The following is a 69,264-nucleotide window of genomic DNA, read 5'->3' on the forward strand; positions in this document are numbered from 1 at the left end:
TTTAACGCGACGTTTATTGGTTTCGTTGTAATTCGACGCGGACATATGTATACGCGATTCCGCGATCGACGACGTGTCTGACAACTCGTTGTCTCTTGGATTTAATAATTGTCCCGACACGCATCCATCGTTCGTGGAAAAACGCTTCGGTGACAGTTTGACGAATTGATCTGTGGATTCGTATCGCAGATTCCCGATCACTGGAGCCTGCAGTCAAAGAACCGAACGTAACAGCGGAATATAAATTGAAAGAATTAAATTTAAATTAATTTTTTTAATTCTTTAAGGTCGAGATTTAGACGAATTTTATCATAATTGCATTTATTCATTTAACTCTACTAATTGCGTTACATTAAGTCATCATTATGTACTATTATTTTCTACCGCGAGGCGAGAGAGAAATCCTTTCGATTTATTCAATTTTTTTTTTTCAAAAGTACGATAATTCGACACTTCGATGTTACAAAAGATTGCCATAGTGCGGCTGACGATGTGCAAGTGGACCACCACTGTGCTTTGTTTTTTGCAGAGTACGCCGGCGTCGCGCATTTGTGCATCGAAGCCTGTCCAACTGTTTACCTGTTTAAAAACGTATCCCTTTTTTATTTTTTATTTTTTTTAAATCGTAGTAGCTACCTGCTACGCCAATGAAACACTCGCCGACCTTCGAATCGGAGTCTGACCGTTTTTGTGTATCGTGCCGGTAGCCCGAGGAGGGGCTGCCTCCTCAAGGAGTGGAAATAAACTTGCGAGAGGAGGTGCAGGACCCCTATAAGAAAGGCTGGAGGGGAGATAGGTAGCAGAGCGAGAGAGTAGTCAGGAAGGAGATGCAAGATGTGGTAGGAGAGTAACGACGTACTACAGAGTGATTCATAAGTTTGCTTGGATAGGCAATGTCTTTGGTTAGCTGAACTGTAAAAATGTAAAAGCGAACACGCAGCCGGGATGTTATTTTTGTTAAAAGATAAATGTTTCTTTAAAACTCATCCTCGCGTCACGACGAAGGTATACGGATCGGTATTCCGAGAGTATGTACATTTACCATGATTGGTGCACATTCTGCACATTACATATGTATATATTTCTTTGTGATACTCTTCGATTTGTCATTGATTCGATTACGATGACGCCAGCGCCTTTCGAAATTATGAAAATTAATTAATTCGATAATTATACGTATACGATAATCGAGCGTTAACGACACATGCATCATATAGGTGCAAACAAAATGAATTATCACACTGAGAGCGAAAATCAAAGCTCGCCTTGTGCCGTCTTCCTTTTAAAAGTTTCACATAAAGTAAATTCACGACTGTTTACTTGTTGAATTTCTTCGTGTAAGGCGGGCTCGTGACTCTTTAAAATATCTTTAATATCCGTCTCGAGATTTTGAGTTACTTTACTTTCGATGAAATAGGAGATTCCCTATCCTTTCATGTTTTATTTCATTTTTTATATATTTCTTTTTTACGAATTTATATAAACGATTCTCGTAACTCGTAACATACAAAAAAAAAACGCTCGTTTGGTATACGCAGAGTTAGATACGACGTAGATAATTTTGTAATGATTACAGAGAGTATATGTGCGACAAAGAAATGTGATCGATCGATTAATACGTAGCGGTGTGCCATAAGATCTCACGAACGTTATACCTGTTCGACCCGCGCAACTCGCGGAGTCGGTGCGCAGAAAAATTCCGGACGAGCGACAATTAACAAGCAAAAAGTGAAATCTCACCACGTCCAATTCGCATAGGTGAAAACGAGCTGACGTGTCACGGCAATCAAATATCTATATATACGTACATTCAGGAAACTTAACGACGCCAAGCGGAAATTACGTGGAAAGGGTCGCGGTAAAATTTTCTTTACGTTCGAAATATCGCTACAATTATTACACACAGGTATACATATATATATATATATAAATATACATATTAATATATAATAGATTATCGCACAGGTGCTCCGAACATTGCAGGCATCTTCCACGCTCTACCGAAGAATACGTAATTCAGTGTGACTTATAGAGAGAGAATATGAATAATAATAATGATATAATAATAATATTAATAATAATATTATAATAATAACAGTAATAATATTTACATTTTAATGACCGTTTTCAAGTCGTTCCGACGTATCGATAAGACAATGCAAAGAAGTGACAATCCCAAAAGATGGTTTTCGAACAAGCCGGAAACAATTTTATCGATAAGATAACAGCGCGGTAACTTTAGTTCTGCACTTTACCTCAATTGATTTAAATATCTTCCTTCGCATTTTCGTCAAGCGCGAAGACGCATTGGAGATTATAATGTGTGTATGTCGTGTTATCGGAAACTAAGAGTTTTTTTAATCCGGTTTTTTTTACATCCTTCCTTTTAATCTTCTTTCTGATTGCAAATGCGATTGTAACATTTAAACTTTTGTAACTCGTGCAAAAAATTAATATATTTCAAATGACTCGCTTCCACTTTATACAGTAGGTACATTGAGTGAGCGAGAAGAAAAGGATTAGATCCACGCGAGCTGACAATGAGTGCAGATCAAATCTGATTCTCTAATGATCTAAATTCTAATCGAATATTCAGGTGATTTTCTTGTCGAACGTGTTATATTCTTACGTTGCCGCTTTGGTTCTTCTCCGCGAACACACAACACACCGCGAAGTAGAAGCTTCAGCTCACTGTTTCCGAACTGATCTTAAATCGGTCTTTAATGCGGATTGCTCGACTTTTCGACACGCCACAATGTTTTTCATCCTTTCTCGATAAGACGGTTTCCCTCGTGAGATTGCACGCGTTACACGACAACGTGTCACTTAATCAAAATGTTATACGTATTATTATACATACTAGTAAGCAATTTGCCGGACGGGAGCGGACGCGCTTGTACCACACATCGACTGATTAGAATTTCGTTCGACTGTCCATGCGAGCGCAAGCGAGAACTCTTTCCCAGCTTTACGTTGCATTTACCGGATGCTGGATGACGGTTTCCGTATCTCGTGACTGTGCATTGGGAGAGACAGTGGTGCGTTAAGTGCGCGAGAACAAATGTTTATACTATATATAATAAATATATGCGCTACGAGAGAAGAGATAGAGAGAGCGAGAGAGAGAGAGAGAGAGAGAAAAAAAAGAGGCGGTAAAGTATTGGGACACACGTGCGATAGTCGGGAATATTTAATTACGTGACGTTATTATTATACTATTTTCATATGCCGGATAAATCAAAACGGAGAGATCCGCTCGTCCAGTGGTGTTATTCCGTGACTTTATCAATCGAAATTACATAATCAACATCAGCGGCGGCGGTACATTGACGTACGTGTGTCGCAATATTACGTGTATCGCTCTCGTGCGCGTTTCTCGGTATACGGTAAATGATTAAACAAATGGGAATCACTAGTAGGTGGTGTGTGCGTGTGTATGTGTGTGTGTATAGAGGACCACGGGTTCCTTAATTTTACAATTCTTGAGAGAGAGAGAGAGAGAGAAACAGAAAAAGAGAGAAGACATGAATGCTCGTCAAAGAATAATTAGTAATAACAAACGATAATTCACATTGCGTATCTCTCGTTGCGCGCCTAGTAGACTGCAAGTAGTAGTCATTCGAAAGTCCGTACGTCGTGTTTTGGGGACACGAGCAGGAAGTGTATAGTGTTTAATTGCAAGAAGTCCATGTATCGACGGGAGCTTTTGCATCGCTTTCCGGACAATTACTTTTGTGATTTATTCGTAATCGAAGGAGCATTCAAGGTAGGTGCACCCGAAGAGATTAACAGCCCCGCAAAGAAAAATTGAATTAAAAGAAACTGATAGTGTTGGACGATGAGTGTAGCATAGCTATTACAAGCAAGTTGGGAAAAATAATAATCTTTTTAATTCCTTCTGTATGGAACGAAGCATAACGATATAATAAAGTGCCCGATGTGGAATGTGGAGGAATTTACTCTAATAAAAGAATTTAAGTCGCTAAATTCCATCTGAAGGATTAAAATGAACGAAGAAAATTGATAAATTTTTAAACTTATCTCTGACAACTTTTGTAGAATGAGTCAGTCTCTTTGAATTTCTTCTTCTTGCGGGGAGATCGATTTAAAAATCGACGGCACAAATGACCGAAAATTGAGTAATCGGGAGAAGCCATCTTTTTCGCTCCTCGATAATTATATGAGTAATTGTCTTTTGTTTGACAGAAAAGCGGTGCGAAGGTCGGTCGCGTTGTACTCAGATATACTCCGCATACCTTGTTATTCAGCAGCAGTTGAACAGATGAATATGATTTATTGCAGAGAGCCGTAATACCACAAGTGAAACCGTTCTAAGTATATTTGTTATACACACATATTGTTACCATTGCCACATGAAAGCAATTATTAACTCCATAGCCTGGGCCATTGTTAGACGAACGAGAACTCGGGACTGTTTCTTGAAGTAGGATTGCAACCAGGATTACTTTTTTAATATCACCGTAAAGTTCGCGTTTAAGACTATTGCACTTTTTATAAAATGTAATAACTATTGTTTGGAGGATAATTAAAAGAGATTCAAGGATCTCTGAGACACTGGAAATAAACAGTTCTTTCTCGCCAATTTTAATAATCAGAATTTTAACTTTAACGTTATTCTTTCCACATAACGTGCCATGTTTTAATTTTCTTGATTATCGAGAATAATTTCCGGGGTGATTTTGGAATAATTTCACTTTTCCACAATCCTGTTCCATATCTATATCTCTTCTATTGTTCTTTTTTTTTGTATGGCGCACGCAATCCTACGTCGAGGAAGAAAAAAGTTATAAGAAAGTGTGAGACAAGTTATCGTAATAGTCGCCGATTACTCCGTAACAATGGCAATGCCCATACGTATGAAGTCTGTAATCGAAATGCTTTATATTTTTACACCGAACAAAGCAGTATATAACGTACAATAAAACAATAAAACATGTCCTTCCATACATGCAACCTCAAGATGACAAATGTTAAATTTTTATTTTTACAACAGCCCACTATCACTTCCGATATCTGAGCTATATTTGGGCGTATAATTATAGTTGAGACTATTAATTAGGATATTAAAGTCGGCTAGATTCATTTTAATCGACTCACAATTTTACGATTTCTACACGAATGATCGTCTACTGTAATATACGCATTATACGATACGTATACAACATATGTTAGTGATATTATACCGTGCGACGACGCGTTTTATGATCGTTAATAATCCGCAAGAAAAAAAAGGAAGGTCTCGAAACTGTTAATTTCTTCTCCGAAATTGTGAAAACGAGCTGGCATGTCCAAACAAATAGTTAGCGTTCCATTTCGTCCGTTGTCGCAGCGTCCGATTGTACATTGACGCCAATTAATTCCGGCTATCCGCATTTTATGCCGTTTCGAAGCGAAGAAATCAAAAGAATGGGAGAAGAAGCAGATAGTACCAAAAGCGAATTGCAAACGCCGATGCGTTTAACTTTACAACCGGCACACATATTGTACATATGTATTTATTAAAACTGATAGATATACGAATTCTCACACACTGCAGACAAACAAACACACGTATACACTTACGCAAAGGTTTCCACCGTGCCGAATACTGTGTGTATTAAATATTTTTCTCTCCGACATTATCTTCTGGGCTATTCGTATGCGGGGAAAAAAAAAGAAGAACATTGACGTGATTCCGCGAGTACGCGACAGCCTTCGATGTTATTGTTCCGTGTAATGGATTTCGGATAGAGTCGCGAATCGTTTCTCCGAGTAATCTCTGAATAGAGATCGCGAGTTCGACGTGAACAAACGGGAACCACGTGGACGGAACACGATCGTGATAGTCGCGCGACTTTATACGCGCGCATGTTCGAACAGATCCTCGCGAAATTCAATCAAGCGTGCAAAATCGAAAGTCGCCTGTCTAATTTCTGTCGATGAAACCAATAATCCCGGCAAATCTGCCGAGAGACAAAAGTTAACCAGTATCAGGTCGTTACGTGGCAAACATTTGCGTATATACATGTCGTTCCATCAGCAACGTCATCATTGTTATCATCTGATCGACCGACTTACAGTGTGCCGTCGAGGTTTCTCATCGACGGCACACTGTACGGTTTTTTATTATAGTCGCCGTCAAATTTAATTTTAACATTATTATTTTTCTGTACAGGTTGTGTCGGAAGTCCCGCGATCTCTTTACGAAACTCCCCGAATCTGAATATAAAGTTTTATAAAATTATATTGAAAAATTTTATTGACGTTATGAATTAAGAAGTTTTTCGGACCAATATAAGTAAATTATAACATCTTATGCTTCACGATTATAGTGAATTGCGTTTTATCGGTATAATCTCAGGCAATCTGAAGCACGTCTACAGATTGAGAACATAAAAGGTTCCGGTCAATTGATAGAAAATCTTGGAAGAGAAATGCGCGCGACTTTTGATACGGCCTTAGACATATGTGTTTAACATTGTAAGGCAAACACACGAACAAATCAAATAAAATCTACATTTCGTTTTTTTTTTTCTTAGAGCGCCTCTAATAATAAAAAGACAGCCGTACTTACTTGTACGCGAAAGTATACGTATCCGAAAGAAGGGAACTTTGGTATCCTCGATTCGCCAAATCGCGACGGAATTTTCTTCAAGCGCGGAGCGGGACGTCGCCAAATTGGGACATTGCCTTTTGATAAGAATGGGAGGATTCGATATCGAATCTACGAAACGCGGAAGAACGTGAAGGGAAACAGGGCTAATATGTGACGCGTCGAGTCGAGCCTGAAATTAATAATCAAAATTGAACGACTGTTTGCGAAACACTTGTGATTAACTATTTTATAAAACCGACCCACGGTACGTCCTTAGGTATATTATGTAACAAAATGTAGAAAAAAAAAGAGAAATAAATCGAGGAAAATTCCCTTGTGAGAGAGCACGAATATAAAATAAAAAACTTTTTGAATATTATCATCTGTTTTCATCACACTCTCATCTGAATAATCAAAAAAAAGAGAGAGAGAGAGAGAAGATAAAAAGAAAACGCGAAGACAGTCTTTTTCGTTTCGATGTTTATCGTTACTCATTTTACGCGCGTCGAATCGTTGGGACTGTGTTCGTAATGTTATTAGCCGTTATTAGAAGTTTCTCGATCATTAGAAGCCGTCAAAAGAGAGAAAGAAAAAAAAAAGAAATTGAAAGTTTGCAGAAGAAAAGGTACATACCACACGCTTACTGGAAAACACGAATATAAAATGTATTTCAAGACGTCTTCATGCAAAGCTGATGAATGTTTTACGTGTATTAAAATGTTCCCTTTTAATCCTATTAAGACTTACAAAATATTATAAGTATTATACTTTACTTGTATATATACATATGTGATAAAAAAATATATATATATCTATATATATACACATCTTGTTCTCTTGTGTGCGTAAAATTTATATTCGTGACCTGTTCTCCGTAAAGCAAATGTATATGTTGAAACAATTATATGCATAGTTAATTCATAATAATACAGGTTATATGTCAAAATCTTCATGCCGTGAAAACTACAAGCAAATTTGCAAATAAAAGTTTTATATATTTACAGAAAAAAATATTTTTGACTGTCTATTTTTAAAATTTGGGTTTCACAATCTTACTGAATTTATGTCTTAGCGTGTTAAACAATATAAAATAAAACTTACAATATTTGTGTAAAATATATATTACACTTTTATTTTAATAGGAATGTATGTGTAAATTACATTTTTAACATGTCAACATCTTTAAAATATCGTGATTTTCAAGTAATAATTTTATGTGTACCGCGCTAGCTTTCGTAGGTTTTACTATTCAATTAAAATGTGCATTATGAGAGTTTATCACAGTTTTGTAACAAGATAAAAATGTATACTCAGTCAATTGTGTGTGGGAATTATACCAATAATTCCTATAGGGAATGCGATTTGAAAATTCAGCCGTCATTTAAGCATATAATTTCTTAAACATCGTTCGAGGGTACGATGTCCAAGTTGGAGGTCGTACTAATGCTAGGTAAACTACTGTCGCTCCAATCAGGACCTGGACAATCTCGTAATGGACTAGGTACATTAACAGGTTTCCTATTTTGCATATCGCCTTGCTTTCTTATGTCAGAAACTGTTGATTTGGCAGATGTAATGCTTTCAAGAATCTGTGATGCACTAAGAAACAAGTTTTTGGTATTATCATTTTGGTTTTCCTTAAGTCCTGTAAAATTTCTCATCTTGTATATGTTATTTTCTTTATTGTGACCCTTTTTTGAGGAATGATGCAGGGATTTTTTCACGGTCACATCGTTTGTGTTCATACTTTGGTAAAGAACAGTATTATTTCCATTATTATTTTTCATCACTGTTCCTTTATCGTTCGTAACTGTTGATAATAAATAATAAATATTAATTAAAAACTGCATTAAGGCGATTGAATTAATAGTAATTACGTGCTGTAAACTCAACCGGACTTACCTTCATTTTGATCCGGCAATAGAGTATGTGACGATTCTCCATCAGGTAAGCTAACGAGTTCAAAATCTCTAACGGGTGCATCTTCTCTTAGAGCATGTTCTTGAGGAAAGGAATTTACTGAAGAAATGTCTGCTGATAGTTCTAAATCATGCCAGGATTTATTAGAGTCATCAGAAAAGCTTGAGGTAGGAGACGAACATGCGTGCCCTGTTTTGATGAACGATATTTGAGGACTTGCATTTTCTACTTTCGCATATATTTCATTTATGATTTTTATTTGTTCTGCAATCTGATTTTGTAATTCTCTGTAATATAAATTGATTATATATATATACACATATATAAATTGTGCAATTTGTATACTATTCATAATTATGCACCGGATCAGTAAATTTTATAAAATATATACATACTAATAGAGTATACTAACTGTATTGTATTTCGATAATCAATAATTTGTGTATCTTTATAAGAAGATAACGCTGAAAGTTTATCTATTTCCATTGTTAAACATTTGTTATCAATGTCATTTTTTTCTGCAAATTCTGTTCGCTTATTTAAATCTGTCCTTAAATCTGTAATTAGTTTTTCATTATTTAAAATTTGTTGCTTTAGCCTTGATATTGTCTCGTTTTTTTCATCCAATTGTTGGGTAAACATATTTACATGAAACGTCAACTTTGCGTTTTTTCGATTAACTTCCTGTAATCGTTCCTCTTGCTTTAGAATTTCACTGATTTCAAATAAAAAATGAAAATTAGTATAATAAAATATAAATTAATATTTATTTTTTTCGTTTCTTATTATATTTACATCGCATCAAACCTTTTCAATTTTTCTTGTTCTAATACGAGCGATTCATATGTTGTAACCTTCTTTTTATTAGATTCTTTTAATGGAACTGTACTGGATTCTACTCTGGTTTCTAGATCCTGTAAAAATAAATAACAATGTAATAAATTCATTCAACGATGATATAAAAAAAAAGTACAAAAATGAAACAATTAAAACTTATACAATGTGAAATAAAATATATGTGCCTAAATTACAGATAGATATCTCAGGTAATACCTAAGATTATGTGATTTTATAAACCTTACCGGTATCTTTGGCAATATTTGTTCCATTTCAGTAAAGATTTCGCAGATTCTTTTATCCTTCTTATTAACCAAATCTTTTAACTGTTTTATTAAGTGTAACATACGTATTAGATTAAATTCATCAAGTTCATTGAGATATGTTTCGGATTGTACAGCACGATCCTGAACAAGGATTGATCCTGAACTGCAGCACGGCGTTGTTGAATGCTCTGACTTCTAGAAAGATATTTTTTGTATAAAATTATATATTAAATAGCATATTAAATATAAGAAATATTTAAATAAGGAGCATATATATAAGACTCACACGATGTTTGATTGGAATACTTTTCTGTTGTCTCTTAGCATTTGTATCCTTTTTAGCTTCTCTATGTTCATTGCGTTTAGGAGACTGATCTTTTGTCATACATAATAAATTCTGCTGTCTAAAGACATTACCCCAGTTTTGCGGAGTTTCACTGTTATTAGTTGTAGATCTTTTCTTCTCAGTTTTCTGTTTAGGGCTAAGACTCGCTGCAGGCGAAGTACGTTTCTGACCTTTATTTCTTATCAATGTAATTTCTATCATTTGATCTCCAAATGATTCCTTCAAAACTTTTTTAGTAGGAGTCATCGTGGCGCACTGAAAATGATAATTCATTCAAATGTAACGCAAAAATTATCATGGAATGGCATTATTAAAAAAAGTGTAAGACCTTGTGCTCTATATCATGAGCTTTTAAAGCTTGTTGATAATTTTCTTTACTTTTAGTCTTTGACATTTGCACTCACACATTTTATTCATTTTGCAGTACTCATTGCAATAGATTGCCAGACATTGCACTTCCTTGTACGAATATTATATATTACGTAAATATTCATAAAATTTTACAAAAACAAACAGAAGAGAAATAAATGTTACTTTGAAAATGATAGACTTACATATTGATAAATAATTAGCATATATGTAACCTGCAAGTGCAGTACTTGGCAATATTTACTTGGCGTTTGTCAGAGGGAGCGTTAGAGCGATTGTTAGATATCTGACCTCCGACGTAGGTATACGTTTTGCAGAGAGAGATATGCCATCAGCTGAAATCCTTGGAGCGCGAATCAGAGATCGTTGGATTCCGCGCGACAGCATCGAACTTGTCCTGGAGTTGTCAAAATTGCTCCTCTCTTTGCCACTCTCTGCGCACGCGTTTATTTGAATCTTCGTTAATCACCGACTTTAGATTATAGAATCCAATCTCACTAAGTGTTTACCAAACGTTCAACGTGGATAACCACAGTAGATACCAAGCGATTCCGTTGTCAATTGAAATGTGCAACGAATTTCAATGAAAAATTTGGTCGCTGCGCGTTGCACCTTGCAGGTTGCTGCACATGAAGGTTGCGTTTGCGCGAGAATACAACACACACGAACGTCTTGATAAACAATAACAATCGAGTACGTCGCGCGTACCGGCGTTATCACATTATTTAGCGGAATATATACATGTGTGTGTTTTATTGGTCGGAATATGTGCGCTCATCCTGTGCGGCTCTTGGGGGATAATTCACCGGGAATATCGGGATAAAACTTCATGCGTAGCAGCCTTTAGAGTGCGTCAGCGGCGCACCGACCGGGCAGTGCGGGCAATCCGGGCAACCGAATTCGGCTGATTCGTGTAAGTCCGCACACGCACACTGACGCACACATCGTCGAGCCGAGCGAGTGCGAGTCGCGCGACGGCGTAGCGGGTCCCGAACTCCGCGATAACTGGCGTACGCGTTGAGATCAACGATAAAACTACCGCGCGCGCGGAGGACGGAAGCTGCACACAAGGATTGGCGTGTATCGTCTGTCCCGCGCGCGATAATCGACATCGAGGATACCGCATCGGCGATACGCGATCTCGGGGGCCCGTCACAAGGAAGGAAGGAACGAGTTGACGTCTGTGGCGCGTGGCAGGGCTCCTGCTGGCCAGTCGTTCCTGTAAACATGGTGTTTGGACTCGTCGGGCCGATTGTTGTTCTCCGCAGGACCGACTGAAGGCTCCGCGCGGGCGCGGATCTTGCGGGTTAAACGCGCGGGTTAATCGCGGCGCAGCCGCCCCCCCGGGAAGACCGGCGTGTATCATGTGATTCTCTCGCTGGAATACAACAAGTATGGACACATCTTCGTTGCACGGTGAGTTCGCCGCGTTGCCCGCGTTCCGCTGCCCCGGTTTGGGCACCGCTCTCTATCTATGGGTCTCGGTGTTTTCTCGAGTATCGCTCGCACATCACGATCGACGGGACAGTCGGGCGATACCGATACCGATATCGATACCGATACCGCTACTACGTTATTTGCCCTTCTCCCCGGCGATACTGCCGATAGCCGAGACTCCCTGCTCGCGCACTGCCGTCCTTATGTGAATAAAAGTTCATCGATTACATAAATCGCGCATTAGATTTTCACGTCCGATCGCAACTTGCGTTTCGTTTGTAGGATCGGTTGTCGTTTCCCGTAAAGGTTAGGTATCCTACGCTATTGACATTCGCGAGTATTCGTGCGGGATACCGCCTATTTTAGGTTATGGCTGTTTTTCATAATTACACGATCGCGCGGTTGTGTTACCAGGTTTATATGACGATTTGATTTTCTTGCAAAACAGGAAACTATATACTTTAGTGAGAAAAGTTTGGGACATCTCTGGGTACTTCACCATGGAACAGTCGGACTCGCAGCAGACCCAAGCTCTGGTGGTCGATGTGATTCAAACGGACGTTGACGCGCAGGCAGCTCCGATCGCTGAAGACGTGAAAGCCACTTCCATCGCGCAGAGTGGCCAAGATTTACCAAAGGCGTGCAAGCTACCGTTGGAGTCTGTTTTAACGGTCGACAACATTGACGTCCGTGTGGAAGTTTCGTCGGAAGATCACGCGGACGCGAGCCACGCTGAGGTGTCCGCTAAGGAGATTGACGACGGTGCGATTGATGATGCGAAATCTGAGCTGGGGGAGCCGAAAGCGGAGATCGGCAAATCGGAGCAGGAGGGAATCCACGATGCGAAAGATAAGGTAAATTTGAATCACGAATCACAACACTTGCCCAACGAGGAAGACCAAAGCCTAAATGTGATACCTGAATCTAAAGTAATAAAAGAGGACGAAGAGGCAACTGGTAGTCTAGAAAATGACTGTAATATAATAGGGTACGCGAAGCAGTCCGATTCCGTAGATAAGCAGTGTGTAGCAGTAGACGAGCCTAGACTTAGCAAACACGGGGGCCAGACTCATGACTTGTGCAAGTCAGTCGAAGAAACAGTTAAGGAAATACATAACGATAACGACGGTAATCAGAACAACTCGGTCGTAACAAATGCTGAGCTAACTAAGGTAGTGCAAGAGGAAACAGAGGTGGTTGTGGTAGTCGAGACTATACCGGTCGCCACTGACGCAACGGTGGATAATTTTATTGTCACTCTGAAGGAGAATGACGCTAATAAAGAATGCAGCCAAGAAAATGCTACTTTACTAGAGAAACAAATTGCCGAATCCACCTGTGGGAACAATGAGATTGATCTAATTGATTACAGCCAAGGAAGCGACGATACTATAATAGAGGTAACAGAAGTTATAGACACTCCGCTTGACGAACAACATAAACAGCAAAATAATATGGACTGCATAGACGGTAATAAACACGACACGAAATCTGTAAAATTAATCGATGGAAAGGTTGCAATTGACGAAAGTGTAAATGATGAGAATAAAGTAAAAGTGATTGATGGTAAAACTTTGACTAGTTCTGAGAAGGAGAATAAGGAAGATATCACTATTATTATAGATGAGAAGATCATAATTACGGAGGAAGATTCAGAAATTACGACAGATTCGCAAATTGAAAATATTCATAAAAATACTACTAAGGAGACGGCTGAGCACAAGCAAGATGACACACCTGCTCACAAGGTATCCGCAGTGGAATCATCGTCGAAGAAAAGGAGCGTTATTCAAGATATATTTGACGATTGGGGTGTCGAGAATGCGGATGAAGATGTGCAATCAACTTCAAAAGTGCACGACTCTGTCGAGATCGAACTAAAGAGCCTATTGGACGAGACGAAGACGGAGCATACCGTTACGAATGAATCAGTCGTGACTCGTCAAGAAAAGATTCCTCCTGCAAATGAAGGATACGATGAGACGCATAACATTGTAAGTACAATCGAGAAGAGTACAACGAAGCAGTCGAGTGAACGAATGGAAAATCAAAAGAAAAATAAAGCGATTAACAAGGACGCAGTGTCATTGAATAAAAGTGACAAGACTTCTTCCGTATCGGCTGCGAGCAGCAGATCTTCACAAGGTATCGATACGCGTGCGGTTAACGCGTCGCCGCACGACACCGCAGTTCCTAAAAACCGCTCCCGGCATTTAACAAGTCAGATCGCGTCGCCGGCTGAAGTTACGGAGGTGTTGAAGGAGCGTTTCCGCGAAAAGCAAAAGACCGTGGACGCACCGCGTGGAGGAGACATATTCTTTGTGAAGAAGCTAACGCAAAGACTATCCAATACATTGGCGGGTAGCCCGATAAATCCACAGCAAACCGCCTCGTCAAATTCACCTCCCTCTTCTGTCGCCGCACAACCGGCATTGGATAACTGTGATAGAAAAGCGGTAGCGGAAAATACGATAACGGAAACGGGCAAGGAAGCAGACAAGGAACTGTTGGCTATTTTAGAGGGTGACGGTGATCCTGATTGGTCCATTTTGAAACCACCAGTCCTTACGGAAGAAAGCAGTTTTTCAAACGTGGAACACTCCGAACAAAGCGGCCCTCCGAAACTAGATCCATTGGTCGAACGAGAATTAGCACTGAAACAGCTCCTTGAATTGCCCATGACATCATCCAAGAAGACTATGCGGAAAAAGAAAACGTTCCGAGGAGCGTCTAATAGAGCGTCTAAGGACGCGACTGCCGTCGCGAAAAATTCACTTGCTGCAGAACAACAGGAGGATAATGTAGATTTAGCGAGTGAAAATGCGCAACCAAATGCAAAATCTGTCGAGATTGATCTGAATTCTTTACCTCGTGAAAAGAACGAGCAAAAAAATCAGGAACAGACAGGCATACGAACGGACGAGTCAAGATCAGGCAGAAAGCGCAAGCCCACCGAAAAAGCGAGAGAGCACGAACAAAATACGATAAAACGGCAGAAAGTATACAGAGGTAAAGTTTCGATAAGTAAGAAACAAGTGGGGGAAGAAAAGCCCGTCTCCGATAATAGTTTGACAATTAAAAATCACATTGCGACGAGCAGCGCGACGAACGTTGCTGTGAATAATGAGAAAACTGTCGCGAAAGAAGTAGCAGATAAACAGTCCGAGGACAAGGTAGATCCAGTTTCAAATAAAATGGAAGATTCTCCCGTGAGACGACCAAAGTCGTCTAGTCCTGCTAAAAAAGAACCGATTACCAAGACGAGAATGGTTGTCAAGAGATTACTGCGTCAAAAAATGCCAATTGATAAGAAATCTGATCAGTTGAAAACCAAGCTGACCTCGTCGAAGAAAACTCCTCCGAAGACTGTCTCAAAATCGCCGAAACGGACAGCCCAAGAGAGTCCGTCCGGTGACGTAAAACCCAAGAAGAAGATCATAAATGAGATAGATAGATTGTTACAGGACGAGGGTGTCGTCAATTTACTGTATGACGTGGAGCAGCCGGACAAAAAACGCCTAGTTCCCATCACAAAGTCACGAGCGAAAGTGATGGACCTGCAGAAGGTGCAGCGTGAACTTAAAATCAGAAAAAAATTGGTTCGCAATGCCGTGTTGCGATTACGTACGTCGACTGTCGCAGACGTGACGAAGGTGTCGCCGAGAACGAAGAGAACGGCGACCTATCCGGCTGAGGCTCAAGTGGATAAGAAGAAAGAGGTAGAACAGGTCGCGTCGCCGAAAACCTCGAACGCCACCTCGCCCACGGAATTCATTCTTCCGGCGAAGATTCGAAATGCGGCCGACGCGTCCATCATCGTCAGGAGGCACTCGTCCAGTTCGTTTTCAAGCGCTTCTGGAAGCCCCCGAGTTAGCGTCGACTCACCCGAGAAATCTACGGAAGCCTTGGCAAAGTCGGAAACTGACGGAACAATTCATTCCTTGAGATCTGCCAAAAAGAGACGAGATTCACAAGACGAGAAGATTAATAATGCGAAGAAGAAGAAGAAAACAGTACAAAAGTCCGATGCCGATGTTAACGCTGGTACCAGTACCGTCGTTACAACTACCACAGTTGCTGGTAGTAATACTGTCGCTAATAATACGGAAGAAAAAGTTGCGCGTCCCGGTAAGAAATCGGAAATCAAGAAACTCGACAAAGTCGGGAAGCAACAGGAAAACATTCCCGCGGTCGAAGATAACGTTTCGAGTAAGGTTACAACCAGATCGTCGAATGGTGCAGTAACGGGGAAAGTAACAGCCAAGAGCAAAAAGATTATGAAAAGCAAAGTGACTTTTACCAGGGCAAATGATCTTGATAAAACTGAGGACTCTTCGAGAGAGGAGGAATTATCTGCTTGTCTCGCTGAAGCGGCTACCGCTCTTTCAGTCGTCAATGCCAGAAATGGTGCGACCACGCGAAAGAGCAAAGGTAAAGGTAAACACTATATCTCCGATATATCTTTTTTTTTTGTAAAATAAAAATGATTATTTATTTGTCTAAAAGTAATTTAAAAGTAATTTGATATCATATATCAAATATCCATACGATATTTCAGTACACACAAATATTGTGAAAACGTTGGATTTAGATAGTAACAAAACGAAAACGGAAATGCAAGGTCAATTCAGTAATAAGGAAATAAATGTACGCCGACATGGTAATCTCGTACAATTAATACTTACGCCTTCCTCTTCCACAAAAATAAGAAATGCTCTTACATTGCAAGTAAGTTGCTTAACTTTCGCGATTCAAATAATCTCCAAATTATTACAAATTGCTAAACGTATTATCTTTAATGGTATTAGGTGATGCAAGAATTTAAAGACGCACTGTCGATATTGAAAAGGGATGACGAGTGTAGGGTAGTACTGTTAACATCTACGGGGACGAGTTTTTGTGAAGGTCTGGATCTTTCAACATTATTGCACACAAACAAGGAGGAACGACGATCTGTCGCTCACGAGTTAGCACACGCTGTCAAGTATGTATTTAAGCATACGTGAAACACAATGGCTGATACATATAATATTTTATACGATTTTTTGTATTCAAATTTTTATTTTTTTATTTTTTTTCAGGGATTTCATAAAAAGTTTGGCCACTTTCAACAAACCCATAGTGGCTGGCGTACAGGGTGCTGCAATTGGACTCGGAGTGACAATGTTGCCTCTTTTTGATCTTGTAATTGCTAGTGATAAGGCGACTTTCTGCACGCCTTACGGGAAATTAGGACAAATTGCTGAAGGTGCTGCAATCTTTACCCTGTCACACATACTAGGCAGTGCAATTGTAAGTAGTAATTTTTATAATCTTTTATAACGTAACGTGAAAGTAATCGAAAAATAACATCTGTATACGTTTTTCGATAGACGAGCGAACTTCTTTTGGGTGGAAGAACTCTAACGGCAAGTGAAGCGTTGAGGGCCGGTCTCGTTACTCGAGTTTTATGGCCTGATCGGTTTCAAGTAGAATTATTACCATCGTTGCGGGCTATGAGTGATCAGTCGTCACAGGTAAGTTACGTGCAACACAATATCTCTTGAGTTTTATTTTATTAATAAGCTTTTGAGATATATTTAAAAATATATATTTTATATATATTTTACATACATAATATATTGCTGAACTTACAACAGTTTTTTTTATACGTACGTTAAATTGTAATGCTTTTATATACATATTTAATAACGGTAACAATAAGCCATATAAGCAGGTCCAGAATAGAGTAGTTCCTGTATCTTTACCTGTGTTTTATCCTTGAAAACGCATAAATGTTTTTCTGGACATGTACATCTGTAATATGTTGAATATAGGTCAGCTCGTATATAGCCGCAAAACTCCAAAGTTTCGCACATTCTTTTCTACATCAAAAAGTTTGCATTCAGTAAATAATATGTTGGTAAATTAAAAAATATTAAATATTATTAAAATAAAATTACAAATCTTGTCTGTTCCTGCATAGTTTAAACATTTTTTTTCTTTTGAAACACAAGAGATTTCAGGACAGAATTAATAGTTTTATACATTATAAATTGTGTAACAAAAAATGTTTAAATCATGCGGATATAATAGAAAATACTTGTAATTTATTATCTTGTGAAATGCAGAAGTGATTTTCTCTCTGTGCATTATATTACACATACAAAGTATACCTTGACACATCTGAATATTTGAACAAGACCATGCTCTTCGTACGTGTATTTTTGCAACTTCCAGTAATGTGTTTGCGGACATATGCAATTTATTGTCACGTTGTACGGTATTATGTAGCTGTTATTCGTATCACCTTCTCCATATACTGTCACTGCCTCTTGTTTATGCGTGCATACCTTCAGTTCCATTAATTGCGTGCAGAACTGTACCAGGAAACATGATTGTCAGAAATGTAAAAAAAAAAGATATTTTTTAAGTTACCTCAGTCTCTTTTCGATACCTTCAGAATGGATCTATTATTGAGGAACATGGTTGAATTATCAAAGGTTTTCGTCCATTGCCACGGACATTCTTTCCCATTAGAACAGCGGCAAAGTCTTTCCGTCAAACCGGGCATCCAAAATCGGTCGTGAATTATGTTACATACTTCGTATGGTTCACAATTGTGTAAATCGCTTTCTCCTTCGACCTATTTTGATGCAATAGAGATTTGTCATGCCATTACACTTGCGAGGAACTATCTATTTATATGTAGTATAAATTTCATATACGAACTCCCTTCATATACTTGAACGTAATATTGTTAGCCTTACTGCTGATTGTCGTATACACACCGACACTCGCGTTTATCAGGGAAACGAAGAAACAAGTTTTGATAAACATATTTATTATCGCGTGCACGCTTGACTACGTTAGATTCGATGTCATAAGTGAGATTATATTAACAGCAAGTGGCAGCAATAATGCTAATACATTCTCGATTCTACGTTTGCTCCCACATGACTCGTAATTGCGAAACTTTTTAATATTTATGACATTGTCTTCGTTTCATTTGTAAAACATGGAGATGTAAACGATAAATCAAAGTATTGATTGAATAAAATCCATTTTTTCTGTGTAATATTGCACATATTTTAATAAATATCATAAACAATATTCATATAAACAGATATAACAAGAAAAGTATTTGTACAGATTGTTAGCATATTATTAGCAGAAAGAGAGAGAATCATATTTACATATGTGTATATTATGATTTTGTTAAATCACTAATCATATTTTTTATAAAAATCTGTTATTTTTAGTCCATGGAAGCAACAAAGGCTTTGCTACGTCACAGTCTACGGAAAAAATTAGATGCCGCACTTGAATCGGAAACATACTTACTAATTCAACATTGGTGCTCTGTGGAATGCCAGACTGCTATAAAAGCTTACATTGATGGAAAAATCGAATAAACAACGGTAAGCGCCCTTTTTGTATGTGAATATTATGGTTTAAATACATATATATTTTGTAATTTATTATATAATTACTTATTGTGTGAAACTGTTAATTTCAGTGCATATACTACTCTTTATTTGTGGTTCTGCAATCTGTGTTAAAAATCAGAAGTGACAATTGAATTTGTGAATATCGATGCAGATGACAAAAATCGTATGACATATAAAATCATACTGTCATGTGCAACTTTTGATGTAACATTCTACGTCAACACACGGTATAAGATGTAATTTAGATATAAGGTATAAAATTGAGAATCACTGAAAAAAAGATGGACTATTTTACTATTAGATCGTTTAGATATAAATTTATTATTCATAAATATATTTGTATATATATTTATATATACATATATATATATATATATATATATATATTTATATATACATATATATATACATATAATCTTCTGCATTATGTTATTACTGTTAGATTAAAATAAAGGTACATTCATTGTAAGAATCAAATTATATTTCTGATACATTGTTTACCGAATTCATTGGCTCACATGAATTTATGTGTATTTGCGGAGACTTGTGTGCAATTGTTTAAAAAGAAGACTGCACATAAACAAACTTCACAATTCAAACAGCCAATGGATCCGTTTTCCTTCCTGTGAAGCAATATTTGTGTATTTTCGCAAAATTGACAAGTATATTTATTCGTAAAAAAAAAAATGGCAGCGCCAACAATGCCGTGCACTTACGAGTTTTCCAGAGGCCACGGTACTGGTGCGGCAGAAGCGCTTGGAAACTGGGGCTTCTCTAATAGAACGTGTAGCGCCGGTCAAGAGCTACAACGTTTAAAGTGTCTCTTCGCAAAAATGGACTCTTTGTGAGGAGAATATTTCATTCAACGACAGATTCAAATTGACGAGTTGTTGGCTTTAAGAAAAAAAAAAAGATTTTTGAAAAAATCGAAAAGGAATAAAAGAATCATCTTGATCAATTCCAGACGTAGTCGCGACAAACCGACGATGTGCGTCAAATACGATCGCAGATACGATCCTGATGCGTGGTATGTTAAGCCTAGCCCTGATGAATGTAAACCGTCGTGGACATTTCCTATAAATAGGCCTGTCATTATTTATTGTTCGACCGCCGAAATCAGGAAAAGTTCCAATTTACGTGAAATCAAAGCGGAATTAATGTACGATGTTCCTGGCCGGACCTATGTTCAACAGGGTGTATGTATATATTCATTCAATGAGCTTAATCATTTCAAGCGAATCAACAAAGTTTCTATTATGGAAATCTATAATTACTATATAAATTTTGGATATATATTGTATCCAAAAGTAGGTATTCCACACAATTATAAAATTTACTTTTAGACAACCAAATGGTACCGTCGAGGTTCAGATTGTTGTTATCAGCCTAGCTGTTTAGCTCCACAATGTCCTGTACAATACTGTTGTAAAGGATAATCTTCAAAATTTTTATATAATTGTAATCGTACTTAGTGGTAACATCAAATCGAATATATTGAATGATTTTTTCTAACAATAAAGTGTAATATGTGCAACGTATATATATATATATATATATATATATATTTATTACATTCTGAAATATAGGTTTATAATTCGAAAAGAAATTATGGTGGAGGAATTAAGGTATAAGGACACAACGATACAATTAAGTTAACAAAAAATTACATCCGAGAGCAATGAGGTCGTTTAATTTATTTTTTTTACTTTAATAAACACAGTGTCCCGAGTTTTTGCGCGTTGCGTGAGAACAATTACATTATTATTGTATGGTGGGGCAAGTGATTTAAATGACCGTCACTGCAAGATTTTCACTCTTTGAGCTGATATATCGGTGAATCAAGTATCTCTAGATACTAGGCTAGTATTACAACAATGTACACTAATTCGAATTCCTTAAATAGAAACCGATCTACACAAGTAGCATTTTGTAAGATCCTAGATAAGGAGCTCTGTGCTGTCTTTGCGATGACTCTGCATGAAAGCTTTCCCTCGGGATTCTTATGTACAAGAAAAAATATACAAAAAACTGAATGAATTGATATGAGTCATGGTACAATATAAATATGAAAACTGTAAGAAAATGACGTACGATTTACGCGAGTCAATAATACATGTTATACGAGTTATTAAAAATATATACTTATGATACCTTAAGCAAGTAATATACATATCGTAATGTATAAATTAAGACTAGATAGAATATCGGAGACCTTATCTACTTCTACAGCCAATATAATAATCGAGTGTGACTGAAGTACAACTTATAAGCTATAGTTACGCAATAATATGCGGCACAATGACGGCTGAAAGCGTACTGGCAAGAAGAAGAGAGCACATGGTATTTTGTTGACATTTCATTTTTTTTTTCCACATATTCTGCCTTAAGTTGGACATAACACTGAAATCAGGATAGTAATTGTGTAAGCATTTTTCTCAAAGTTAGAGTGCCAGAAAGTAGCTGATCGATCATCATTTATAACATGTTCGAGAATTGAAAAATTATTAATATTTATAGTGGAACAGGATTTAGTAAAATTGAATTAAAAATCTAAATTACCTTTGAGTATATAATCCGTTAGCAAAGTAGGTACTGTCGGGCTATCCTCGCTAATGGCCTTTAATACTGTAAATAAACACGTCATTAATACATGTAATTAGATAGACTGTAATTTGTAATGAAACACACTTACTTTTGATAAGTACTTGCAAAGCTTGATTGTCTGGCGGACCACTGTCTGTATGATATGGAATAACGGTCGTCAGGTACTGTAATAACATTGAGAATTGTTTTTATTTTTCTCTAAATTGTGCGATTAAATTAATGCAAATTATTTTTGAATTTATCGGAGATTTAATTTTTTGTAAAAGCAATCGTAATTTAATGCGTAAAATGTTTACTACGTAAATACATAGCTCTATACAGCGGTATACATTACCTTCGGCTCCTGCAAAGACCTATGTTGCGGCAACGGACTAGTACCATTCTGCATTTGATTTCTCTTCTTTGTAACATGATGCTGCCGACGTCGGTTTTGCACAGCCAACAGTAAAGAAATAAACTGGTTTTTGAGTTCCTTCTCGTATTCCAATTCGTCCCGAAGCGCAAGCTCGGCGATCAGTGTTTCGCTCAAAGCCGCAACCAAGGATTCCATTTCTCCAAAAAGTTCAGTCAGTTGGCTGGAGGAAAGCTGTTTTAATTCTGAAAAATACATTCATGACATGTATTTTTATTTATTATAGAAATTAAAATTTATCTGTCTATTATATTTAACACGAATATTTTTATATTATATAATTAATATTTGAAAACACATACTTTTTTCATGAAGTGGTGATCCAAGTACTTCTCTACTCCTTTCCAAAGCTTCGTCGCTGTCCAATAAAGAACCCTCTGAATCCGGCGATCTTTCCATTGACGGACTTTCCTGCGACGGCGAGAAAATGCAGAATCATTAATCGCTCGTTTACGCAGTCACTATACTGCACCGACAAGAATGCATTATTGCGCCGAGATTATACCTGCATTATGTCATCTATCTCGCGAAGAACTTCCTCGGCGGTCTTCATCGGCTCTTCCGGACTGTGAGTATCAGTACTGCTGGATAAGATTAAAGCATGCATGTCCAAATCTGTGGCGACTGCTTCGTCTTCGCTACTCAAATCCTCTAGTTCAGGTCTGCAACGAATAAAAAAAAAAGCGTTGAATTTATAAACGTTAGCAAACGATGCGAGGAAGCGAGGTCGGTCTTATGTAGAGAGTACTCTCTAAATTTTCTGAAGTGAATCTCACTCTAAAAGATTGAGAATATGGAGTGAGATTCACTCCAAAAGAGTGAAAAGTCACTGCAGAAAATTTAGAGAGTAATATTTTCGAGAAAATTTGATTTTCAAAATGAACAATCGGTGCAAAGTAAACTTTCGACGAATAATTATACTTGTGACAAATAAATTAAACGCGTAAGAAATTGAAACGCACCTCTCCGTAGAAGCGGGTGCTTCGTTCAGATTCAAAGCGGGCATATGCATTTTCCGCGCGTAGGATTTGCTCCAGTCGATGGGTAATATATTCCCGAAAGTTCCGGTGATCGTCCACCACATCCTGCAAAAAAATTCAATGTTGGATATGTAAAGTACGGTCACATGGAAAGGATCTCTTGGCATCTGCAGCTAAGGATAAATCATTTGCTTCAGCAACGCTTATATCACTTATGTATGTGTAAATAGATGTGAAATATCTTCACAGATGACTCACATCCTCTAATCCACACGCCATTCTGCGAGAAAACTAATGTGCCTTAAATTTATGTGTCATCACTCATCCGCTTGAATGATTCAATTGTAGGATTACTTTTCTTCCCCTTTTTGATTTTAATTTTGAATTTATTTGAGTATTTTTGAAGCATATAGTTATAATTTTGTAATAAAAGCAAGCCTATGTAATTTTCTTGAATATGAGAGAATTGTCTTGTGCTTTAGCTTCAAAACTTTAAATAAATAATTGTATACATAATATTAACTATTTTATTAATACTGAGATAATGAGATCATTTCAAAACTTTTAATCTCTATTTTATTATTTTCATAATTTTTTTATCTTTAAATTCTTTTGTTCTAATATCTATAAAATATAATTTCTAATCTCGCTCTCCCTTTCTACAAGTATACAATGAGTAAAGAAAAGGTTTGCTCATAGAGATGTCACAACAATTTCCGGCGTCCATCTAAAGGTTAATGAGAACGTATAACAGAGATGTCGAGTAATTTTAGCGCGAAGGACACCATTTTACGAGATGTTACAAGAGCATGACGTGTAATGCGCGATCAATAAATGCAGATGTTCCTACGAGGATGATATAATGTCGCGATATTATTGAGTCGTACCTGTGTGTGTTGTTCCACAATGTAGAAACACGCATTTGGAACATTCTATATATAGCTAACGAGAGAGAGAGAGAGAGAGAGAGAGAGAGAGAGAGAGACAAGTTTCTCACACAGGAGCCTTCATCTTTTAATATATCGCGTGAATTTATATCATTTATATAATATCCGTGCGATTATTGTCATTAGGGCACATTTAGGACACCCTCTATGGCGATGAGAGCGACGGACTTTCTAGGACGCCCGCGTGAATCACTGCAGGCTGTGGGCGTTTCCTGCGTTACGCATTGTACGTGTATACGCACTGCATAGATAAAACGTTTAATCATATGCAAACAAAACGTATAGGTAAACGACGCTGCGGCGGTAACGTGCTGTTTTCTAGAGGAAGTAATTTTTCATGCGAAGAACGGCCAGATCGCCAGAACGAAGACTTCTATCTCGCGGCGCGAATTTGCGAACAATGTAATCTCATGGGAGCCGAGCAGCGCTTGGCACCCAGGCCTGTAATATTCTTAGGAACCGAAATATCAATCAGTCATTAACTTTTTTTTTATTTCTTTTTCTTCGAATGCCTTACGATCCTTCGATCTCGCAATTGAAGCTGCAGTGTGCTTTGAAAGTCGTACTAAAGCTCTGTCTTTCTTAGAATATCTCAGTTTGGCTAACTTGCAATATTTGCGTTTCATCAGGCATCTTCCCTGTATACTTTCTTCAAATGAACAGATAAGAAAATCGTGTTTTCTTATATATTTTTCTATCAACCCACATTTCTCAGACAGTTAAAATTAGTTTTTACATATTAATTCTTTAGAGATTTATAATATGTAAAATATATGAATTAGAAACTTTTAATTTTTGTGAAAAAAATTCGTATAGAGAAATGTTATGTTTCAAGCAAATAAAGCCATTAAAATCTATATTACATTGAGAATATTAAATATTTCGATCTAAACATTTGTTTTGTTCAAAATTCGCATGTATTTGTGAAAATAGAAAAATGACTGCAATGGATATCACAGAGAGAATCAATGCATTGATCGACCATCTCATGCCGTGGGTTAATAAATCGAGGTCAACTCAGTCCACTTGAGTCCCTGATTAATGTAAAGTGGCTTTATCTCCAGCGCATACGTTGTTCGCGTCGAAAAGACCAGGCATTTTATACCACATGGTACGTACGAAGTCTTCGCCAAGCTAATTTTTATTCTCCGAACGCTCGCAAAAATCACATGCGGATAGCAAAGGATAAAAGGAAGCTCAGCGATTGTAAAATTTGCTTAATCTCGAAAAATGGTGATTTTATGATTTTGCACAAACAACTTCTCTATCGGTTCTTTTAAAATCGCTTTCTTCCCACAAAATCCGCTCGAGAAACAGAGAGAGAAAGAGAGAGAGAGGGAGGGAGAGAACATTTAAAAAATTATAAATTCTTTCTTAATTAAAATCAGACAATTCTCTTATAGCCTCCGCGTATAAATTTACCCCCGTAACACCCCCCTGAATGTGGCTGTCGCCATCTGAGGCGCGTGCGCGCGGATATTGACGTTCGCCCTCTGTTTGGAGGGTGGTGTAGCTCAATACGAACGAAGGAGCAAAACAGAGATTAAATTTTCATGCCACGCGTTTTCGTCAATATCAAAACACTTATGAAATGTAGTATCAATTAGAGAATTATTAATATTTTCAATTGTTCGCTTATCGGACACAGAAACTTGACGCAAGTCATTAAACAACAAAAAATAAATAAAAAAGTAAAGTTTGTATATATTTTTATATTATATTATAATATATTTCTCTCCGAAAAAAAATGTATATTAATCTTTGTATAAGATTCTATATAAAACTCGGAAGCCAAACTAATCAATTCCACTTTTTACAAATTTTGTAATTTTAGTATCGAATTATGTATATCTATAGATATATAATAGCTTGTCAATTTTCTTAACTTCTCATTTTATATAGAGATAATTAGTTTGGCTTCTGAGAAGCTCACACATATCGATCGCACGCGACGATGATCCATGTCACACGCAAATCACTAAAGGGACAGACGTATTAATCTCCATTCGACACGCGTTTCCGGTGCGGCCAGTTGGGCGTCGCGTTCAGCCTCGCGCTAGAAAGTGCGGCTGGAAAATTATGTGGAAACTACGCGTTCAAACGCGTTGGATCGCGACGAACAGAGCGTAATTCGTAAAGTACGACGGAGAATGCGTAGCGCTTCGTGGACGTGTGCCCTCGCATCGCTACCGCGGCTTTGTCGCAGTTGCAATCGGGTCGATGGCCTTATTAGTCACCGGAATGGAGAGAGAACGTGCCATTTGAATAATGCCACCCTCGCCGAACGCCCTTTCATAAACGCCGCACGTAAATCGGAGTCGATCAATGGCATTTGGGGGTCGCTCGTTCCAGAGAAACCTGCACGAATCGCGGAAGGCTTCTTAGGAGAATGGGAGAAGAAAGAAGAAAAAGATATTGCCGATTTTGTGTTTGTTATTAGAGCGATTCTTCTTTCATTTATATTGCAATCTCCTCAATAAATCTTCTGCGCTGCAATATTTTTCTTTCCGAAGCGGATCTTTTTTTCCACGACTCGCGATCATAAATTTCTGAACAGTTGAATTCCCAAAATCTCGTAATATTCAATATGAAAAATATGTGTAATATTCTTTTTAACTAATAGACAAAAAGAATTGCACAAAGATCAAGATATATTTTTATTAATCCAGCGCATTTGTGGATTATCTCACACTTGCAAAGGACGTGTAGAAAATAGGAAATTAACTAACCAATCGAAAATCGCGCAAGTACCTCCGCACGAGACGGCAGATGATGAGGCGAATGATCCAATATAAATTTAACAGCCCTGTGCGTGGCTGCGCGCGGAAGAAGAGACAATTTCACGCTTCGTTGAATTTCACCTGCTGCCGCCCGGTTATGCTCGTTAGGACGTGCAGCCTTGCCTTAGCAAGTGAGCGTGTGTTGCGACTGTAATTTACACTCTGCGACTAAAATATTTGCCGGGATCGTTTATGGCAGCGTGAAGCCACGACCCCTCATGGTGAAAAATCCCTAAAGCTGACCATAAGCGTTGTCCGAGACATTGTATGATGTGTGCTAAATATTTTACGTATAAATTTACGTTCATATGTTTTAATGTATCGATTTATTCGCACAATTTTGTTTACATTCCATAACTTTCAGGCAAAATGTCAGTTTGACATAGAACTGATTTTGTGAGAGAATCGATTACTTTTTTTTATAGTAAAATCAGAAATTATATCATATCTCTTGAGTAAATATGCGTCGAACTTGCGTCTATGACGCAGCTTGAATCATGCCTACGTCAACATGTCTTGCTAGAGATGTTCGTCAAGGTCTTGAAAGATCTCGCCGTAGCTTGCTAGATGTTAATGCGTTCGTATAGCGTAGCCGATAAGAAAAAGGAAATTTAGAATATTTATGTCAACTGTACGAAGTGCCACTAACAAGTATTGCATATTACCATCAAAAATAAATGTTAATTATTAAAATCTAAATTAAATGTATCAAATCTTTAAATTCTACAATATTAAATCGAAAATGTCAAAAATAGTAAATTCGGGTGTTGACTTTATAAGCGTCTAATTACTTTCACTGAAATAACTTGTATACATTCGATTTAACGTCTTTTTATCTGTACGCTTTACTGAACATTAATAAATCAGCATTAACATCTCGATAGAAAATAGCACAAAAATAGTAATTTTATCAAATGGTCTTGATAACTGGATTAAAAGGAAATGTTCATGAATTATACAATCAAGATGCATTTTTTCGATGTCAAGCGACGACGCTGTGGCTACTTTGGAGAGAAAGCTGCAACGTGTGCCATAAACATCGCGTAGAGAGTACTAACGGTGTTGACACACTTCTTCCATTGGAAAATCGATTACTGTCGAATATGGCGGGAGTACAAAAAGAAATTCTATTTTTTAATTCTTTTTTTTTTAAATACGTTCGCCTCGAATGATAAGATGAAAATGTTGCATCGGTATTCACATCAACATAACGATATGCATGCAATAGACCTTCCAGTTATATTTTGATTTAAACCTTGCCACATGGGATGATTTTAAGAAAATTTTTTACATTCAATACGAATCTTCCAGTGGATGCTTTGAGCGCTGATATAGATGAGCAGCGAAACCGTACACCTAATTGGGTTGCACTATGCTGCAGCACGGCGGCACTGCATTAAACGGAGCATTAAGTGAAATTGCTGACGCGCTTTAAAGAAAGAGAAGAGCAAGACAAGAGAAAGAGAGAGCACGAGTCGTCGGCGAGGAGTAATCAAGATGAAAGATAGATTACTGGACCGCGTTCTACTCTCCGGACGGATGGGAATGCTCCCCCGTTATTGCGCGTTACGTATCACGCGCGTTATAACGAGCAAAACGGGTTAACGGTAATGCGATAAGTGATTATTTCCGCCGCAATCGGCAATCGTCACTCTCAAGCTGAGAAACGGAGTCGCGCCGAAGGGAGCCAAAGTCCGCAAAACGTAAACGTCGATTTTAATACTCACGCGTTTACCTGGCAATTTTCGAGGTGAGCGTGTACTCTACGCGTCGTCGACACGTTGTGATTTATTTTCCGCTGATACGCAGCGAAAACCGGTATACCCGTAATCGCGTTCTCGTTACGCGTACCGAAAAACCGCACGGTCGCACGCACGAAGGTTCACGCGATCGGTTACGAACTTTCGGTTTAATTAGGATTAATTAAAATAATTGCGTTATTGGGGCCAAATACACGCGATGCCTAATTTTTAGCGATGACAAAGCTCTCTTATATATAGCGATGCCACTAGATTGCTCCTTATGAAACGTGTGTGATAATCTCACCTCATTCAATAGGTACTTTGAGATCATTAGGATAATTATTATGCCGTAAACGACTTACTGGCACTCGTTCATAATCTCCTCTTGCGTTCGCACCTGTACCGGAGCCAACGATTCCACGTCAGTGCCATAATCGCGGAAGCAGGACGTGATCTTCTCGTCGAAGGTGTTGACGAGGTCCTCGAGGCTACCGCTGAACGGGCTGAACGTTCCTTCCTGGAGGATGTCGGTGCCATTCTCGTGTGTCGTAGGCGGCTCATTCGCGTTACAATTCTCGCTGAAACTTGTGTCCAGGCTGGCGTCCAATAATTGTTCTGCAAAGTCGAAAAAAAAAAAACAATTAAGAGACACAGATATCTGATAATGCAAACAAAAAAAAACACAAAAAATATATTTTTTAATTGCACGGTTTCGAGAATGTTACTGCGAGTTTCTCGAAGAAACAATTTCGTTCGAAGTTGGCGATTCGTTTTTTATTAAATCTATGCATCATTTTAGTCACGAATAGGGGATCGATGTCGCAGTTATTTTTTTTCTTCGTCGAAGTAAATTCTGATCTAGATTTAACCCTTGACATGCCGCACTTTGATATCGACAAAACACAAAGATGAACCGAGGTCGCGACGACTGGCGTCGCAATATCGAGCGTTATCGGATGTGACACTGCTCGTCGTCGCTCCAATAAGAGAGAGTATACCTACTCATCCCTCTCGAGCAATATATATATATATATATTTCTTTTCGTGCCAACTCCGGTTCTGCGACGCAGATAACGTCGAGTTAAGTTTCACAAAAGATTTTCGAGGTGATTTTTAATCTGCATATTTAATCTATATCATATCGCATAAAAATTAAATGTAAAAGGAAAAGGTAAACATAAAGCGGCAGATATACCGTGAACATATCACAGATTCGACAGATACCTATTACTTATTTTCTCTGAGATGAAATCTGGAGAGATCATCTATGTCTCTATAATATAGAAAGATACAGAAGAAGTCGATTATTATCGTGACACGAAAATTAATGGCCTTGGTGGAATTGGCTCGTGACACAGAATCGTGGGTGTCGACGGTGAATAGCTTGCGTTCGAACGTCGCTGTATTCGCGAGCAAACACGACGTGTTTCGGGAATGAATTCGAAGAAATCCTATCGCGACGTTAACTGGTGACGAGATTTCACGGTGACGCGACCGAATGACAAAAATAAATTCGGAGTAAGGCCCGCGCGGTCGGTCTAAGTCGAGTAAATTTGGCTCTTTTTCGTTTTCCCACTCGTCCTTTGCTGTCGCGCAGGTATAGAATTCTTTTGAGCATACCGAGCGCTAAGAGCGCCACAACCGGGCCCGAAATTCGTCAATGCAGTATTCCGTTGCGGGGTTGATCCGTGACACCTGTCGATCCCTGAGAAACGCGTCCGGGGCCGCGTGTATCTCCTTTTAATCCACTCGCGGCGCGAGAGATCGATTATTCCGAGAGATAGTGTTCGGAGAGTCAAAATTCAGGTCGCGGGTCGCGCGCGGCACCTTGTGCAGAATTACATCATCACCGCCGCAAGCGATACTCTCTTTGGCGATTTAATATTTCCACGACAGTTTCAGTCGTCCGAGATGAAGGCGAAATAGGAGTGCGCAATGCGGCATTTGCGCCAATTGACGTGGTAATTAATAGCTCGCGGCGGGGCTCGCGTTACTTCTAACTATTTCGTTCGTCGCCAATTTCGAAAAGCTTCGATGGCCTCACGTGATGTCCCGAGTGACGAATATGAAAGGGCTGAACGAGCGTCACTCGAGCACACCGCGAGGGATACCGCTCGCCAGACACGCGTCGAAGTAAACAAGGCGGTGTTTCGCACCTGTCAGGAGGTTCATGTTCTTCAGGCTGGCGGTGTCCTCCTCCTCGAAGCGCGCGAGGGGTGCCTCGAACTTCAACTCGGCGATCTTACCTGCCATGTCCCTCATTATTGAACGTGAGGGAGTACCGCGAGCGCGACGTGGAAATTCGGCGTCGCGGCCGAAACGTGTGCGTCTCCGATCGTTTTTGCAGGTCCACGCGCGAAACGGGACGCCTCGCCCGCCGTTTATCCGACGAGATCTCGAGAGCCGAGGTCGAGACGACGTCGACGACGCGACCGAAACATGTAGAGGAGGTGCGACGACGCGCGCGCACACACACCACACACACCACACACACGCGCGCGCGCGATAACCCCCGTTGACACGGGCGAACCGACTGCGAGCGAGCGACAGCGAGCGACTGACGTAGCGACGTGGAGGGGACCTACTCTGCTCCTCTTCGCTGCTCTTCGACGGGCACGATGGTGGTGGTGGTGGTGGTGGCGGGTGCGGGGTGGCGGCGCTGGCGGGTTACGTTGGATGTTGGATAGTAGGTGGTAGAAAGATGATCGCGCTGGTCGTCATGGCAACCGCTGGCTGAGCGCGCCGATGTCAGGACTCACGAATCGTCTCTCTTCGTCCAGGGCCGACTTCACTCAAAGCGGTCACTTTCAGGAACCCACTTTCACTAAACTTGCACACATCCACGGGAATATTCGCTATCACGGGAGTATTCACATTTATTTGCACTAGGCGCTTTTGTTCTTTCTCTTTTCAACGTCTAAGATATATATCTACCCCATTTTAGAGAGAGAAAAAATTCTAGAAAGTGCAAATAAGATAAAAAAACTTCCTGGATATTAATTGTACGGTATTGCTATGCGCTTCGAAACGCTTATTCGATAAAACGCAATATTGTGACAGACAACAGCAGCAAGATGTCACTATTGAATGTTGAGAGAGATGGCATTTATTTATGTAAAATAATTGCAATATATAAATAATTGATGATATGTAATATCGGATATTAATTACAAATTATGATTCTGCGTTTTTTTTTTTACGGTATTTTAACTTTCTATGCCACTGATTAGGAACATGCAAAAGACGTTTCCTCAATGGGTAAAAACTCGACTGTTGATAACATCTTCAGAAAGATATCGAGCAACATCATTGCAATTATTCTTATTAGCGACAGTCGTATATTACCATATTTTCTACATTTCCATATATTGGTATATTTATTGTTTGGTAAAACAATTATATTTTTTCTGTTAATACTACAATATGCAGAAATAATTGGTAAATTGTTTGATTCAGTATATATCGATATATAGAGTATGTATGTACAGAAAATTAATTTGTAGACTACTATATCCTTCTTTAAGTAACTTTAATTACATTGAAATCGATATAATCAAAACAAATTAATCAAAAATAATTTTCGAGCTACCAATTAAAGAATCACTTTTTAATCCGCTTTGAATTGCGGATTAAAAAGAATTGAAATGTCTTTTAGGAATACATAGATAATTTCGAGGAGACATGATCATGGCAAGAGTTTATCAGGAAATATAGCAACCCAGATAGTATAATTAATTCTCGAGTACAATTCATTTTGCACGACGAAAAAATATTCCAATGAGCTTCTAATAAATCTCCGTCCATCGAGGTGAACCAATAACCAATAAACATTAATGCCAATCGCGTAACGCAAAAAAAAGGTACGTCATTACGAATTGCATAAAGAAACAGGGCGATTTGCATCAAGTAGAGCTCGAAAGAACGCGCGATCTTACTTCCATCCTTGACGATGGCTGCAGATAATCGTACGTTTTACGCCGAAGGGTAGGAGGAGGGTAAAGAGGAGGAATAAAGAATGGAGCGGAGGGTGTGAGAGGGACAGAAAACTATATCGTTTAAATGGAGCAGAGTTCGCAATTTTTTATTATATATATCTTTCTTGCATCGTTTCATAATGTCATAATGTGAAGTTTACATTATTGATATAGAACACGTTTTCTCATAAAGTTTTGAATAAATAACATACAATTTATCTACTTAAACCGCCATTTCATCCTCCTTTTATCCTGAATCCCGGATTAGTTGCCGTGAATCCTGCGTATTTATATACGAACTGGCCTAATTCGTGATCTTTACGGGTGATCTGTCCTTATCATAATACCTCGGAGAAAAAATTTTAATACTACCACGTGTGAAACGTCACACATAGTAGTTATTCATATGTCGTTACGCTTGGCAAGCTTGTGTGGTGGTGTAGGCGGATACTGTGCGCGGATAGAAAGAACAAATGGAGGGATTGTAGTCAGCCTTGGCATCGCACCTCTCGTAACGTAAATCTCTTTGTCACTACCGGACGTTTTAATAAAAATGACACACGAGATTGTGCTCTCTATATAGGAACCGATTAATCCCATTATTACGATTATTCATTTTTTTTTATACATCCATGTCTTCATATCAAGATTAATATGATTTTGTGTTAGCACATTGAAATTGATTTTTGTTCTGCATCTTGATTGTGAAAAATAATTATTTGAGATGCAACAGGCAATTGTTGAGCAAAATATTAAACAAAATTATTTTTGATTTATCTACAGAAACGCTAAATCATTTAATTCTCACGGAATGAGATATCGGCTCTTGTTTATCATGTCTTGCTGCTGTGTTGATTAATTGCTAGTCGTGTAATTGATATGTAACCTCAGATCGGAAGTAAAGTTTACATCAGAAAGTGTTTAATATTTAAGATGTACAATGTTAGGAAATTTATAATTCGATAGCGATTGCTGTAAAATATTACTATTGTGTTTAAAACAACTTCGTGAATTATAATTTTAATACGATCTACCGGAAACCACCTTCTTTAATTGTGTAAGATCAAAAAATGAATAATCAATAATGAACTGAAAATGGAGCGAATAAAAAAGGCATATGCGTTTACATGTTTATACGTAAATCCTAGAATTATAATACTCTAAAATTTAATACACACAGTACATATATAGTAATATTTTTCAATCACCAGAGGCAACATGTATAATCTTTATTTGCAAATAAGATAATAATTAATTCTAATTAAATAGATTCAATGATTTTTAATTATCATAAATGTTACAAATGTTCTTGCCCGAATGAATCTAGAAACTTGTCGCAAGTATCCGAGGAAAAAAATATTAATTTAACATCAAATGTAATAACTGCCTGTCACATTATATTATGCAAGTATTTATTACCGTTTACTTATTATAGATATAAAAAGAGAGCTGAAAAATTGAATAATAATTGTGTACGGTGTCTCTATATGAGAAAAATCGAGACGCAAGACGTAAACACTAAATGACGTATCTTACACATATGTATGTATACTACATATACCGTATAAATTCCCTAAGTAATTTATTGACATTAGATAGCAATAATATTGACGGCCTACAAGATACTTAATCACAGGAACTGTAATTATTCTACAGTATTGCATTCACATACATAATTTTTTATGTATTTATATTGCGTCGCTTGCACAATATTAATATAGTTAAATTAATAGAAATGTGCATATCTTTTATACATTTCATAACTGAACGTTAATTATGTTTGTAATGGATACACGACGATTTTGTATGTAATTATTTTGACATTTATGTAATTCACGTACATTCGTCTATTTATAATATATTTATTATTGCTAAATTTTTGTCAAGTAACAAAATTTGATTTTGAATGCGCATAGTTTTCTAAAAGATAATTTAAAAATGCAAAACTGCAACAGAATGACATAATTAACGATCGTAAGAAACTCTGCGCTTTTATTTGCGCTGAAATAAAAAGATCGGATGGAACAGCGGTTTAAGTACTAAAGCTAACGTAACAGAGTAACCAAATGAGTCACATCGCAAAGTACATAAGATTGCGATGTGATTCATTCGGTTATTTTATGCAGTCGTCCGTTATCTGTTATGCAAAATGATCATAAATGCAATGTATCGGTACAGATATGGGCTTCTTTGCGATCGTTACATGAATTCTCGATCGTCGTAAGAATTCTACCATTGTCTCTTTGGTGAGACATGCACACACAAAAACTTAATGCCAATGAAATAAATAAATAATTAATTAATGTAGTTGGCAATATTCATGTATATAATATTTAGTTACTAAAAAAAAAAAGAAAAGAAAAAATCAAGTATTATTCAGAGTTGCAGCGGCAGGGAGGCGTTCCTGAATAGATTATAATACTTTGTCATTATCGCATATCAATGAAAATGCACGAGATAAGATCCTCGCGGGAAAACCAGAAATAGAATATCCGGTAAGTAATATTTAATAACGGATAGCGAGAACTTCGACATTTTTCAGATTCTTTTTCAGGGATAAATCTCGAATCGTTATGCATATATGTACGTATACGCAAAATACTATAAGTACGTTTACTTTGCGCCGCGCAGCATTCGCTGATGACATCCATGATGGAAAACAAATCGCGTAATCAGGTCAATTTGCACAATAAACACGGGCAACGTCCTTTTAATTGCATTACGATTAAATGGCTCTTTGCCCGCGACAAAAGCATTACTAATCGCGAGATCTCTCGGCAATAACCTTATTTAATCCTGTTTAAGTCGTACGCTCGAAAGTATTAGATTGCACAACTAATCGCACCCGTCTATCAGAATTGTGCTGTTGTAAATCCGTTATGCAAACAAGCACCTATTAATTAGACGACGTTTTTATCGGCTGATTCAAGATAAAACGTCGCTCAAACGCCGTTTATTTCTGCCGTGAATTTTTCATATTGAAATTCGATTCCTGAATATTCGATCAAAGAATGCGTATTCTCCGTAAGAATTCACGCGATGTGTGAATTGTAAGTTTCTGATAAGTACAGATAGGATGTGTCATATATAAGATTTTACGGAATATTAGCGAACGGTTATTGCCTTAAATGATACTACAATGAGCTCGTTGATGCACATGCAGATCCGTGCATAGTTCCAAGTGTATCAATGGAACCCTATTACTGATAACCACGGATCTCGGTCCCTAATCAAATTTAATGGAAAGATAGCCTGGGGGAGAATACTCGCTCGAATTATGTGTCGCCGGTAACGACCCCTAATCCCCGAACATCCTTCTCACACCGTCAGTATACAGTTGGATGTAGTACGTTAAGGGGACGAAGCACTTACGTCGTACGTATCTTCCAGTGAATTCACGAGAAACCGACGAACGTCTAGTCTTCTTGGCGAGCAAGTAAATAGGCTAATAAGTAGAATAAAAATAGTTACTTTTATCGAGTGCACGCGGCGATTTATTTCGAGTGTGTTGTCGAACGCTCGCTCATTCGCAGTTATACACTCATCTTCTTTTTCATCACACGAGACCACGTGTTTTGACGTTCAATTAAAACTTTCTCCTTGTCGGTTCCTAAGCGAATCATTGAAATAATTTAATCGTAAGCCTTATAAGTTAAATACGTACGTTTAATGGAAAAGTGTCCCTTAATGAACTTCATCAAAAATGCATGACTATTCGAGCAAAATAAATAACAAGTTAATCTTATCATATCATATTTGATTGCAATTGTTGCCTTCGAAATAAATGAGATCAATCTTATCTAACAATAAATATACATCTAAATATTTGTTAACTACATTTTTCTTGTTAAAATATGAATGTAAACGATATTTAGATGATTATTCTTTTTTATCAGTTTTAGTGATTATGAGATATAGATTAGATACTCCATCAGTATTAATTATAAATGTATTATTTTTTAAATGAAATGTAATATTAATATAAAAGAAGATAATGATTAGTATGCGTGCGTCGATTTATTCCTTTTAGAATTGAAATATATTATAACTTTAATATTTATTTCTGCATAACACCGCCTTACATTCTAAATTTAGATGGCAAGAAATGCTTTATATATAAGCGCCCATGCCAATAATAACCTCTGCCGAATACCTATGTGCTACACGAAGCAAGTCAAGACGAAATCACAATTTGAACGTATTACGAAAATGTAGTTACTTTAAATCATCATAATAAGACAATTGTATTCTAAAAACAAAAACGAAAAGATTAAAAAAAATATTAGTTTCTAATTTAATTTCTTCCAAACTGTCTTTATTCTTAAGAATTCAATATGCTATATCTATGTATGTGATTGAATAATTGTGATTAAACGAATCTCGACAGTAATGCTAATATTGTTGTTAAATTATCCATTCAAATCAGACTCAATCAGATGCAATTGTAACGCATTAACGATCAATTGAACACCACGTGCCACGATCGCGATACGATCAATATATATATAATACAACAGGTGGCTTATATTTACTATTCCCTGCCATCTACTACTCTATGACCAATATAATAATATAACATAATATATCCGAATCAATTTTTTTTTAACAAAAGGAAAAAGTTAATTATTCGAGTATGATATAGTGATACAAAGACAGTGCAAAATTTTTAATAAAAAAAAATGTATTCAGTATACTGATCAAAGAATTTTTATAATTAGACGATATAGACAGCTATAGGTACATCTGAGATATGTCATATTGGTTACCGATCGGCGATTATATGCAATGGAATATTTCCGTCACGTAAAATGTTCGTAAAATGAAGCTTTATCAGACATTCAAACTTGAGTTGTCAGATTGTAGCACTTACATCGATAGCGATAACGACTATGCGCCGATAATATATAGTAATAATAAACATTAGGTTGCGATACGCCGTACGTTAAAACTGTACAGCTGTATTTCCGCAAAATATTTTAAAAAATGTTATATATAGCAAAACTGTTTTTATTATAATTTTTTTATATGTCAAACATAGATTTTGAAATAGAAGTAAAAAAATCGATGAAATAAAAATCGATTATTTTTATTTTTATTACGTTCGACAAGTCGTTTTCGGCTGTATGAAGCTATCACACGATAAATCGTCCTGCTGATTAGGATCCCGCATTCGCATTTTGCGTGTGCGTACGCACTAACGCGCAGGATAGAGCATTACTCGAGAGCAACAGAAGCGGAACGGTGTTTGAGCGCGAGGCTGTTGTATCGTCGCAGGTGCAGTTAAGTGAATACCATACATCTCTGATGCAACGTAATGCATGCTCGCGTGCAGATCGCGTGTGATACATGACGAATGCAGATAATGCGCTAATCATCGGTGTTTCATTCGGGCAAATTTTCGTTCGTGTCACGCGATCAGTTACGTTTGAATGCCTCGAACGGCTCGAAATTAACCATCGAGCATGTATTAACTTAGCTTTTACAAGTTCCACATAAATTCCTGTCGATTCTCATTTCAATTATCAGTAATAAACACGTTTACTACAAATGTATGTGATAAAAGTAGTTCTAAATCACTTTTGAATGTAAGTCAGAATTTAAAAAACAGACATGGAATAAAATATTTTTAAAAATGTTATAGATAGCAAAATTGTTTTTATCATAATTTTTTTATACGACGTCAAACATATAGATTCTGAAACAGAAGCAAAAAAAATCAATTTTTTTTTTCATTTTTCACGGCTTTCCACAACTGACTAAACAGAAGCAATTAGTTTATATTAAAAACACTCATACAATCTTATATTTCGCGACATATATTTGTTTCTTCTTCACATTTACGCGCTTTTACGTTTACATTGTCGCGTCGGCCTGTCTAGTAAACAGTTTAATTCCTGCAACATGCGTGCAATCTGATGTCAATATTAGCTCGTGAAATAATTGTAACGTGGTTCGATAGACTTAAATGCTTAATACTTTTACTTTTGAGATATTACATATAACGTTTTGATGACTAAATTGCTAAAGTCGAATTAAATAAGTTTAATTAAGTTATCAATCTTAATTAAAGCGACACACGAAATTAATATCGTTTACAAGAAATTGGTAATTGAAACGATCTTGCGAATAAATTGAAATTGAATTAAAATAATTTGTTCATTATACGATCTTCCTGTTGAAACATGAATCAAGCTTCGCAAAGGATCGTGTTACACAGCCACGTCGAGGACAACTGGTCTGTCGACACGCTTAATATAATATAACTTTAATATTAACATGCGCAACTTGTTGATTTCGGTTTATCAAGGAAAAATAAATTCAGTACAAAGATGGAAAAGATATTGCATTTTCAAAGTACTTTAATCTTTTCATATAATAATTTGGATTTTTATTGTATTTTTCGCGGGACAATTGCAAGCTCGAATTAATATAAGGATCTAATAGCCGGATATACAAAAATTATATGGGAATTCCCGCAACACAGGACACAGATTCCACATTGATACGATTAAATTTTCTCCTGCTACACGAGTATTTTTATTACAAGTAAAAGGAATTGTATTATTGAAAGTGCGTCAGAAAGTGTTCCCCATTTTTGTCGAAGAATTGTGCATAATGAACGATATATGCGCATATAATAGTAAACGATAGCAACTCGTTTTGATTGACCATTCACTCAAGGCCTTCGACAGTCGCTAAAACTGTTCTATCAAAACAGATAATTACGATTGCTAGTGAGACGGGCAGCAACATGACGAAATTGTTTTTCGTCCGATTAAGCATCGAAGGTAAATAAGTCGCGTTTAAAGGTGCCCATCGTAAGGTCGACCTTGCCAAGTCATCATTAGTCATCGTCAATTAAAGCCAAAAACGATTATTCCCATTCCATAAATATCCAATGTGATTTAATTGTCAACTCAAAAATTAAATAAGGAATTTCTATAAATAATTTTTAATATAGTTCTTCTTACTAATTAATATTACTGCTTTTTTCTCGTCCTTTTTATTGATGTTCTGATATTTTTATTAATTCGATTTTTCGATCGCGACAAATATGGTTCAGTAAATTTTATCAACTTTTTGTGTCACTTATCTTCTTTTTTCTTAATTTTATATTCTGTCACGAGTTTAATATATATTTATATATAGATGACGAAGCACGAAATATTGGAATATATTTGATATACCGACAGATATTCAATATTAACACATAGCGATTGAGTTCCGTGTCAGTCTGACACTAGGCATGCTAAGTACGATGTTAAAAAATGAATACATTTGTATAAAGATAAATAATAAAAATGCAAAGGTTTATTAGCTCGCTCGCATAAAACTGTTCGGGACAACAAAAATGTGAATTCGCTAACAAAACGTACGTATTCAGTTGAATCATACAATTCACCCTGTATTTCACAAGGACAGTTTTTTTATTTTCTAACAAATCTTCTAAAGGCTCCCGTTGAGCAACTCCTCGTATAACAAAACTTCACCGTTCACTGCTCTTTCCATCTCTCTTTCTCTCGAACGCGGAAAACTATAATAGCTACAACATATTCATTCAGGATTTGCTACCGCATCCGATTCGAAAGGCTGCGAGAAATGCTTGGGAGACTACTTTATTGAGGCCGTTATATTTCATTGTCGATCGTTTATCGATTGTCTAGCTTATCGAGTGTCGCGATCAAAGGACGCGCGGTACGCGAGCATACTGTGACCATGAAGATGCTTCGTAATTCTCGCTACACCTCTATGCGATTTAAATCATTGAATCGCTGAGTGGTATTAGCTTGCTGAAAGTTAATTGATCGTTCGCAACGAGAACGAACAGAGTGTGTCGTTTAATCCGTCGACAACAATCGTAGAAGCTAATAAACGGTTTTATCGATTTTTTCCATTGAGAAAAGAATCGGTCTCGGAGATCATAACATCTTCCATGACGAATAATGACAAATCGTGAAAAGTCTCAGATATTACTGCATATTTACATTGTAATTTTACATATACTCTTTAAGTTCATCTGATTAAGTTCAATAAGAAGAAGTCGATCTGTCATACATATTTAGAATATAAGGATAGCCTTGAACTTCACGATTCTTTATTATAGCTTTCAAGGCTATCAAAGTTGAATTTCAGACATAGCTGCATAGTTATCAGTGACCTTCGAGTCGATAAACCGACGAGGCCAGTCGTTATCTTTGGCATTTTCCGTTCTCTATAGTTGCTCGCGTATAAGGGCGTAAACAATCTCAACATACGACATTGTAAAAATGTGCAGACAAAATAGGGATATACATATTTACACGAAAGTATAAGCTACAACATATTCGTCAACATATGTCAATTTTAATTTCCATATACGGTGTAGATTACAATAATATCGCACATTGCGATACGCAATAGCAGTAATATTTGCGTTTAATCATTGCAATTTAAGTTCAGATAACAATTACGTTATCGCGTAACGCTAATTTTAGATATCTTCTATTCAGTTGTTAGCACATAAGAATGCATTGCAAAAACTAGCAAATCGAGCATCGATTAAGTCTATTTGTCATTCATACAAGTACAAAATAAATATTAATCTTAATTTAATTGGTTTTTGATGTCAGTTAACATCTTATATGAATTAACAAGTATGTTTAAGTGTTTATAATATACGGATGCATATCTCTTGCCATATGTTACGACAAACGGCAACATCAAATAGGAATTGTTTTCTAATTTGTATGCAACATATGCGCACATTGTATATTTTGCAAATTTAAATAGAAAATGGACAGAATTCTATTTACCTTTATATAATATATCAAGAACTGTGGACTCATGTGATAAAATTCTGTTGTTAATCCAAGCTACAAAATGGTTTTGACATTAAATTTTATGCGCATTCTTTCCTTTGGAGATATAAACGCAAATGATTATACAGTATCGTATATAGATTTGCAATTTTTATATTATTATAGAAAAAAGATCAAAATCGCACGCACTGTCTTGATTTCTTGACTTTTCGTCTAATCTTATATCCTTGCTCCTTCTCTGGCAATGCAACACTTCTCGTCGGAGATCTTGATAAAAAATAAGTTCTAGTTTATCGTAATAAATCGCTGCAAAATTATACGAAGCTGCGGCATAATTACGCGATGATTGCGGGTCTATCCAAGGTTAATTAGATATCCTGCTACATTAAAAATGAGGGCGTCACCGATCCTAAGTATCCTAAACTATATCTGTCTGTCCCTGAACCTGCAAGAACGCCTGCTGCTCCTACGGAGCGTATATAAGACTGACGGCGTTCTATTACAATGCGCAGTGTTAGATTACCATCTCGTCGACAACAACCGAGCATTGCGTTTGTTAGCGCTTGGAGAACTCGTTTTTACAGTTGCAATTCGTACACTCTCGATTCAAGTGCGGAAAAGCTCGCGGATTTTATTATTCGTCATGGAGAACATACACGCGTCAAATCGGGTTGATGCGATTCGCAGCGACAAGACCACCACCAGTTTCGTGAAAGATGCGCCGAAAATTACGAGATACTCGGTAAGAAGTAAGCGGACAAATTGAACAAGATTAAAATTAAAATAATAATCCGTGCATATTGTGTTACTTTAAAGACTGAACTAATGTTTGATGAATTTGGCGTAATATTGTCGAAATGCTTTACTTCAGATTCGAAAAATATAATTTTTTTAAAGATCTGCTTTTATAAAGACTGCAAACACGAGATTGCACCTGATTTTGAGTTCAATTAGATAGAGAAACATTATTTTTATAAGATCGTGATAGTCAAGAAGCACTATTTTGCCTTGTGGCTCTTATTTCTCAGTTTTCTTATTATTTTTGTTATATATTACGCATTTTATTTGAAATATCACTGTTTTATTTTACGAAATAAATATGAAAATTGTTTTCGCATGTGCTTATTATGTCGGAATGTTTGATCGTGTCACAAATTATACCATTTTCAATTTTTGATCGAGTGTGATACTCCTCTTTGAAAATAAACTTTATAAACTTCAATTATACTTCTGAGGGATAGAACGCGGGGTTTCATTGCCTTGGTGATGACTGATGATGTACGCGTAAATGTGCCTTCTAGTGCGATCTAATCGTTTTCTCATGGTAATTGTACATATAGGACATCAGGCATTATTATGCAGATTATTAATTATACTACAAGAACTCTTAATGTAACTAATGACACGCTCCCTTTGACATGACGTAACTCGAATGATGACAACGCGTCTTCACAATTGCATCCTTTTGCAAACGTAATGACGCAGATGTTGACTCCCTTATTATAAATCTTATCAGCGCATTTAGCGAGCGATTATTTTATGATTTAGCATTTTAGCAAATGATTATTAAATGACTTAGTGGAAGGACAATTTAAATCATACAACGGCGAACAATAACGGTGTAACATTCAAGGCAAAAGAGTTTTGCATTCCGCAAGGTTTCCTCGCGTTTTAAATAACGCATCATATAATATCACATAGCAGTCAAGGAAACGTCTCAGAAGATGTCTGTTCAATATTCGAAAAAATTGATTTAAAATTAAAAAAAAATATCTAAACGTCCTACACTTTCAGAGGATCTTTAGTCCCACGTTATTTTATATATTTCCATGACGTTTACGAAGCTGTCGTGTTTTGAAAACGCACATTGCATCCACACGCAGCCGGTCTTATCGACTCTTATAAATCACTGCTTGGAAGTAGATCAATGACGAATTATCGCTGGGTGACGTTGACCGCCCAATGACCGATCGCGATAAAACGCATTGGACAAATGAGAATGTCTTACGCATGTTGTCGTGACATGCAATGTAATAAGTTGGTACATCATTCCCATATCAGAAAGTCTTCTCTGAATTCTCGATTCGAGAATCGTGTAGCAGCGTCTCGTGCAAATTACGAAATAAGTTTAAATTTCCTATCGAAATTTACATTTCCTATTGTCGGAATTGCGCGACGCGTGTCTCATATTCCGGTTAACTATGTATACCCCAAGGTACGGCTAATTAAGATATACATCGATCATCAAATAATAGCGTTCAATATCAATAATATATCAAATAATATCATCAGATGTCTACCGTATCGACCACTGCATTGTAAAATATTAACTAATGTTTTTAATTTTTTTTGTAATTTCTAAAGAAATAATAACAATTTCTCAATATAAAACTAATATATTGTAATGTTGTAATCTTCTCTTACAATGCCAAATAATTTTTGTAAGACCTTACAATATTCTCATTTTCGTTACGTTTTCATTTCAGTTGGCCGATTCGGCTGACGGATCCAACAGCGATATGGACTATCACATTCAGATAATTACTAAGGATGATCAAATGAGGGTGATCAAGTTCCTGAGGAGATTCTTTTTCAGAGATGAGCCGCTCAATCAGAGCGTCCAATTGATTCCAGAGGGTGAAGACAGTACTTGTGTGGAATTGGAGGACTACTGTAATCTCGCCTCGTTCGACAATAACTTGAGTCTAATGGCAGTTTCCGCGAATGATGCAATTGTTGGAGTTCAGCTCAATGGTAAAATTGTAACAGCAGTCTTTTGTTCACTTTGTGAATACTCAAATTTCTTTATATATACCGTGTCTTTTCCTCAAATCTTTGAAAAACACAGCTCAATTACGACCAATGTCAATAAATTTCGTTTTACGTCATCTAAATCGATCGTCTTATTATATCTTCCGAGCGATAGTCATCAAGCATATATTCTCAGAAAAGAGTTTTGAATGACGCAAAAATAAATTTTTGAATTATGCAAAAATATTAAATATTTATTTTCATTTTGTTGCTAAAATCAAAGTGATTAAAATTATTTTCCAACTATTGTCTATAATATTTTATTAAATGTTCTTATTTAGTTTGATCTCTCATATTTGCAACCAAAAAAGTTATTCATCAATACGAGACATGTATATTGACATTTCGTCGGATGAATATATTTATATATTGGTTAATATATAAAAAATAAAAGGAAATGTGTACATACACATCCTTATCTTTTTGAAATACGGATCTGTCGTCTTGCTTGAGCAAATGCAAAAATAGTTAATTTGAAACGTATCTTAACTGTATTCAAATAAATGCATACGGAGAGAAGAGACTAAAGAAATACAACGGTACCGTTCGTCGTTATGTAAAATGCTACGGATCTCGAATAATACCGTGAGTTATTATCCAATACCGGTTCTGACTCGAAATAGATAATTACATCACGTAATTTGCTGATAAATATGTATCTATAAAATGGACAAACAACGCTTAAATGACATTCGAAAATCGTATATTCATAAATTATGCATTGCACATGTGCGAATCGCTAACGGTGCTGCGAAAGTTGTTCATTGTAAATTGCATTCAAATCAGAGATTTAAATGCAATTTAAAATCTCGATATAGTTAAATAATAATGTAGATAATAGCTTAAGTCAGAGTAAGAGTAGCAAAGCTGTTAAAAGCTAAAAACTAAAAAGCAGAAGAGATCTTTGCGAAAATTTATGTTTTTCAATATTTTTAAATATAATAAAAAAAGATGGAAAAAACATTATAGAAAAAGATTTTACTAATATATTTTTATAAAGAATATTACATTTACAAGTGAAGAAATATTATCGAAATAGTAATAAATTCTATGTATTACAATTTAACAATTTTAAAGACAGATTAATTGGATCTATCTAGATATCACTCGTTCCATCTTTTAATATGCAGAATTACTAATTCGCAAAGTTCATAAAAAAAAGGTATCACGTAACAAGTCGGGAAATATATTCCTTCATTAAAAACTGGAAATACAGCTATAACATATTTTATGTTCAGACAGTAAGATTTCATATTCAGATAATTTGTAATTTTCGTTAGATAACACTGCTATTACATAAAAATATTTAGTATCAGTTTTTCCACAATTAATTGGAATAGAAATATTATTTTATAAAAGATATCTAAATATTAAATGACGAAACGAATTAAATTACCTTGATTATAATTAGCGTACTAGAATATTTTTAGACGTTTGTAATACACATTTGTGCACTAATTTCATATTATATCTTAATTTAATTCCTGGCTTATCATCTGCGATAATTAATAGCTGTCGTTAAGATAGTATATGCAAAATGCATTGCAAGACACAGCTATATAAATACATCATGCCATATTATTTATACGCGAGAATGTATCTATTGAAATAATCTTTCTCGACTTCGCTCTTAATGAATATTGAAATGTATAAAAAATCTCATGGAATAAACCGTTGTTCAGAATGTCTTCAGAATGCAAAAAAATTGCCTACGATTGCAAATGATCCAATAATGATGAAGAAACTGTTATTTGGTCGCCTCCTTAATAATTGCGCATTGCGGCGCAACAGTAAATTCATTATATTAATTTAATTTTAATATATAAATTAATCATTTTGTAGATTTACACTTACGATATCTTTTACTCTACAGGCAAAATAGATCCTCCGTCGAATGAAGAACCAGAATATATACGATTGTGTAAAAACGCAAAACTTAAGAAGATACTGAGATTACTACATCACATAGACAAAGGTGCGAATAAGGAAGGAAAATTTCGGGATTCCAATGTCTTGGAGATCAGAATACTTTCGGTGGACACGAATTGGAGAGGACAAGGTATCGCGAAGACTCTCATGGAAAAAACAGCGTAAATATTATCTTACATTTTGTAATATGTTCGATCCGAGACGGAAGTATTTAAGAGCGAGCGAAATATTTTTTATTTACTTACGAATTACAGAGAAATTGCAAAGGAGCAAGGATTTCATTACCTCAGGGCAGACTGCACGTCCTTTTTTTCCGGTAAGTTGTGCCAGCGACTTGGCTACGATCCGATATATAAAGTTAATTATAACGACTATGTGGATGAGGATGGAAAGCCAATCTTCTCACCTGCGTCACCGCACATAGCTGCTGTCACATATATAAAGAAATTATGAAAATAAAGATGGGATTGAAAAGAGAGTGCATCTGGGATGTACGAAAGTTGTGTGAAGAATAATAAAAAGTAGGATATATTATTAAAATATATAACGGTATCTTTACTGTAAAAAAAACAATAAATAAATTTTATAATTTACTGTACAATATATAAGTATATAAAAAATTGCATACCGTTATATCAACGTAGTATTAAATTATTGTAAATACAGTAATTTCGAGAAACGAAATTAGATTTGAGATAGCATAGATATCTAGGTTTAAATGCGCAAAAAATATATTATTGGCGGAAATATATATTACCGATACGTATGTGTATATAATTTAAAGTTATAAGTCTAAAGAATGTAATTCACATTCTTGTCTACTTATAAGTATTATCCAAAAATTTTAGACCAAAATATATTGTAAAATATATACAATAATGCATTATCGACAAAATAATTTTCTTACTCGCCTCTGTAGCAATTTTTCCTCATATATATAAGTATCAATAAAAATAAAATTTAATCATCTTTTTTAAGAATTTTCAAGCATATAATTGAGCATTGAGAAAGAACACTCTGTAACTGATTTTATAGATTCAATATATCAATATATATATCATAAATATATATCATATATTTTCTTTATTTAGCAGGTAAACAAGGTTTTATAAAAAGCATCCAAAAATATAAATATAAAACCATCTTTGTAAAATCCATATAGTAATAGAACCTATCTTTAGTACAACAGGAAGGAAAAGGATATAAAAAAAACAGTGTCTCTAATACTGCTATTTTTTAATTTCTAGTAAAATTCTTGCTAACATTCGCTGTCGTCTTTAATCAGATACTCGTTAAAATCCTCTACAGAATTAAAATCTTTTACAAAAAACTGATCATCGGGGTTACGTGCCGAGTCTCGAATTTGTTGATATTCGTTCTCAATTTTAGCATTTCGTAAAATTACTCTTTTTCTTACATTCATAGAATAGAGGAAGAAAATGGCTTGCAGCAATCCTAATCCAATACATGCAAGGGCTATTAGTAAGCCAAAGAGTGCATTTGGCTTGTTCGGAGGTGGTGGCCATGGTCCTCCTGCTGCACGTACTTCGTATTCCCATTGACTCCCATATTGCCTGTAACAATGTATTACGTTAACTGCATTAGATTTTTTGCTCTCTGTTAGATGTTTATACATGTAATATAGAATAAATTACAAGAATAATTCGCTTTAAATAACATATTAGTTTACTCATTAAGTTTTATACAGGTTTCATATGTTTGAAAATTTTTATAAAAATATTGAAATTTTATTTTTATTTATACTCATATATATATATATATATATAGGGAAAAACTGCTACAGGGGTTAAGAAAATTATTTTGTCAAGGCACACAAATTTAGAAACGCAAAACCAAAAATTTGTGAGATACAATTTGCTCTACATTGTATGAATGTTTTTTAATGAAATCAATATCTTAATATATTAACTTACGTGTTTTGTGAGTTATGTGTATAGGATGGGTTGTATCTATTATACTTCAACTCAAAATCATATTGGCGCCTCGTACTTTCTTTACCCAGAATCTTGTATGCCTCGTTCAATTTTACAAAATCAGTATGACCTTGTTTGCCACTAGTATCGGGATGCAGCTAGCAAAAATAAATGTACATGTATTTTATAATAATCATACAAAATATATAAATTTAATTTATATATAAAATCAATATTTTCTGTATTGAAAATACAGAATGGCGAAAGCAGAAAATGCTGTTTACATTCATCATAATATTTATTTAAAAAAAGTCATATATTGAATTCTCCTTTAGTACAAATTATCTAAAGTCTAAAGCGTTACATACTTGTTTTGACAATCTGATAAAAGCATGTCTGATCTCTTTCTGCGATGCATCGGGTGAAACGTTTAAGATTTCATAATGATTCTGCTGGTACCTTCAAAACGAACGCGCTACATTGGCAATAAATCTGTTTCTTTTAGCAGCTAACAATATACTTTTTGCACTCAGAACGAAACATATATTTCCCATCTCATATATATTAAAGGGATCGAAAAAGATTGTAACAGAGTACAAAAAGTGACTAGCTAAAACAAACAAATTTATTGCTTGATACAGCGATTACAAAGAAGATTCTAACCTTCGAGTTCCATAACTTCTGGTGGCTACGTAACAGATTTCCGGTTTGCACAGTCGAAGGAATTGTGTCATCGTTCATCGGCGCGATGTTTCTCAATAAAGCGATAAGTCATTTCGAAAACTCGAAACATTTCGCGCATCGACGACTCGTCTGTCGGACGACTGTCACCATTTTTTGTACAAAAAAATAACATCCGGCATACGTCGCTAATATTGTCGCGGGTTAAAGTAGTTACCTTTCTATTCTGCATTTGATATTCGTATGATCGATAAGTGATGTTGTAAAAAATCTACTTTATCGGTTCCCTAAAACCGACCAAGCCGACGTGTACAGTTATTTGACGTTTAGCGATTGCGCACCCTGTACCTGCGCGTGGCACCACTGTTAACGGGAATGTGGAGAAGCGAGGGATTGGCCGTCGAAAGACTCGAAAATTGTTTTCGTTAGAGAACCGCGTTTTGAAAGTTGATGCGGCGATCGGAGCGGAGACCGCGAGTCGCGACAGATTTCCGGCGTTTACGATCCGTCTTCTCGTGCCGGGCCCGACGATGGTGCGATACGCCGCCCTGAAAGGATTGTACGACCTGGAGAAGACGATCGGTAGCGGTGGCTTCGCCAAAGTCAAACTCGCGACTCATGTCGCTACCGGCGAGAAGGTTGCCATTAAGATTATGGAGAAGACCGCGTTAGGCGTAAGTAGAATCCCTCCAATTATTTATGGCTTTATGCCATTTATGGTCACTTTATCATAGACAGGAAATTTTATTGCAGTTCTGCCAATCAGCATTTTACTCTCTAATCTTCCATTCCATCTTGTAAAATGTATTTATTATATTCTAGGAAGACTTACCAAGGGTGAAGGTCGAAGTGGAGGCACTTAAAACACTGTTGCATCAACATATCTGTAGGCTGTATCAGGTGATAGAGACAGATAGTCACTACTTCATGGTGATGGAATATTGTTCCGGTGGAGAATTATTTGACCACATAGGTAACGTATCACATTACCTTTGAAGAACTTTTTGTTACCTTGAAAAGCTACGAATTGATTTATTAATGACATTGTATTTGTGTTGCAGTTGAGAAGAACAGATTGCCGGAATCTGACTCGCGCAAATTTTTTTGCCAAATAGTGTCTGCTGTCGCATACATGCACAATTTGGGATACGCTCATAGAGATTTAAAGCCTGTAAGCATATTTTTTCTCTCTTTTACGATACATGTTATCTGAATAGGATTACATTTCTTTCTTCTTTAACAGGAAAATGTTTTATTGGATAAAGATGAGAATTTAAAATTAATTGACTTTGGACTATGCGCAAAACCCAAGATGGGAATTCAGGCACATTTATATACCTCTTGTGGTTCACCCACATACGCTGCCCCAGAGCTTATAATGGGAAAGAAATATTTGGGTAAATAATTGAGCTTTTAAAATGCTTCCAACATTTCTCTGTAATTTAATATTTAAGATGCAAAATCTGTTTGCAGGTTCAGAAGTAGATATCTGGAGTATGGGGGTCCTTCTTTACGCTTTACTGTGTGGCTTTTTACCCTTTGATGACAATAATTTAGAGAACTTGTACAAAAAGATACTTGTAAGTTTTACAATTGCCACGCACTTGCATATTGTGACATAAATATACAAATTACACTTATTCTAGAGTGGCAAATATGAGGAACCATATTGGTTGTCTAATAATAGTAAAATGCTAATCAAATCAATGTTACAAATCAATCCAGCAAAGCGAATCACCATTCACGAATTATGTCATCATCCATGGGTTACTGGAAATTCTCTGAAGTCTATATCATTTATTCACAGAACAGAAGTAAGAATTTTTTGGTACAGAAAAAAAATTGATCTTATAGTTCTAAATATTTTATAAAATTCTTTTTTTCTATGTAAACATTTAGCTTGAAAAAGATGACGAGGTATTGAGTACTATGTCTGCCATTTGTGGTGGGAACAGTGTAGATATATGGAAGAAACTTGTGCAGAGTGATAGAACTGATTATAGAACGGCTACATATCTGTTGTTACTCGACAGAAAATTACGTGGACTTTCATTGAAAATAACGTCTGCAATGAAGTCTCATCTTAAGCAAGAAATGGTGAGTCACAAAAATTTTTTTCAATATGAGATTGATGTATTTCAATTTGCAATTGATTAATCGTACAAATTTATTATTCTATAGAATGGCACAAATTTTCTACAACGTGAAGTAATAGTCAATAATTTTTTAACTAAACTCGATCATTCTCCAAGAAGCAAAAACATTGAGCAATCTCCAACGATTGATGTCACTTACAACATTTTGCCCCCAAAAAATGAGAACTTTATAGAACCATGTATATCGACAAGAAAAAGATTGCGAAGCAGAGACTGTGATGACGTATCATCGCCTGGTAAATATTTTATCACTATTTCAATATCTTAATTCTCTTTTTACTGTTTGTATCAAGAATTTTTCGCGTATTTCTGTTTTTAATGTTTTTGTACATTTTGTACATTTTACATGCAACTGTTTGTCAAACGCGTTACAGCCGCAGTTAGTTTTATAGTACATTTTCTAAAGTTTATTTCTAATTAGGTGATACTAACACCTAATTAGAAACTTTAATGAAAGTTTCCGACCGCGATAAATTACTACAGTAGTCGCGCGAAAAGCAGATAATTACCTCGAGAAGAGCAATGACTTGCTAACAAACGCAATTTGAACTTAAGAATTTCCGTGTACAAGAGAATCCTTCTCCAAAACTCCTTAGAAGATATTCCACTATTCCTCAAGCACTACTTACGCATGTGAATCCTCATCACTCAGAAAAGTATTAAACTTTAGTAATATATGTATTTATGTAATAAATAATTAATAATATATAAATGATATTAAAGTTATGCTTATGCTTTGGCCTTTTAATATTATTATAGTTCCAGCAAAGAGGTTACCTGAAAATAGATCAGCTACTCCAACGCAATCCATGACACCAGATACAAAGTAAACTTATGAGTAATACAAATAATATAACAAATACGATGTTTAAAAAAATAATTAATATTATAAATACTATTTTTAGAGTTTCTCAGACATCTACACCTGGTAGCGCAAGAAAAGTTATGATGGGTTTAGAGCGAGGATTGAATCGAGTAAGGTGTGTTCTCACCCCGAAAAGGCGAGTGAAGAACGAAAACACCGATCCTGATGAACCAAATATATTGTCGGGGAAGGTATATTTTACATCTAAATTATATGAAAATACCATTACAAGAGAGAAAAGTTTCTGCAAATGGCGGTAAATTTTATTTTGTTATCAAAGGGTCTTTCCAACGTATCTGCAACATGCAGTGGTTGTCCAAAACATGTTCTCTCGAAATTACGAAGAGCACTTCGGCAAAAGGGTATAATGTGCCGTCAGAAAGGGTAATTGTATAATTTTATTCAGATTGTTCTCTATACCGTTGTATTATTATAAACATATTTTGTTGTAGATTCATTTTGCAAGGAGAAACTGAAGAGTCCTTTACGGAAGATAAGAAAAACTCGTCGAAATCGATTTCCTCGCAGAACTCCTGTTCCTTCGAACTGGAAGTCTGTCTCTTGGAAATCGGTCCGAACGGCAAGCGATTAGTCGGCATTCGTCGGAAAAGACTAAAGGGTGATGCATGGGTTTATAAACGTGTCTGCGAGGAAATTCTTGCTCTCACGGCAGAGGATATTTCGACAGATTCAGAGGTTTCTTCTGAATCCAAGTGTCCTATTTAAAATAGATAACTGGATGAAACACTTGGATAAAATGGACTCTCTCATAATTATATATACGATATAGATTTCTCGATATACAGACATTCTTAACAATCTAATTATATGAGAGGGACGGACGTCTTGACCTCCTAAAACTATATGATGATATTGAGATTTATGTTTTATAAAAAGACGTTATGTGCAACAGATAGTATAAGACTTAAAAATATGCAATTCCTAAATGTATTCAAATGTTTAATTTAACTATCAAAAAGAATATTATTTTGCTTGTAATGTACATTTATTTTCGCTAAAGGGGTAAAGTTATATGAGTAACAGATCTGTAAAGATCTATAAACATATTTTTTGAGGTACGGGTAATATAAGTGAAATTATAAAAATATTTATGTGATATGTCACTTTAATAAATTTATCGTCATTCCTATACATACATCCTTTACTATCTACATTTCAAATAAAAATGAAATATATCTATTAAAATGATTGAACTGTTATAACGAAAGGTTACAGTACCATTTCTCGACAAATTTTGATAGAAATCGGAAGAAAAAAATGACGTTTTTTTTTTGTTCTCCACTTTTCGTGTAATATCAGTATATTGATCCCAAGAATGTTTCGACCAGCGCGATCGACTATTCTATGGACAGCACAAAGAAATTTCTTGCGCGAGCACTTTGAGTGCTCCTTGCTTGCCCCTTTCTGTCCGGAATATGTAAAGCTCAATTTCGCGTTTATACCGCAGATATAAAGTATCGCGGCCCGTTTGAACCGGTCCGCAGGCTCTGCCACCGGCCGGTATAGAACTATAGACAGGCGAAGATATAAAATCACCACAAATCGATCAGCATAAAGTGGTGCCGCGCGTTTACTTCACTTTCGCTTTATGGGAAGACGAAACCGACCTTTTATCTTTGCCCGCTCAATAATCGCCGGCTCTTCCCCGCGCGTAGTGTACGTAGACAGGTATCCCTCTCTCTCGCGTGCGCGCCCAGTCCGATCGCGCGGCGCGGCCGGTGTTTTTTCTCCCATATACCGATTCGGTACCGGTGCACAGACAAAGCCAAGCTGCTGCGGCTTACCTTACAATTGCCGTACTTGCAGCGCGTACACTCAAAAAAAAAAAGAAAAAAAAGGAAAGAAAAATGAAAAATGTGCAGATTGCCCGCAGAGTTGTAATATGATGTGAGATTATCATCGTCCGCTTTTGGAGATTTTTTCTACGCGGCGGAACTAAAATAGAACATTGAAAAAAGAATAGTATGACAGAGAAAGTATATAGTATCGTATTGAAAAACAAATATCTATACAAGAAAAAATAAAAATAAATTGCTTTTAAACGTGTATCGCGCGCAAGAATGTCGGACTTATAGAATCAATGAGCTAGCGATTAATTTTTATAAAACAAGTTTCCTTATAAAATTAATCCCAAGTCTAAAACAAAACACGAGGGACTTCCTGCAGTTCCTGCTTGTGATATAAGTTTCTAAGCTGACCGGGTATAAATTGCAATTAACAGTATTACCCGTGCGTGAGTGCACGCACGTGCATGTTGCGATCTTCCTATTCATCATTATTTTTAAGCTGGAAAAAACCGAAGCATAATACAAGAATATATAAATTTAACTTATATAATATCTATTTTACACATGTGACGCTTAAAATAATTCTGTATTACTTATGTTCGTATTTTTGCGTACGTGTGCACTATACAAATTTATATTTCACATCATGATTTAATGCTAAATTATTTTAAATTTAATTAATTACATGAATTAAGTATTAATTAAGCAGCTTTTTATTTTTGGAGATTTTTGATATCCCACTTTTTTTGCAAACTTTCAATTCTTTCTTGAAAAATAGGACTTTCGCAAGAGATATATCATGTAAGAGAAAACGCGAAATCTTAAACAATCTATGTTTTGAACGGTTATTGAACGGCTGTAACGCGTAAGACATATTTATTAGATATAAATTAATTGTGACTGTTGTTAACTTAAAGTCGAATGAATTTTACAGCGTGTGAGACGGCGTTAGCTACCGAGAGGACGTTATTGCCCATATGCTGCCTCGTTCTCGCCATCGTATCGGCCGCTCGACACCGGTTCGTACCAATTACCGTCTAGCCGGCAGCTAATTAAGGATTGGGGCAATGAGGCCCGGCGATACAGTTTCCGCGATAATGATTATCCGCGACGGTAATTGAGCGAGCGGCTACATATGAAACGCCGCAGGGGCAGCGTACGAAGAGAGAGGGAAAATGCGAGGCGTGAACGACGAAAAGAGAAAAATAAGCTACATCATATCGGATTGGAGGCATGTAAGTTTCTGACTTTTTACACTTTATATATCTACTTTTCCCATAATTCTAAATTCTGCCTCCGCATTCTTCAATCGTAAAATCGCAACGTCACGATTTCCTCTATACACTCGTGGAGATATTCCTATTTGCCTTTCTAGGATTAGATTTCTGACGATTTTATTTGTGCATTAGGAAAGTTCTGTGGGAAAGAAAGAGAAGAACATACACCTCGCCGAGGAAGACGATAAAAACGGTAGCGGCGTGGATGATTGTGAGCCGAGAAAGATGGAGGTCCTTATACCAACTTGGACTGCTTCGAGTCAGGCGAGCTCGCGAGCAAGACGCGTTACCAAGAGGTAAGTGTAAGCATATGTATAATACAAAGGCACGCATACGAAGAAGAAGTATATAAGGGTGGCACGCGCGGCCCGCTTCTATCGCTTCCGGGCATCAGCGTGCTCGCGAGCCGCGGCTAATTGCTCTTTAATGCAAGCGAGCGAGCGAGCGAGCGAACGGGCGCGTTGCTTTTCTTGGGCGTATGTCGAAGAAAAGCCAGTCTCGACAACATAGTTAACGACGAAAATGCCACATTAGCGATAATTCTGCGTTTGATACTATAAAGTGGCTTTTCGTAGGGCAGTCACACGGCTTTTCTTGTTTAAAGAAATTTCGGGAAATCTCATTAAAAACCAAAGCCTTGAGGAATCGGATTGTCTAATTTGATCTTTATCTCTAATTTATCGCATGTTTTTTTTTACCTTCCGATATTAGAAAATTAAGCATTTCTTCATATGGCGAAACAATGCAATCGTGGCACTGGCGGGTGAAAGTAAATGTAGTTGTTACAGTTTCTTCATGCAATTGTGTTTTCTTGAAACGCAGTTTCTTCCGACGTACGGTTTTTAAAGTGACATTTGTTATACGTAAAAGAGGCGATTTCTTTGCACACCTGCGTACACCTGATGTATACATCAGTGTTACGCTGTTTCTGCTTCGGCTAGGCAGAAGCCGCGAAGTTATGCAGCTTGCACTCGGAAGAAAGACGGGGAGCGCTAATCATCCGGCTTGCCTATTTCCATTTTTCTTCTTTTCTTTCGGAGTCGGTCCTGTTTATTCGCGAGAGGAATGGGCGCGCTACTGGTAAAAATAAAGGGCAGAAAGCCCTGGATTCGTCGAGGCATGACCAGCGCGTCCACCAGAAGCTCATACATATGTACGCGGCTTGAACCGGGCAGTGGCGAGCAACCCTCCTCTTCCTCCTCCTCCTCTTCCTTCCCCTTCTCTGGGGACTCGCTCCCAGAGGGAGACCCCTCCGGAAAAATGAATATGCAGCCCGCGTATATAGGAGGGTATTATTTTATAAAATTTACTATCTCGTGCCTGCGCATTATCCACCCTCCTGCCAACCCCACCGGCAGATTCGTCGCGAATTTTCCGCGCTAACGTGAAACCGGATTTCTATAGAACGCGAGAAAATACATTCTTCAAACGGACCAAGCGCTTTCTATCCGAAAATATATATATTCCGATTTAAAAGTAAATTTCTCCGCTGTAAATTTATCTCACAATCATTCAGAGTTTTGATATGTTTGAAACTTATATCACGTAGTTCTAGTCAAAGATCTCAGTTGAAGCGCTTTATATTAAAATTGATTTCTTTAGTATGAAAAATATTAATATATTTTATTGTCGAAACGTATCTTAAAATAAGCAAAATGGAATTAAAATACGCGGTATTGTAACGCGGTGGAAGAAATCTGTTTATAGTTTGTCTTTACAATTCTCGTCATAATTTGTACCTTCGGCGCCTTCTCACCCCACCTGTTCCACAACACTTCCTTCGGCTAGCGGGGTGGTGGCCCTCAACCGAGGTCTAATTACAACGTCGCTCGCGAGCGTAACCGCTTGTGTTTTTCCAAGTGTGCTTCGTGCGCGCGGGGCTGCTCTGACGCTTCTATAAAATTGTAGCCCCCTTATCGTCGTAGAGGAAACGAAACATTAAATCGGCTCCGGCCGACAGGGGCGGGCTTGTTTCGGTGGGTGCGTCTGAGATTTCCTGTGTGGACTGTGGATGCTAGGAAAGGACGGCTCCCTACGTAAAGGGCGCGTCCTGGTGTGCGTCCTCACGTCGAGCGCTCGATTTATATATGAGCCGGGGAAACATGAAATAATCCGTCCATCTTTACCGTATAAATATAAATGTAGATTGTATCGCCCTCGATCCCATTTCCATAATTTAGTCTTTTTGTCTTTTCTAGAAATATCAGTGCGGCGATATATTTCTACGATGGGAATGAAATGTAAATTCGCCTCTTCGTATATTTATTCATTATATATTTTCTATTGTAGCGAAGTCGTGGATGGCACGCGCAACGTTACTTCGTTCTCCACACTGAACGATCGTCGCGCAAACGCGTGTTCTTTTTTTTACGCGCTCTTCCTCTTACGTCCGCATCCTCGTGCCAATATCGCGCGATATCTAAACAACTTTATCATTAATGCAACAGTAGGAATTTGTATATAATGGTGCTATGTATGCCGGGCTGCCCGCACATAACGGTGATATCATAAGATACGAACCAATAGCTGCAATTGTATGGAAATATGTATCTATGAATGAAGACACTTTCATTTATGAAACCAGATACTTATGTACCGGACACGGGCGTTGTAACATCCTGCTATTATGTGTCCTTACCTACCTATTCGTTCTCTCTTTCTCTTCTTCTGCTTTTTTCTCCCTTCGTCTTCTCACTCTGATCCCCGCTAAAGCGTATACCCACCTTTAATGTCCATCGTTCGCGTAGATATTACGCTATCGCATCGATGTATATAATTTCACGAGTCTCGTGCATTTTTCGTCGTTTTCCGTAATAAGCGCGTTATCGCAATCTATCGCTTTTGCGAGTCGCGTAATCTCTTCCTTGAAGCCGAACATCTGCGCGCGGTTCCTGCCGCCGTGAAGCCATCGACAAGCGATTCTTGTAATTAGCGCTCGATATCGCAACGTCGCGTCGATTAGAAACGTTATAGAATCCTCCACAAAGAAATTTTATTTCAACTGTGCCGTCGTCCGCGTGGAAGGGCCTTCTTGCGACACGCTTGTACTTCGTGAGTCGACGGAAGCAACGTGCAACCCTTTCGAGGAGGACGAGACGGACGGGGAAGAAAAAGGCCGGTGAGCAGATAGCAGAAGGGAAAGGAGAGAACGAGGCTGAATGCGCCGACTGTGACGCTTTCCGGTCAGGTGCCGCCCTGACGATCCCTCTTCTTCCAATTTCCACGTCGAGATCCGCTCTCTCATTCACTAGCTTGCTTTTGCCCTCCCTGTTTTGCTCTTTCCCTCCATCCTCTTGCTCGAACGTCGTCCGTCTCCGAGAAAAACTGGCAGGAAAAAGCAGGAAACGGATTGTTTCCGAATGTAGATCAAGAGAGAATTTCTTTGAGGAGAGAGCGCGGACAAGCATCAAGTAACGATATTCGGTTATGGTCCTCCCTTGTGAAACGAGAGATGAAGACGTTCGCTCGACGTCGCGCGCGATAATTGGATTATAATTTTGATCCTCGATTACGTCACCGGCGTTTTATAAGGCTCATCACGCACTGTACATTGCACGAACGATCTGTTAACATTCTTATTTCACTAGTCAGCGTGATTGTATCTGATTGTTAATATCAGAATGAAGACAGCGGTCTCGGCGATTCTTTTTCTGTTTACCACATTATTATTCCGCGTCGTAATTATCGCGCTGCCTCGGGAGGCCATTGTCACAATGGACGTCCGGAGTTTCCCTACGATTATCGTACCGAAAATCTCTTCGTGGTCGAGCTCCTCATCGACTTCCTGCCGGCGATGGACGATGATTATTTGTCGCAATGGCACGGTAGACGCGCGTATAAAAATGATACCGACAACTCGATCTCTTTCATTGTCCACTATATTTGAGGCTCGTATCAAGAATTACGATAAGCAAATAACTTACGCATAGACATACGTCGTGTAATAAACGTATCCTCTATTGCAAGAGTATATGTAAAAAGATCTGAAACATTATTAGCAATTTGGCAGATAGGCGAGTTAGCAATTAAACAATCTATTCCGCTGACGTAAGATGATTTTATACGCGTTTCTGTTCTCTTATTTCGAGACTTTTTGTCCATCGATCCGCTGTTAATATTGCCAAGGTAATAATCTTTTCCCTTCATCTAAATTCTCTTTGAACTATGCAGAATGTCTCTGCACCGCATCATAATTACAATCGTCAGATATTTTCATTCGAATTCTAAAGGAGTAATTTTCGCGCTCTATCCGTGTTCATCCGTCGCAATCGTTATTAAATATAAAACCAGCAAGTCTTCGCGTTAGCATACAAATAACTTTCGTTTCACATAATCATCGTCGAATCGCCGTCAACGTCCGCGATACGATCGACTTTGGTATCGTTAATTAATCCCGTAATAACTTATCGCAGCACGGTTGCGGTTTCCTGTTTATTATAGCGTCATCGTTTTTAATTCGAGAGTCTAGTCATGAACAATATGTGCCACGAAATGTAGTCGTAAATTTCTTTTGGTCACTTTTAAAGAAGAAGAAGATAGAATCTTAAAACCTTTAGATTTGATTTCTTTCAAAAGCGCCGTTATCACTCAACGCGAACTTGCGTCTTTTCGAAATAATTCTCACCCACACGTAAAGGTTAATCAATTTGTGATTCTCTTCTCTTCACGGACGTCAAGTACCGTTGTCCGGTTCGCCGCGCGTTATCATTATCGCGAGCGCGATAATCTGCGCCACGCGCGGTCGAGGCCTCTCTGGCCGTAGTTTCTCCGCGATTATCCTACCGAAAAATCTCTCGCGCGCTCTTTCTCCTCACCCCGCCAGCACACGCCAGCCGGGGCCGGTCGTCGTCGACTTCCTGTGTACCCGCCGGTGGACAATGACCAGCACTTGCCGCAATGGCAGAGAGCGGCGGGGCAGACGCGCTCCTAATATCTATTCGGCCGATCTAGTTCGCGGAAGCCGCCGTTATTGTGGCACGAGTGTGTGCGTGTGTGCCGCCGCGCACCACACACAATCGCGGCCGCGCAGTAGATATACGGCGCGTACAGGGTGTACCAGGAAACGATCATCACGCGATTTCAGCATTTCGCAATTTGCGCACAGAGGCTTCGGACGCGCGGCGCGGCGTCTCGGACGTGTTATCGCCATTAATTCGCCGGAAGGTTCCGGGAGGAAGAGGAAAGAGATAGAAAAACAAGCGAAATTACGCGAGCGTTCCTGCTTGTTCGGCGCGATACGGATTTATACACCCCGTATGAATTGGCGTCAGGTACACGTACGCACGTACGCACGTACGCGTATCGCGGCGGGGACCCGCGGCGTGTGCGTGCGTCGGCGGAACGAAGAGGCCCCCGGCTTGGCGTGGCGTCGCGTCGGCGAGGACGAGGGAGAGAAACAACCGGAGGAAGGGGCAAGAAGGAGAAACACCTCCGGAGAGCCTCTCTGGAAGGAGGATATGATGGCTCGTGGCGTTATGCTCCGCGAGCTGTTATGCTCCTCGGGCACCATCGGACCATAAGCGAGGCTACTTCGCTCCGGCGCAACAGCCGCCACGTTTCTCGTTATATCAACGCATCGGCGTCGGCCAAATAAAGTTTGCGCGCGCGAACCTTTTTATCGCACGCGCGCCTTTTTTCGCCGGCGAGAAACACTCGAGTGAGATGAGAAATCGTTTTTTTGTCGGATTACGCGATTAGACCGCGATTCGTAACTAAAGCATCCACTTTTCCAATCCAATTCAAAGACTGTTACTTCTCTTTAATGGAAGAAATAATTTTACGCGATAACAGTATTTTTAACAAGGATCAATCTGGCCTTCGCAAAGAGTTAAGCGCGTATATTCTTGCGGCATAGGTTTATACGAATGATCATAAGTACATAGCGATTGCGAACGACGCACGATGTTGCAATCGCAGGAAAAAGAATCGTGTGCTCTTCCTATTGTTAGGCATGCAATCACGAATATGTCGTTATCGTATACATACGTGGCGCAATATGCGCGTATACTGCGAACGCGACGTTCATCCGATTTCTTGATGCCGCCTTCACCGGATGCAGGCGCCAATGCATCTAGGCACGAGCCATTCGAGGCTGCGTACGCCGCGCCGAGCGATTGCCGATAAATCATATTCTTTTTCTATAATTTTATAATTTACTACCGTCATGTAGTCCTGATGGATTCCCCGTATATTATGGAAAATGCGTGCCTTCCTTCAGCAAATCGATCATTGCATTTTCCATCTGGAATATTTTTAATTTTTTAACGAATGTAAAATAGATTCCACTTTAACGACGATTTAATGCAAATTTATTATTTATTATATCTTCGCAACATTATCATAAATATTTCAGTATTTAAATTTTGCATCATAGTTTCGTCTATCATATGTATATATACATATATGATTGACGAAAATCATTTTCTAAACTAAAATCTTTTATCGTAATTTATGACAGAAAGCTAAAAAATGGTTGCGCGATACATCGGTTTTCCTCTCGCGGTTACTTTCGGGTCTGTTTTCTCGTCTTCCTCGAGAGACCACGGAGCGTGTGCGTCTTGCCGCCGTCACGCTACGCGTAATTCCCGGCAGAGTCGGACGCCAATGGATCTAGGCACGAGCCACGAGTCTGCGTCGAATATGCCTCGCAGTCTCTGACCCGCAGTTCCTCTCGGGGCTACGGTCTTCTGAGGAGAAGGAAGGGGAGGAAGAATACAACGGGGGCCCCGGTAGGGGATCCGGAGGCAGCGGGGGCGGCGGAAGAAGGGGCGGTGTGGCAGGCCGAAGGGGGTGGCGGCAGGGGGGCAGGTTAGCGATCAGCATGCGTAAGGAGCTGCGAGGCATTATGCCTGCGAGGCCGGGCTGAAACGAGCGAATAAGAAAGTAGTTAAAGTCTCGGGTGGCGAGGGCGGTAGAGGTGGCGGTGATGCCACCGAAGGTAGACGAGGGCAAGGGGAAAAAGGTGGGAGAGGAAGACAGGGGGTCCGCCTGCCACGCGCTGCCTCCTCTTTCTCCTTCGCCTTTACTTCCTCCTCCTCCTCCTCCTCCTCCTCCCCCTCTCTCCCCCTCTCCCCCTTCTTCCCCTCTCGCCATCTACCACCTTCAACCACCTCCTTCCGCCTCCTTAACTCCTCCCTGACTCCTCTTCCATCTACTTCGGGCGATCATCTTCCGTGCCGCAATATGTAACAACGACTCGTCACACTCTGCTTGTCGGCGCACAAGATAATTGCCCTCATTATAGTTATTTAAAAAGCGCACCGCGTGCGCGAACGCGCGCCACCGCCGCCTCCAACGCGATCGAGCCGCCGATATAAAGACGCTGCCGAGCGCGAATTAATCGCGGGGGATGCTAGCGGAGGAAAAGAGAAGGAGAGAGAGAGAGAGAGAGAGAGAGAAAAAATACAGACGGTCGCGCGACCGCGTGCGCTTCGTCGGAGGTAGCTGTTGATTTCCGTCCCCAGGGGCAGCTTGTTCCGCTTCAGGAGACTCGCACCAGCTACATAACAAGCTGGACCGGGAGGACATGCGAAAGTAAAGAATACGGAACTGATTTTAGGATAACGCTCAATCCGTTACATTCAACATTTTCCAAGACCTCAGCGAAGATGGATTAGATAAAAGAATTTTTATATTCGATAACTTTCATTGAATCTGCAATTTTGCATAAAATAAAGAAGAAAGGATTATTTCCTTAAGATATATCAAGCAAGATTTTATGTATGTATACCTACACAAATAGTGAGCTCGCGAAACGCTATCTATTTCTAATATGCAATTACCGAGTGCAGCACGTTACAAGCCGCCGCGACGTCGTTATTTTTTAACGAAGAGCCAAATGAGATAGGCATGCTCCTGATTTTCTGGTCTGGTTGGGATTACGATGTTGCAACATGCAGCGAACGCTGCTATTTCAGATACAAAGTGCTGGAATGTGCGTTTATTAGCGGTCGCGGACTTTAATGCGCGGCGGCGGCGGAGGCGAATCATCGGGCGTGCTGTATTTGTATAGCGGGTACCGTTTTAAGTAACGGTAAACACCCGAGAAAACATCGGGGTGGGCGATAATTAAGGCACCGTCGTTAAGCCAACCGTTTCCTCCCGAATGCCGAATTAATCTTGAAATCGATGAAATTAAGAAGAAAATAGACAAATTTCAAATTACAAAAATTAAAAGTAGCAGTGGAAGAGAGAAATATTATAGATTTCGCAGTTAACAATGATACCGAATTTATGTGTCCAATTCTCACGACGTATGTTTCGCGACTTAGAGTCGACGAATTATCGCTCATGTCGGCGATAATACGAAACGTATATCCGATAATAAATGACGGTGTCTCGAATTAAGGCGCGAACGCGAGAAATCCGATTATTTTTGGTAGCCGATAAAAGCTGACCCCGTATTATATGTGCCCACACCGGTTCTGTGCTTTCTAAATATACGTTTGCCGCTCATCGAGCATCAGATTTACGTTTACACGCGCGTTTAATATAACGACGATGGGAAATTCATATTCATCGCGACCGCGTATGTGCGATTCTCGCCGCAACGAACGCGCCGGAAACCGACAGTCAGAAACGGTAACTTGCACATCCAGATCCTGCGTTTTTGTCAAGATTTTAATCGGCGGCTATCCTCCACGCTTAGCGCATAATTTTTATTATCGCGCGCGAACTCTCTCCTGTTGCTGCAGTAGTCGCGCTTAATAATTGCTTTTAGACCACTTGCGTTATCGCTATTGGAATACTAAACCAATCGTCCATGACATTACTGAACCTTTATCTATACTTTTTTCCTCGGTATTCAACACAATTTCTTTTATCCTCGTTCGCACGTGATTCAAAATTGTTTGTTGAAGTAATATTTTTAATCTCGTGAAAAAGAACGCGCGATAAAAGCGAGTCTCCGCGAGTTGCCGCGGATAAAAAATTGCGCCGTGCGCATCTCGTATTTGTATTCAGCAGGATCGTGAGGACGCGATGCCATCCGATAAACGTTCCGCGAGATACAAAGCGGCATTACCTGAGATATAAACGTGGAAGCCGCGTGCGCGAAATATATCTGCACGCAGGCCATTTGTTGATGATCTGAAACCGCTTTTAACCGCGGACCTCTTTGACCGGATCTTATCAACGTGGGAATTTTTCCATCTCTCTCGCATTTTTACACGACGCGTATGTGAATTTATTATTATTATGAAGCATAATTCTGGTATCCTAGCAGACAATATTTATTTAAAATTAACAACATTAAAAGACTGAACTAAAATTAAAATTATATATTTATATATTTTGGTATTATGCACAATTTGTGAATTACGTTTTCATTTCTTCTTTTTTTTTCATCGTGCGTCATATCTGTTCACTCGATACGATGACGAATACACCTGTTAGTCGACCTCTGTTAGTTAATACTCCTATTATTTAACTCTAGGAATTCATACCCAGACGCGGATCCCCTAAAGCATGACGTATATTTGCATATACTTAAACCGTGCGCGACCGCATACGGTCCGCGTCTTGGAATCGTCCGTAGGGATTCCACGTGCCGCAAAGCCGCGGAGATACGAAGTTATAGGTACCGTACGACGCAACTGCAGGGCACGCAGGTGGTAGATTTTCCGATCGGTGTCCGCGTACGCGCGACGGCCACGATTTGTTCGTCGCCGCCGTCGTCGTCGTCGGGGACTTTTCGCGGACGCGAAGGGGCCGCGGGGCCCCGTTCGTCGATTGTTCACGACGCAGCACGCGCAGCAATGAAAGCTCGACGGCACGAGTAAAAAGCCTGTGAGGTAGACATAAATAAATAGATAGTGGGTGTGGTTGGGTAAGGCCGCACACATGGCGTCGTGACCCGTCGTCTCCGTTCGTGAGCTCGAGGCCAGCTCGAGTTATGCCCCGCGGAATGTTGCTCCCGCCGCGCGCAAGCAAAGCGAGTAAGCGAACGAGCTCTTTCGGTATCGCGGTTGAACGCTGCAGTTTCGCGTGCACTTGTCTCCAGCCCCCCTTGAATTGCATTCCTCCTCGAGCCCGTGTCTTATCGACACATATTTTCGCGCTTGTGCCGAAAAAGAGAATTTAAACATATAATTTTTATTCGACGATGGACGTACGAAAAGTCGATACGACATAAAAGATTCCGCGACGATGGATAAATAAATAAAAACGCTCGCAAACGTTACGCAATTACAAGAGATTCTCGTTCAAAGTACGAGCGCTTTCGGACGTTTACGAACCGTAACGGGGTCAGATTGGGGTTCCGTATAGCGTGCGACGATCGAGGGTTGATCCGGAAATTCAGGAGTCTACAGGCGTGTGCGTCGTGTAACGCCGTTCATGACTTAGCACGGTGCTTGGCTTTGGCGGTTGAGGCTGCCGATATACAATGCCGCATTGTTTCGTCGTTGCAGCCATCTTAGTCGGTAGCACACGCTGACGCCGAGCCATCGTTTATTGTCTTCCTTCGCGTAACAAAATAAAAATATTATCCTGGCGTTATATTGTATTATCCGCGCTTCTCGCAAGTTCGTGCTCGAATCAATCTTCCACGTATGTAAAATCCGGGATGCTCCGTCGTATTTTCAGACGGCCGCGGCGCACGAAGACAACGTGAGGATAGCGAACTTCGAGTTTATGCAACTCGTAGGAAACGGATGTTTTAGAACAGATAAACGGATGTGCGCGGCGTTGCTAGTAGAGTTGCTAATGCTATAGACAATCATCAAAGATAATAACGTTGGAAGTATTGCAAGAGAAAATATTTAAAAAAGGGAAAGAGAAAGGAATGATCGAAATGTCGCGACGAATACGGAGAGTAAAGTATCGAGCGAATACGAAGTGAAGTATCGAGGCTTGCGACTAAAGTTTCATGCATATTTTCCTTTGCGTCCTACATGCGAGCCGAAAGAAGTCATCCATCCACCTCTCATACGAGCCAGGTTTCCACTTTCATGGATGGCCGCCGCGCGGCTCGCGCGCCCGCGCGTGCGTCACGATTTTATTTTCGTCGCCAGCAACGCGACTCGCGTATTTCGCGAGAACAATTATTACATATCCTTCGCGGATGGAAAGTTTCCTTTCTCCCGAAAGTGTTAGACGAGGCGAGGAATCACCGCGATAGAGATTCGGAGATAGAGCTTCGTTGTGCCAACATCAGTGAAAGCCGCGATCTCTGATCAGCCTTGGCACGATTAGATGCGAATCGAATCCTGCGTCTCGCGATGCGCGAATCTTCTCCTTTTTTCGCGCGGCAGGAAGAAGGGAAAAAAGGGGGATTGGAATGAAACCGCGAGAGCCGCGCGTATCGGCGCGGGGGAGCTGCGCAGAGAAATAGCTTTCTTATTTCCATGAAAATTGCGTTCGGCGATTTCGACGACAATGCCATTCCGGTGTTTTAAATGCAAATCTACAAAAGGAAAAACCGTAAAGGCATTATAATTTATATTACTACATGTGGCAGCGGCGCTTCCGGCGAAAGAGCATAGGCGCAGTTCCGGTCAGCCCCACGGGTTGGAGAGATCCTACATCGCCAGATTATGAGCCCACCGCCGCTTTTACAATGGATCGTCCGCCTCTGAGTCGTACGTCAGCAAGAATAATTCTGCGTTACCGCCGCTCGCGCTCTCGTCTTGCCAGCAAAATAATACAAACGATTGCCGAAGGGCTCGCGCGGCCTCGTGATACAAATTTAAAAACTATTTCTCTTTATTGTCTACGGGATAAAGAATTTTCTCGTGTCTTTATAGTTATTATCGACACGTTTATTATTTACTCTTAATATAATTATAAGCCACACGCTTAAGAGTGAAAGGACGGACGGTGCACTTTGCATGATTAACTCACAATTATATTTATTGATTTTCTATGATACATTTGTGAAGTTGGCGATAGACAGGTACTACGTTTAACGGATAAATATGCCAGGTTGAAATAGACAGTTTAAGAAAATAGGATTTTTTAGATTATGCCAAGAATTGGCCGTTTTTGATGAATTCCACGATCATTTGGACGGTAGTCTGGAAGCGTGCAAAATTCTCGCGACCATCTTCGGGAGTTTTGGATTTATAAATAGCGTTCGTGTATGCCGAGGTCAATTCGGACACCAATATCTGCGCTTTTTTAGCTGCTGCTTCGATCGATCCTGTGGGCGTCTTAATTTCCTCCGCGGTCTTCATGATTTCCTCCTTAATGATATCGACGAGTTTTACATCATCCTTCGTATTCGAATCCCCGTTCGAGATCTTCTGCAGAATGTCTTTGATGGTCGTTGCATTCGCATCTTGTGACCAAAAAAGATAAAGAAGTTTAAGTTAATCGAGAATTATAAAAATCTAGTCGTGTGTATAACTCCAGTAGTAATATAATTTTTCAATAAATTAATTTTACTTGGTTATATATCTTTCACCTGCGGATTGTGTAGGTGCTTCCCTAATTATCCTCTGGGACTGCGAGGCAGTGCTCGCCAACAAAACGATCGTGACGATTGCAAACTTGGCCATCTTCTTCGGAAATCGCATCGAGTAGTAAACTGTCAATCGATTGTCCAGCCGCGCTCTCTCTCTCTCACTTTATATGAATGCGTGTCCCCGCGATGCGAATGCATCGAGTAGGGATGACATTATGTAAAATGTAATTTGCCGTTCGTCATGTACGCGGTCGTTGACCATTATAAATGATCCTAATGAGTGTCATTAAAAAAGAAGACGCGCGAGAGAAAGTGGAGCGCCGCAAACGGCACGTTTCAAGAAAGTATGCTTTGTTTTGATTTCTACCCGTTGACAACCGGAAGAAATTAGCTCGAATAAGACAAGTGTTAAGCGAAGCATTTTCTCTTAATTATCTGTGCAATTTTCAACTGACGAAACGAATCGGTATTCTATATAATCGAAACAGCCGTTGCTTTTGCTAAGACAAATTTGCTGAGACGAATAAAACGTCTAAATTACGTTCGTAGAGATTTGTATATATGTATTTTTTGTTTCATATTTTATATTTATTGACATGACACAATCATTTCAAAATTGCACATGTCATAATTTTGCGATCGAAAGAAGCGAGGAGGCGATTTCAACCGGAAGTGATCGAATGTTCTTTGTCAGCGAATTACGGGTCGCGAAGCGAGTTTTTCTCAACTGAGCAGCAATCGTCATAAAAACGCCGCTGCAATTTTTCGTTGCAGTCGCTATGTACAGTATGTACATCGCGATACACGCAATTCGACTCGACACGACGACGCGCTCAACAGGTCGGTCGTACGCGGTCTCTCCCCCTCTCCCCTCCCCTTCCCTGCTTCGAAAAATGCAGGGGCAATACCGATACTGGCCGACGGTAAAAGTGCGTGAACACAGGGAGGGAGTGCATCCAGCCATGATTCCTCCTCACCGATTTTTACCCCCTTCCTGCCTCTTTCCGTGCGGCCCGTTCTCTCCCCTGCCCCTGGACGTTACCTTGACGCGTCGCGTCGCGTCAAATTAAAGGCTGCCGAGTCGCTTTCCACCTGAGGAGCGATTCAAATCTTCTGCAACGATTCGCGACAGCGGTTCAGCGTCGCGAATGCCCACCGGGTGTTCCCGAATAAAGGCGAAAAAAGCGAAAATAAGAGTCGACCGAAAGAATCGCGGTCGACGTCGACGCGCGATGTCTAGCTGACGACATTTTGCCGCGGCGATGAGACGGCGTTGCACAGAGAGACTCGCAAGAAGCGTCCATACCTTAATGTGGGATGAATAAAAATACGGGTGCTTGAGTAAGCTTAAATTACATTTCATTCATGCAGGAAAAGCAGACACGCGGGAATCGTCCTTCCGGCTCGCGTTACGCACGTATCGCAGGACGGTGGACTCGCACGTAATGACGGCCGGACTATAATGTGTATTATCCCGACATCCTGTGCGGCGGCGACTTCTTATGCGTTTCTCTCTTGCGTCTAGGATATACTGCGGCCCTTACTGCGTTACGACAACGATTACGAATCGTAGAGACGACCTTAATTTTTGTGCGAAAACGCTCGCTTTTCGCTTATGGCAACACTCTCCATTCCATTTCTTTTTACCATGATGCATCATAAGGCGCTTACATAAATGACTTTCCGAGCGGTTTTTGATCACGGGCTAGGTAGTTGCGTAAGATCTCGCTCTAGAAACGTCCAATTTTTCCGACGTACAAAGAGAGGCGTCCAAGCGGAGACACGAGGGCGAAACATCGATCGCACATACCATCGATCACGATTTTATCTGGTGCACAGACATGGGATTCACGTTCAGCCGGCAATGGCATGACGAGGAAACACGAGGGTGTCATGTATATATATGGTGTATCGGTACGCTCCAGTACCGCGATCCACGATCACCGATCCACGATCACAATGA

General features: G+C 38.5%; 9 protein-coding genes and 1 long non-coding RNA gene across 21 annotated transcripts; 5 read left to right on the forward strand and 5 right to left on the reverse strand.

The window, feature by feature from the left end:
- Window positions 1-2,054: 2,054 nt before the first annotated feature.
- Window positions 2,055-7,008, forward strand: LOC105449717. The gene is made up of 2 exons (XR_974372.1): window positions 2,055-3,766; window positions 4,207-7,008. It is a non-coding gene; the product is annotated as an uncharacterized LOC105449717 (long non-coding RNA).
- Window positions 7,009-7,300: 292 nt separating this feature from the next.
- Window positions 7,301-11,157, reverse strand: LOC105449690. 7 transcript variants are annotated; one of them, XM_011689091.1, is made up of 8 exons: window positions 10,519-10,534; window positions 10,369-10,423; window positions 9,905-10,219; window positions 9,598-9,813; window positions 9,323-9,429; window positions 8,928-9,230; window positions 8,498-8,802; window positions 7,301-8,405 (listed from the first exon to the last, which is right to left on the reverse strand). In XM_011689091.1, the coding sequence occupies exons 3-8, from the start codon at window positions 10,208-10,210 to the stop codon at window positions 7,993-7,995; spliced, it is 1,650 nt and encodes a 549-aa protein (XP_011687393.1). In that variant the 5' UTR covers window positions 10,211-10,219; window positions 10,369-10,423; window positions 10,519-10,534; the 3' UTR covers window positions 7,301-7,992. The 7 variants fall into 7 exon arrangements, with proteins under 7 accessions (XP_011687393.1, XP_011687356.1, XP_011687346.1 ...); XM_011689054.1 differs by lacking the exons at window positions 10,369-10,423; window positions 10,519-10,534 and adding an exon at window positions 10,625-11,157 and having other exon boundaries at window positions 9,598-9,810; XM_011689044.1 differs by lacking the exons at window positions 10,369-10,423; window positions 10,519-10,534 and adding an exon at window positions 10,625-11,157.
- Window positions 11,158-11,262: 105 nt separating this feature from the next.
- On the forward strand, window positions 11,263-19,480 carry LOC105449665. Of its 5 annotated transcripts, none has more exons than XM_011688997.1 (8): window positions 11,263-11,749; window positions 12,219-16,207; window positions 16,329-16,498; window positions 16,579-16,754; window positions 16,852-17,062; window positions 17,143-17,286; window positions 19,012-19,170; window positions 19,269-19,480. In XM_011688997.1, the coding sequence occupies exons 2-7, from the start codon at window positions 12,271-12,273 to the stop codon at window positions 19,162-19,164; spliced, it is 4,791 nt and encodes a 1,596-aa protein (XP_011687299.1). In that variant the 5' UTR covers window positions 11,263-11,749; window positions 12,219-12,270; the 3' UTR covers window positions 19,165-19,170; window positions 19,269-19,480. The 5 variants fall into 5 exon arrangements, with proteins under 5 accessions (XP_011687299.1, XP_011687332.1, XP_011687325.1 ...); XM_011689030.1 differs by having other exon boundaries at window positions 16,362-16,498; XM_011689023.1 differs by having other exon boundaries at window positions 12,219-16,201.
- Window positions 17,264-18,653, reverse strand: LOC105449659. The gene is made up of 5 exons (XM_011688983.1): window positions 18,482-18,653; window positions 18,207-18,395; window positions 17,926-18,129; window positions 17,518-17,634; window positions 17,264-17,335 (listed from the first exon to the last, which is right to left on the reverse strand). The coding sequence occupies exons 1-5, from the start codon at window positions 18,587-18,589 to the stop codon at window positions 17,264-17,266; spliced, it is 690 nt and encodes a 229-aa protein (XP_011687285.1). The 5' UTR covers window positions 18,590-18,653.
- Window positions 19,481-19,755: 275 nt separating the features above from the next.
- Window positions 19,756-20,738, forward strand: LOC105449723. The gene is made up of 3 exons (XM_011689108.1): window positions 19,756-20,044; window positions 20,165-20,396; window positions 20,544-20,738. Exons 1-3 carry the CDS (start codon window positions 19,887-19,889, stop codon window positions 20,634-20,636), a joined length of 483 nt encoding a protein of 160 aa, XP_011687410.1. The 5' UTR covers window positions 19,756-19,886; the 3' UTR covers window positions 20,637-20,738.
- Window positions 20,739-20,868: 130 nt separating this feature from the next.
- Window positions 20,869-31,604, reverse strand: LOC105450467 (fasciculation and elongation protein zeta-2). Its single transcript, XM_011690322.1, has 10 exons — window positions 31,600-31,604; window positions 30,822-31,324; window positions 29,028-29,280; window positions 23,179-23,301; window positions 22,722-22,878; window positions 22,519-22,627; window positions 22,139-22,401; window positions 21,893-21,968; window positions 21,760-21,825; window positions 20,869-21,600 (listed from the first exon to the last, which is right to left on the reverse strand). Exons 1-10 carry the CDS (start codon window positions 31,602-31,604, stop codon window positions 21,584-21,586), a joined length of 1,572 nt encoding a protein of 523 aa, XP_011688624.1. The 3' UTR covers window positions 20,869-21,583.
- A 10,209-nt stretch (window positions 31,605-41,813) lies between these two features.
- On the forward strand, window positions 41,814-46,747 carry LOC105449727 (dopamine N-acetyltransferase-like). The gene is made up of 4 exons (XM_011689113.1): window positions 41,814-42,179; window positions 43,924-44,191; window positions 46,122-46,338; window positions 46,432-46,747. The coding sequence occupies exons 1-4, from the start codon at window positions 41,829-41,831 to the stop codon at window positions 46,628-46,630; spliced, it is 1,035 nt and encodes a 344-aa protein (XP_011687415.1). The 5' UTR covers window positions 41,814-41,828; the 3' UTR covers window positions 46,631-46,747.
- Window positions 46,748-47,394: 647 nt separating this feature from the next.
- Window positions 47,395-49,005, reverse strand: LOC105449737 (dnaJ homolog subfamily C member 4-like). Of its 2 annotated transcripts, XM_011689123.1 has the most exons (4): window positions 48,775-49,005; window positions 48,480-48,570; window positions 48,112-48,269; window positions 47,395-47,751 (listed from the first exon to the last, which is right to left on the reverse strand). In XM_011689123.1, exons 1-4 carry the CDS (start codon window positions 48,843-48,845, stop codon window positions 47,436-47,438), a joined length of 636 nt encoding a protein of 211 aa, XP_011687425.1. In that variant the 5' UTR covers window positions 48,846-49,005; the 3' UTR covers window positions 47,395-47,435. The 2 variants fall into 2 exon arrangements, with proteins under 2 accessions (XP_011687425.1, XP_011687432.1); XM_011689130.1 differs by lacking the exon at window positions 48,480-48,570.
- Window positions 49,006-49,132: 127 nt separating this feature from the next.
- LOC105449752 (maternal embryonic leucine zipper kinase-like) lies at window positions 49,133-52,967 on the forward strand. The gene is made up of 12 exons (XM_011689139.1): window positions 49,133-49,466; window positions 49,615-49,765; window positions 49,854-49,963; window positions 50,036-50,189; window positions 50,266-50,372; window positions 50,439-50,606; window positions 50,692-50,889; window positions 50,974-51,184; window positions 51,708-51,774; window positions 51,854-52,004; window positions 52,094-52,197; window positions 52,266-52,967. Exons 1-12 carry the CDS (start codon window positions 49,323-49,325, stop codon window positions 52,537-52,539), a joined length of 1,839 nt encoding a protein of 612 aa, XP_011687441.1. The 5' UTR covers window positions 49,133-49,322; the 3' UTR covers window positions 52,540-52,967.
- Window positions 52,968-66,730: 13,763 nt separating this feature from the next.
- LOC105449761 lies at window positions 66,731-67,473 on the reverse strand. The gene is made up of 2 exons (XM_011689148.1): window positions 67,302-67,473; window positions 66,731-67,175 (listed from the first exon to the last, which is right to left on the reverse strand). Exons 1-2 carry the CDS (start codon window positions 67,411-67,413, stop codon window positions 66,859-66,861), a joined length of 429 nt encoding a protein of 142 aa, XP_011687450.1. The 5' UTR covers window positions 67,414-67,473; the 3' UTR covers window positions 66,731-66,858.
- Window positions 67,474-69,264: the final 1,791 nt, after the last annotated feature.

The sequence above is a fragment of the Wasmannia auropunctata genome, unplaced genomic scaffold, assembly GCF_000956235.1.
Source record: "Wasmannia auropunctata unplaced genomic scaffold, wasmannia.A_1.0 LD336111.1, whole genome shotgun sequence".
In the NCBI taxonomy this organism is placed as follows: Eukaryota; Metazoa; Arthropoda; class Insecta; order Hymenoptera; family Formicidae; genus Wasmannia; species Wasmannia auropunctata.

What these genes read in the sequence shown, in the direction of transcription:
- LOC105449690 (XM_011689044.1), bottom strand. Translation starts at nt 10,720, where the DNA reads ATGCTGTCGCGCGGAATCCAACGATCTCTGATTCGCGCTCCAAGGATT. An exon ending in GATTATCGAAATACAATACA is followed by an intron (nt 8,803 to 8,927) that starts GTTAGTATACTC and finishes TTTATATTACAG; the next exon opens with AGAATTACAAAATCAGATTG. An exon ending in ATTGCCGGATCAAAATGAAG is followed by an intron (nt 8,406 to 8,497) that starts GTAAGTCCGGTT and finishes TATTATCAACAG; the next exon opens with TTACGAACGATAAAGGAACA.
- LOC105449665 (XM_011688997.1), top strand. Translation starts at nt 12,271, where the DNA reads ATGGAACAGTCGGACTCGCAGCAGACCCAAGCTCTGGTGGTCGATGTG. An exon ending in GCGAAAGAGCAAAGGTAAAG is followed by an intron (nt 16,208 to 16,328) that starts GTAAACACTATA and finishes ACGATATTTCAG; the next exon opens with TACACACAAATATTGTGAAA. An exon ending in GAGTTAGCACACGCTGTCAA is followed by an intron (nt 16,755 to 16,851) that starts GTATGTATTTAA and finishes ATTTTTTTTCAG; the next exon opens with GGATTTCATAAAAAGTTTGG.
- LOC105449659 (XM_011688983.1), bottom strand. Translation starts at nt 18,589, where the DNA reads ATGTTTATCAAAACTTGTTTCTTCGTTTCCCTGATAAACGCGAGTGTC. An exon ending in ATAATAGATCCATTCTGAAG is followed by an intron (nt 18,130 to 18,206) that starts GTATCGAAAAGA and finishes TTCCTGGTACAG; the next exon opens with TTCTGCACGCAATTAATGGA. An exon ending in AAATATTCAGATGTGTCAAG is followed by an intron (nt 17,635 to 17,925) that starts GTATACTTTGTA and finishes TTTTTGATGTAG; the next exon opens with AAAAGAATGTGCGAAACTTT.
- LOC105449723 (XM_011689108.1), top strand. Translation starts at nt 19,887, where the DNA reads ATGGCAGCGCCAACAATGCCGTGCACTTACGAGTTTTCCAGAGGCCAC. An exon ending in TTCGCAAAAATGGACTCTTT is followed by an intron (nt 20,045 to 20,164) that starts GTGAGGAGAATA and finishes GATCAATTCCAG; the next exon opens with ACGTAGTCGCGACAAACCGA. An exon ending in GGACCTATGTTCAACAGGGT is followed by an intron (nt 20,397 to 20,543) that starts GTATGTATATAT and finishes ATTTACTTTTAG; the next exon opens with ACAACCAAATGGTACCGTCG.
- LOC105450467 (XM_011690322.1), bottom strand. An exon ending in ATCACCACTTCATGAAAAAA is followed by an intron (nt 22,402 to 22,518) that starts GTATGTGTTTTC and finishes TGTATTTTTCAG; the next exon opens with AATTAAAACAGCTTTCCTCC. An exon ending in GGTCTTTGCAGGAGCCGAAG is followed by an intron (nt 21,969 to 22,138) that starts GTAATGTATACC and finishes ATGTTATTACAG; the next exon opens with TACCTGACGACCGTTATTCC.
- LOC105449727 (XM_011689113.1), top strand. Translation starts at nt 41,829, where the DNA reads ATGAGGGCGTCACCGATCCTAAGTATCCTAAACTATATCTGTCTGTCC. An exon ending in CGAAAATTACGAGATACTCG is followed by an intron (nt 42,180 to 43,923) that starts GTAAGAAGTAAG and finishes TTTTCATTTCAG; the next exon opens with TTGGCCGATTCGGCTGACGG. An exon ending in TGTTGGAGTTCAGCTCAATG is followed by an intron (nt 44,192 to 46,121) that starts GTAAAATTGTAA and finishes TTTACTCTACAG; the next exon opens with GCAAAATAGATCCTCCGTCG.
- LOC105449737 (XM_011689123.1), bottom strand. Translation starts at nt 48,845, where the DNA reads ATGACACAATTCCTTCGACTGTGCAAACCGGAAATCTGTTACGTAGCC. An exon ending in AGAAGTTATGGAACTCGAAG is followed by an intron (nt 48,571 to 48,774) that starts GTTAGAATCTTC and finishes TTCGTTTTGAAG; the next exon opens with GTACCAGCAGAATCATTATG. An exon ending in TTATCAGATTGTCAAAACAA is followed by an intron (nt 48,270 to 48,479) that starts GTATGTAACGCT and finishes TATTTTTGCTAG; the next exon opens with CTGCATCCCGATACTAGTGG.
- LOC105449752 (XM_011689139.1), top strand. Translation starts at nt 49,323, where the DNA reads ATGGTGCGATACGCCGCCCTGAAAGGATTGTACGACCTGGAGAAGACG. An exon ending in TGATGACGTATCATCGCCTG is followed by an intron (nt 51,185 to 51,707) that starts GTAAATATTTTA and finishes ATATTATTATAG; the next exon opens with TTCCAGCAAAGAGGTTACCT. An exon ending in CAAATATATTGTCGGGGAAG is followed by an intron (nt 52,005 to 52,093) that starts GTATATTTTACA and finishes TTGTTATCAAAG; the next exon opens with GGTCTTTCCAACGTATCTGC.
- LOC105449761 (XM_011689148.1), bottom strand. Translation starts at nt 67,413, where the DNA reads ATGCGATTTCCGAAGAAGATGGCCAAGTTTGCAATCGTCACGATCGTT. An exon ending in AGCACCTACACAATCCGCAG is followed by an intron (nt 67,176 to 67,301) that starts GTGAAAGATATA and finishes TTTGGTCACAAG; the next exon opens with ATGCGAATGCAACGACCATC.